The sequence below is a fragment of the Silene latifolia genome, chromosome 9, assembly GCF_048544455.1.
Source record: "Silene latifolia isolate original U9 population chromosome 9, ASM4854445v1, whole genome shotgun sequence".
NCBI classification, from domain to species: Eukaryota; Viridiplantae; Streptophyta; class Magnoliopsida; order Caryophyllales; family Caryophyllaceae; genus Silene; species Silene latifolia.
Window position 1 is genome coordinate 136,377,843 of NC_133534.1, and position 72,089 is coordinate 136,449,931.

The 72,089-nt window shown below is 40.4% G+C and overlaps 3 protein-coding genes and 1 non-coding gene across 4 annotated transcripts; 2 read left to right on the top strand and 2 right to left on the bottom strand.

Moving 5' to 3' along the window:
- Positions 1–18,922: 18,922 nt before the first annotated feature.
- LOC141603932 (small nucleolar RNA R71) lies at positions 18,923–19,028 on the top strand. The gene has a single exon (XR_012525767.1). It is a non-coding gene; the product is annotated as a small nucleolar RNA R71 (small nucleolar RNA).
- Positions 19,029–26,986: 7,958 nt separating this feature from the next.
- Positions 26,987–27,520, top strand: LOC141601634 (uncharacterized). Its single transcript, XM_074421929.1, has 2 exons — positions 26,987–27,231; positions 27,319–27,520. Exons 1-2 carry the CDS (start codon positions 26,987–26,989, stop codon positions 27,518–27,520), a joined length of 447 nt encoding a protein of 148 aa, XP_074278030.1.
- A 6,912-nt stretch (positions 27,521–34,432) lies between these two features.
- On the bottom strand, positions 34,433–37,294 carry LOC141601635 (uncharacterized). Its single transcript, XM_074421930.1, has 6 exons — positions 36,953–37,294; positions 36,756–36,874; positions 36,004–36,628; positions 35,519–35,745; positions 34,982–35,413; positions 34,433–34,886 (listed from the first exon to the last, which is right to left on the bottom strand). The coding sequence occupies exons 1-6, from the start codon at positions 37,292–37,294 to the stop codon at positions 34,433–34,435; spliced, it is 2,199 nt and encodes a 732-aa protein (XP_074278031.1).
- Positions 37,295–37,296: 2 nt separating this feature from the next.
- On the bottom strand, positions 37,297–38,022 carry LOC141601636 (uncharacterized). Its single transcript, XM_074421931.1, has one exon. It carries the CDS (start codon positions 38,020–38,022, stop codon positions 37,297–37,299), a length of 726 nt encoding a protein of 241 aa, XP_074278032.1.
- Positions 38,023–72,089: the final 34,067 nt, after the last annotated feature.

The following is a 72,089-nucleotide window of genomic DNA, read 5'->3' on the forward strand; positions in this document are numbered from 1 at the left end:
AATCGTTCTTCCGAGTCTGTTAAGCTTTTGCCATTCCAATAAAAGGTTGCAATTTCGTTTCCCAATATGTCTTGTTTTCAATCCTCAATCATTCTGGAAACATGATAAAACGCACAACACACTCAAAGGAATCCCTGGGGTAGAAATATGTCCTGTTTCAAAATGTAAGGTACACTAGGATCCCGTGTTTGATTCCTTTACCTATTCCATGTCTGGGGTAGAAAACCTTCATCTGAACCAATGTTTGTGACAAGCTTTTAGATGATTCAATGACAAACCCGGACTAGCTCCTTGTTTCCCCTATCGATGATGGAAGGCAAGCCTTTTCCCCAACAAAATCATCCCATCTCGAAGAGAGAATATATCAACCCGTTCTAACAAGGAATTATTAGTTCCTACCCAAATTAGTTGGCGAAGCCCAGTTTTCAAGGTGTATCCATTTATGACTAAGAGAATGAATAGAAGATCATTTTCAAAGAGAGAAAAAAGATGAAAAATAATGAAAAATGAGAAAAAGAGAAAATTTGGAAAAATGAAAAAAGAAAAATGAAAAAAAGATGAAAGAAAAAGAAAAAAAAAGGAAAAAAGATGTTGAAGTTATTGCAGAATGTTTTTTGGTTGAATGTCGAAGTTACGGAAGCCAGAATTCAAGTCAAGTACCCATAGTTGAGGTTCAATGGGCGAAGCCCAAAAGCATAAGTAGTAACCTCTTTACCCTCTAAGTCCTTCCTGAGACAGTTGCAAAGGGATAGTCGGGAATTTTGAGAATTATTCCGCTTGTGTTGTTAAACCCAGCCTTTAGGGTCCAGGCATGGAAATTTGAACCCAAATCTTTTTTCTAACCCATTTGCACTCGTGGTTCATCAAACCCGAGACACCCATTCCAACCACATCAGCAGCCATAGCCCTTGGCCTTAGCACCACAAAACAAACATTCCGAATGATGGTTAACCATTCCAACTTGTTATTACCAAGCTCCACATCCCAAAAGATCCAAGCCTTTTACACCTAACCCCAGACACGGGTTTTAACGGTACCTTACAGGCTAGAATGGGATACGACATGATACCTTAGGTGAAACCTTTGAGTGTGTACACACAATCAATATGCCAATTTAATGCACCTTGATCGAACTACATCGGATTTGATTTCGCTCCACGCGAATACGTAGGCAGTCCTTCAGAATAAGGGATTCAATCCACTCATCAACCAAGTTGTCATCTTATCGGTTTCGTACGGGTCTTAACCAAGTCCAAATGAAGCCACCTTTGTTTGAGTTGGTCTTAGTGCTCGATGTAAGCTAGGATAAGGATATAGGTTCGGATGAATAGTATCAAGTCTCAGAATGAGCTTTATCGAACGGTTTATGCAAAGATGCTGAGTCACATAGATGTGGGTTTGTGTTGGGAACAGAAAATATGAAAAACCCGCTGAAAAGAAAGAAGGCGTGGAAGAAAAATAGTAAAAGCCCTCTGAAAAGAAAGAAGGCGGTGGCAAGAAATGATGAATACTCGCTGAAAAGAAAGGAGGCGAGGAGAAGAGTGACAGAATGTTCCCAACAAGAGTGATGTGTGATGTCTAAGATTTCTCATAAAATCAGTCTGTGTTCAGTGTCTCGGCGAAGCCAACGTTGTTGCTCAGTGAGTTTAATCCACCTTGTCAATGCCAAGTGATCTTGATTCCCATGTGCCCTTGGGAGCACGCCCATGCCATACGATATCTCCGTCCCAAGTCCGATGACCTTGTGATTCCCATTTGCCATCTTTTGGTGCCGGAACGGCCAATTTACATTTCTACCCCCAATAAGTCAATAATTGAATTAAAACCCGTGCACACTTACGGTTTTATTTTCTTTTTTTGTTTTACCGGAGCGGGCTACGCCCACGTTGTTTACGAGTCATACAGAGTGTCTGAGTCGTATTTCATGCTCACCCATCAAGGTTCAATTTCAAAAAATTTCAAAATGCCAAAATTTCAAAATTTCAAAAACTTTTTGCGAATTATGGACAGATGGTTCAAATCTCAAAGCTCAAAATCAAATTTTGGGTCGACGACCCAACATCCAAATGATTCGTTTCAAATTCAAATTTTGGGTCGACTACCCAACATCCAAGTGATTCATTTCAAATTCAAAATTTGGGTCGATGGCCCAATTATTCAAAATTTTCAACATGTTCAAATTTCGGGTCGATGACCCAGTCTTTCAAATTCAATTTTAGGTCGACGACCCAGCATTCCAACACTTCAACTTCAAACCTCGGGTCGATGGCCCAACATGCTAAGTGATGTCAAAATCCAAAATTCGGGTCGATGATGGCCCAATTATTCAAAATTTTCAAATTCAATTTTGGTCGATGACCCAAAGATTTCAAATGATCCAATTTTAAGATCGATGATCCAAATGTGCTTGTGTGATGATTATTGCTAGTACATTTTCTATGTTTCAAATATAGCAGGATATGCTTCAATCGGGGCTCTAAAGTCTTCGACTTTAGAGCCATTAAAATCGGGGCTCGGCCGTTGGCTTCAGAGACCATTATCAAGATGTAAAGGATGATATCCACCAAGAATTCAATACAAGAGTATGAAATGGAAGAATTCCGTAGCTGAAAGCAAATGAGGAAAGCGGCGGCAACCTCCTCGGAAAGTCCCGTCCCATTCGGACAAGCGCCAGCAGATGATAAATTTTGGGCCAATGTCGCAGATGATGAATTTTGGACATACGCCAAAGAGATGATAAACTTTGGGCATGAGTCGGCGAATGCTGCCGAACTACGACGCGGGTTTGATTCCGTCAGAAACGGATACGTAGGCGCCCAAGGATAAGGCTCAACCCACCATTTATGCAATTTATGGGTCGATGACCAACGATGATATTTCGACGCAATGTAAAGAAGAGTCAACCCCAACGAAGTTTCGGTATGATCTCTACTTATGGTCAAGTAGCTTATATACGCAAGTCTAATGGACTATAAACGACCCGAAATCCTCGGTCGAGAGGGACCTGGGGTATACTTTGACTTTCGCCTTGTCCAAGCCTCGGTCAAAAAGTGGGGGCTCAGAGATACCCGTATCCGTCGATATTGGAATTTATAGAGAACCCGACAAACACCCGATGATGATAGGACACATGTATTCTTTAGTTGTCATTGTCATTATTTGGAGCTCGTTTTACGAGGTAGAATGGGCGTCGTCGATGAAGTATTTTATTAATTTAAATGATATTTAAATTAATGTTTTTTAGTGAGTTCATTTTATTAATTTAAATGATATTTAAATTAAAGCTTTTTTTAAGTGATTTCAATTTAATCTATTTTATTTTGAATTTATTTTCCCAAGTTTATTTTATTGAAAATAAAATAAATATTTGATTTGAAAAATCATTTTATGAATATATTTGATTTGAAAAGTCATTTATTTTAATGGGTTAATTGATTTGAAAAATCGATTTTAAAAGCGAACAAAACTCGTTTTTAAACATGTTTTTGAGCTCGATTTTAGCTCGGTTTTTGAGCCCGTTTCCTTTACGAATTGGTACGAATCTCGAGTACACTAACCAATCTAGACCAATACCCATCCACCCTTGTTCGAACCCCCTATCCACGGCCCAAAATTCCATCCCAAATCGTCCCAAACAGCCCGCAACAACCGAGCAGCCCCCCTGTTTTGGCAGCTCAATCTCGAGCCCAAAACCCGCTCCAAACACTACCAAAACCCGTACCCATTAACCCTAACCCATACCCTAGTATCCTACCCATATTATCCTAGCTTAATCACCAAGAAAATCCCCCTCAAACCCTCACAAAAACCGATGGACAGCAGCCATACGGGATTGAGCCCGATTGCCTTTCCCTCTCTTTTAACCTATTTTAACTCCTTATAAATACCACCCCTTCACCATAAATTCATTCCTCTAAGTTCTCCATACATCCAACCATCACCCACAAGCTTTAAACCTCAGAAACAAACCCTAAACATCCTTCAAAACCCTAAACCAAACCGACACACAAACTGAAACTGTTTGTGTGTCCTCTTCGAAAGCAACTCGTTCCTCCATCAAACCTCCATAAAAACTCGAGTTTCTTGTTCCTAATTAACCACATAACATCCATCTACACATTAGACAAAGATTTACGAGCCAAATTGCCCTTGAGAGTACACGAAATCCCTCGAAAAACAGTGTTACACACTGTTTTCGCGGTTTATTCCTGTCTGTCCAGTTCTGTTTGTGCTCGTTTTTCGTGCCCAATAACCCAAAACGAGCAGGGGTTGCTTTAAGATCCCTGTTCTCCTCTCCTTCTAGTTTTCAAAACATCTTTTAAATCGAATTTTCGTCGTGAAACGAGGGAGATATCATCGTTTGAAAATCGCTGTCCAGAAAGTTTCCAAAACGCGTGTTTGCTTTATTCTTCGTCGACGACGGCCTCTCGAGATAAAATCTACCATCGATTACGACCCAAGACGGTGTCAATGATACATGTAGGTTGAGGGTGCATCAAATCCTCCTCTTTTCCCTTTTATTTCTTTCGTTTTATGCTTGTTTTTTATTGTCTTTTTTGTTTGTTTTTTCGTTTGTTTATCGATTGTTTTAAATTAACTATGAAACTAGTTAGTCCGAGTATGAGTTAAAGTACCACCATGAACACCCGCGTTGACTTGAGATGGGAAAAGAAACCGCTACATCTGTCGGTCGTACACCCCCGTCTCATTTACATATCCTCGTGTTCAAGGTAGGGCATAAATAAAACAAGTTTCTAACTTCGCTCTTCGCTTTTGACCCCTTTGTTATTTCGGCCAATTCGACATACCCTAGGACCCATTGTATGTTAGTTTAACCTCTGATTGTTAACCTATGACGTATTTAGATGACTTTAAATTAATTTAATAACCTAATTAGACACATTAGGGTGCATCGACGTAGTTTTAAAAATCAACTAACAATTCTGTAAATAATTGAACGCATCTTTCTTATCACTTGATTTCTCGCTAGCATAGGAGTGCGTGATTAGCACCTTCCTATTAACACTCGACGAGTAAGCGTTAATCTTATGATATCTGACCTAATTGGACCCTTAGGCCGTGTAGAATAACACACTTTGCGCGACAACCAATCAACTTTGTTTCTAACTCGTTTTCTAACTTGTTTCCTATCCCTTTTCGCAAGCATTCGATCTAACCAATGAATTTAACTTAGGAACTAGGTTGACCTTATCTTGGCCGTTGGTTTGGGCCGTGGCTTTAGGCCGTGGGGTTGGCCACGTCTTTCTTTGTCTCGCTTGTTTCTTACCTTTTTGTTCTTTGTCGTTTGTTAGCTTGTAATTTATTGTTTGTTTATCGAGTTGTAATTTTCGAGTTTGTTTTACTTCTTTGGAGTCAAAACCTCTTCAAAAACCTTGGTCTTGTTTGGTTAGACGGTTATTCCCCAATGCTTGTAGGAGCGTAGTAAACCGCATGTTGTCTAAAGCAACATGGCCCGGTTTATGCTAATGCATGCTTTGGTGCGTAGCCCTATGTCTAATTCGATGAGATTAAGCGCGAGCACGTATTACGAGGAGTGACCCAAGGCCGTGGGTCATGTGAGCCGTGGGCCACCCCTCATGTGCACGGTTTTCTAGGCCAAACGGCCGTGTGTGTTGTCGTGTATTATTTTGTATGTAGAAATTGTATTTAGATCGAGTTGTATCTTTAATTTGTTGTTGTGTCGGCATGAAATGCCTGGTTTGTAATAGGTAGATCCCAACGGCTCCCCCATTCCCCTTTAAGCCTTGTGTGTTTCGTTTAAATGTTGCTAGATTAATCAACCCACATGCTAAATTACAACTTTGACGAAGTTAGTTTAGTTGCATCTAAAACGACATAGAAATTGTTGTCACATGATAGGGTTAAAACAACGTTTGCATATCATACATCGTAGTAGCTATGACCTTGTTTGAAATTCGACACTTGACTTAGTAGAGGCCGTTATTGACGGGCGGGGTTGGGTGTCCTTATGGGCTTCCCAACACGTACCCTCACCCCTTACTCAAGATCTATGGTTTGTGGATCCGTCTAAATACCATTGGATTACGAGAGTCATTCAAATCGAGTGATATAGGGTACAAGTCTTTATCTTTAATCACTCGTAGTCGATTGGCTTTATGCTTTTCGATGAAAGGTGTAAAGTTGACTTGAACGGTTCCAAGTTCCCAAAAAACTTGGTGGCGACTCTAATATGTCTTAATTCGATTCGAAAGAACCTCGAGTCGATTATGCCGGGTGTGGATCCCTCGGACGCAGTTCCCGAGGGCCTTGTCCACAATCTCTCTAAAATATTTTTGATGAGATGAATGAATGAATGAACAACAATAACATTATTGTGCATAAGGTAAAAATTAGAGGAAAAACCAAAGTGGTTTTTGCCTCTCTAAAATCGGGTGGAAGAGGGCATGGGAGGGAGCCAATGCATGCTCTAGTTGTTCTTCACAATGAGCAATAGGTATGCAAGGCTAGTTTAGTAGGTAATCATGGTGTTTACCACTAACAAAATTAACTTAATATTTGCCTAATCTTCCTCATATTTTCGGCACATATGGATAACATGGAATCCATTTTATTTTTGTCAATTGTCAATATGTCATATGTCATATGTTACATAAATTTTTTATGTATTTTTAACATATTAAAAATCAACGTATTAATAAAAAATACGTCATATACAAAAATCGACTTAGTAATTCATAATTACTTGTACCAAAATATTTTACCAATTATAAATCACAACAATTTGTATTTATAATAATTCATTCAAATTTAATTGTTTCCTTAAACAATAATTTCATCTGAGTAATTATACAATTCGATTACTCAGACCGTATCTCATTTTAATCAATTTCAATGAGATACGTAAATATTACTTCCAAAATCGTCTGTCAATTTTAATTAAATTAATTGACTCGTAATGTTATACGATCAATTAATTGATCAATTAAGAGTGTTGCCCTATAGGTATGACCTAGGGATCAACTGATCACCACCGTCGCACGACAGTAATGTAAAACTCTTGTCAGCCAATCATTACCGATATATGTTGATCAGTTGACAGTAAACATTACTTCCCAATTGTATTCTTTATAATGAGATTTAAACATGTGATCACCATAATCAACAGTTGTGACCGCATTATTGTCGGAGGACACATATTCCAACAATCACTTGTCCTCGACAAGTGTGCGTCACCAATTCTCTTGTCCTATTACTATCTCCCACTCAATGCAAGGTGTCTTTCAGGTCGTACTTGCAAGTGATCATATCGAGAGTGGTTTCCTCGATCCGAGAATAATCGATTGACCGGATTTATCAATCATAGATACCTTCCGAGCGTGGCCACGTATTTCCGATTCATTACTCCTCGAGTGGCCCCGAGATATTGTTATAACCCCGACTAGGGGTGGACAATTCCTATCGCACTCATTCCCTTCGACTAGCCACACCATCATAACCCAAAATATGCCCATTTGACCCCATTTACGAAGGTCGTAGTAACACAAATCAAAGTTAATCTGAAACTGTGCCATCTTAGGCGAATAGTCTTTAGTCAAAAGAATCGACTCATTTGAATACTATAGCAGCTCTCGCCACGACCAGGCTATATAAATTTGCCAGAACTCTATAAGCGGTCATTAGGCCCGACAAAATGTTCCTAATATCATGCCTATGTGATCGACTAGTCATCTCACATGACTCTATGGCACTTGAACTTGCCATCAATCGCATCACATTCTAGTCACTTCGAGACGTCACCTCATACAAGTGACTATGGGCAAATACTATGTTAATCCGTGTTCACTTTAATGGGGTTCAATTGTCACTACAACCCGTTTGGAGATAACAAGGTATAAATTAAAGATAAAAGACAAATGTGATTGTGAACATGAACAAAACAACACTTTTATTTCATTTCAAAATCTAACAGAAACTTGGTACACGTTTAAGTCCCATGGACGCAACATGTCCATCATGCTTAGCCTGCGATAAAGGCTTGGTGAGCGGATCGGCTATATTGTCATCCGTCCCAACCTTACAAATCGCAATTTCCTTTCTTTCAATGAAATCTCTTGTTACATGATATTTTCTAAGTACATGTCTAGATCTATTACTAGACTTCTGCTCCTTAGCTTGGAAGATTGTCCCACTATTATCACAATAGAGAGTGATGGGATCATTGGCGGTAGGTACTACTCTTAGACCTTCCGTGAATTGCCTGATCCACACAGCTTCCTTGGCGCTTCGATCTTTGCAATGTACTCACCTCCGTTGTTGAATCCGCGATTCTGACTTCCTTGAAGCTTCTCCAGCTAACGGCTCCACCATTGAGCATGAAAACAAAACCAGCTTGTGATTTCATGTCATATCTATCTGTTTGGAAGCTTGAGTCCGTGTAACCATTAACACGAAGTTCGGTGTCTCCTCCAAACACTAAGATAGAATCCTTAGTTCTTCTCAAGTACTTAAGGATGTTCTTGACAGCAATCCAGTGACTCTCACCTGGATTTCCTTGATATCTACTCGTCATGCTCAAGGTATACGAGACATCAGGACGTGTGCATATCATGGCGTACATGATTGATCCAACAGCGGAAGCATAAGGGATCGTCTTCATGCGTTCAACATCATGGGGATCGGAGGGAGATTGAGTCTTGCTCAATATTGTCCCAGTTACCATAGGTACCAAACCCCTTTTGGATTGGTCCATGCTGAACCGTCGAAGAATCTTATCAATATAAGACTCTTGACTTAGTGCCAATATCCTCTTGGATCTATCTCTATGGATCCGGATACCTAATATGCGTTGTGCTTCTCCTAAATCCTTCATTTGGAAGTGGTTACCTAACCACTTCTTAACAGAAGACAACATTGGAATATCATTTCCAATGAGTAGTATGTCATCGACATACAAGATTAGGAACACAACATTGCTCCCACTAAATTTCATGTATAAACACGGTTCCTCAACACTTCGATTGAAACCATTTTCCTTTATAACATGATTGAATCGATGATTCCAACTTCTAGATGCTTGCTTAAGACCATAAATGGATCTCTTAAGCTTGCACACTTTGTTAGGATTTTTAGAATCAACAAAACCTTCAGGTTGTATCATGTACACCTCCTCTTCTAAATGCCCATTTAGAAAAGCGTTTTTGACATCCATTTGCCATATTTCATAATCATGAAATGCGGCAATCGCTAACAAAATCCGTATGGATCTTAGCATGGCTACGGGGGCGAAGGTCTCATCATAATGGAGACCTTGGACTAGGGTAAATCCTTTTGCCACTAGCCTAGCTTTGTAAACATCGTCATGTCCTTCTATGCCATTCTTGACTTTTAATATCCATTTGCATTGAAGAGGTCTTGCCCCTTTAGGCAAATCTACCAAGTCCCAAACTTGGTTTTCATGCATAGAATCCATTTCGGACTTCATGGCTTCAAGCCATAAGGAGGAATTAGGACTAGAGATTGCGGTCTTGTAGGTAGCGGGCTCATCACTTTCTATAAGCAACACATCAAGTGTTCCATCTTCTTCGATAAGTCCCACATATCGATCGGGATGACGAGAAACACGGCCCGTTCTTCTAAGAGGAGGAGGAATAACCGTATTAGACGACGAAGGAACTTCTTCTTGCGTCTCTAGCTCGGTTTGTGGCTCTTGAACTTCATCAAGTTCAAAATTTCTCCCACTCTGTCTCTTAGAAATAAATTCTCTTTCTAAGAAGACAGCCTCGCAAGACACAAACACTTTGTTATCTTAAGGTTTGTAGAAGTAGAATCCTCGAGAGGTCGAGGGGTAACCTACAAAGATGCATTTTTCGGATCTTGGGGCAAGCTTGTTGTCGTTCTTAGTCTTGACGTAAGCATCACATCCCCAAATCTTCATATAGGATATATTGGGGATCCTTCCCGTCCACATCTCACATGGAGTCTTTTCGGTGGACTTTGTGGGACTATTGTTCAAAGATCGAATTGCGGTTTGAATCGCAAATCCCCAAAACGAGTTCGGTAACTCGGTTTGACTCATCATGGATCGAACCATATCAAGTAGGGTTCGATTCCTCCTTTCGGCAACACCATTGAGTTGTGGTGTTCCGGGTGGAGTAAATTGTGATATAATACCACAACCTTTCAAGTGTGAATCAAATTCAAGGCTAAGATATTCTCCACCACGATCGGATCGTAGTGCCTTAATCCTTTTGTTCAATTGGTTCTCTACTTCGTTTTGAAATTCTTTGAATTTCTCAAACGCTTCACTCTTATGCTTCATTAAATAGACATACCCATGTCTACTCAAGTCGTCGGTGAAGGTTATAAAGTAGTCATAATTACCACGAGCGGTGATACTCATTGGTCCACATACATCGGTGTGTATGAGTCCTAATAGTTCACTAGCTCGTGTCCCTCTACCACTAAAAGGATTACGAGTCATTTTTCCAAGTAGGCAATATTCGCATGTACCATATGATTGATAATCAAATGGTGTAATCACATTAGTCGAAATTAATCTTTTGATGCGATTCTCGTTTATGTGACCTAATCGACAATGCCAAATGAACGCTTCACTTGGGTCACTTGATTTGAGTTTCTTTGATTGAATGTTATAGATATCATTAGTCGGATTTGAGGTCTCTAAAATGTAAATGCCATTGATGGAAGAAGCTTGGCCTATAACCAAATCATTCCTTGAAATAGTACAACGATTGTTTTAATGACAAAACAAAAACCGTCCATGTCTAGCATGGCGATTGAAATAATGTTTTTAGAGAGCGTAGGCACATAAAAACAATTATGTAAATACAACTCAAATCCGTTAGGCAAAGCTAAAACATAAGTTCCTTTGGATTCGGCCGCTACCCGAGCTCCATTTCCAAGGCGTAGATCCACATCTCCCTTGCTAAGCCTCTTCACGTCTCTTAAACCCTGTAAATGATTACAAAGGTGAGAACCACAACCGGTATCCAGTACCCATGTCGTAGTGGAAGTATGATTTATATCAATAACATAAATTTCCTTAGGAATTTTACCTTTTGGAGTGATGATTCCTTCCCTTATATTTCGCAAATATACGGGACAATTCCGAAGCCAATGTCCCATGCCATAGCAATAATGGCACTCATCATTAACTTGCTTGAAGTTTTTGATTTTCTTTCCCTTCTTCTTGAACTTTTTGCCCTTTGAAGCAAGAGCTTGATTGCTTGAGCTCCCACTAGCTTTGGCATCTTTATCTTCCAGAGACAAAGATCCTACAGATTGTATGAGGTAGTCTTCCTGAGACGGGCTCACACGAGATCTAGTAGTAGTAGGTGGTTTAGAAGAAGTGATGAAGTTAAGGTTTCCATCCGAACCTATCCCAAAATGAAGTTCTCTAGTAGTGTCGAAATCATTGTTGGAGCAAACGTCGTCAAAAACATTGTGGTAAGACTCAATAGTTATCGGTGCGGTAGCATGTGATGGATTCATTGTAATGAACTACAAGTATGGAGGAAAAGGAAATATTAACATTTGTCTTTTTAAATCATACTTGCAAATAAATTAACAAGATATGAACATTTATATAGTGACCTCTACCCAACTATAATAAATGATTCCAAGACCCAAATTCATATCGACTTAGGCACGGTAGGGCCGATTCATCCTTTATCAATATAACTCGGTGGATTAACGTTTAATCGTTTCTACTTTTAGAACTCTTGATCGATAATATTACTCTAATGTTTATCTATAGCCCGGAACACATGCGACTACGGTCACGAATACTTCCGTTGAGCTCAATCCAAATTTCGAATAAATGTGTCCATGATCCAAATCCACATCAACTTGGGCACGGTAGGGCCGATTCATCCCTTATCAACATGAATTCGGTGGATAAACATTTATTACCCACTTCCCCTACGTAACAAGTTTTGTACCCCGGTAGGGCCGAGTGCACTCCCTCGCGAAATAGGTTTTCATGGTTTCTACTATTTGATAAGGCTATGTCTCAATTAATTATTTTAGCGAGAGGTCATGTCAATTTATTATCTATCACGTTTTAAGTGAACTAAAGCGGTGAACTACGATAATTTTAATTGACACGGTCGATAAACTCGATAAAATGACAATGCATGTTTTAGTTATGGCGATTTAGCGATGCATGCGACATATAAATAAAATGCAAACATAAAAATAAATCCTAGTATGGCCTTCCTAAAATAGAAAAACTATTTAACTATTACATATTCGGAAACCAACTCCATTGGTCCCTTGAACTTCGGTTGTGACACGCATCTCGAGGTAACACCGTCTTTATGTATCGCCATCTTGAAGAAATCCGTCTTGGGGAACTCCGAGATAAATTAAATTACATAGCAAATTACATAATTTCCTATTATACATTTGTAACTAAAATAAAATAAATCTATTAAATTACAAAACTGTGATACGAGATCACAATAATTACAACCGAATTGATATTCCCATACATTTCGGGAAATACCAATTAAAAAACTAAGGCCATACTAAGTAAAAATTACATAATTCAAAAATTACATAAATAAAATTATGACAATCATAAAGAAAATGCAGCATTATAATATGTATGAACATGCCCAATTTTATGCTAATTCGCCTTTAAGTAGCCAATATCGTATATTACTCGGTTTTTACGGATTTGCGTGATTTCAACATTTTATAATCACAAAATTACATAAATTCATATTTATGCATAAGTTAATTACCCTAACCTCTTAGGACTCAAAATTTAGTCTTCACTAATTATTTGACCATAATTAACTCATATTTCTAAAATTTGTTCATTAATGGACTTAAAATTATAAAAATAAGCTATAAACTTCAAATAAATCACAAAATTTCAAATAAATTCAAAATTTGAAATTTAAACTCATGAACATTCTGGAAAAATACAATGACACTCATAATGTTCAAAAACTTAGGTTAAAAATTTCGAAATTTATCCGGAAAAACAATGTTGCGGTTTATCGGTTTTAACTAAATAATCATAAAAACATGAGAAAAATTATATTCACCAATTTTTCAATTTTAGATCTGAAAAAGATAATAAAATGCAACATTGGACGTTTTTCCTTAGTCATGGAGTATGTTTTATTAATTTTTTCACTAATTAAGTCACTATTCATGCCATTTTTCTTCAAAAATCCATAAATCATGCAAAAAGACTTCAATATAGCCTATTGTTTTACACACATCTTGTACAATTGCATGTGACAACATACTAAATTTCTATGACCAAATTCGAAATTTATCTCATATAAACCTATTTTTTACCTAAAATCGATTTTAATAATGAAAAATCCATTTTTCGAGCATAAGAAGTCCAAAAATTATGAAAATTTACAGGTCATCGCAAACTAATATATGTGACAACATATCCAAAACTCACTGGAAAATTCGAAGTTTAGCTATTTTTAGTCCGAAAATGACATTTATACTCATAAAATCATATTTTAATGCCATTATTATGTAATATGAACAATAAAAATCCATAAAATAACCAAAATATCCTAAAAAAATTTTTGGATCAGAAACTTTAACATGCAAAAATTAATTTTTGTGATATATCATAATAACACACATTATACAAGTTTTATATGTTAATCTTTATAACTCGGAAAAACTTTTAACCGATTTGCATGCAAATAACCATGGCTCATGATACCAATTGAAGGAAAAGTAGATCTATATACTAACATATTCATATATGTTTTTGTTAATTTACTCATAAAATTAATAAATGATCTTATGCATGCAAACTAATAAACAATATAAAGAAGAAATGTTCATCTTACATTGTGATTTCGGTTTCTAGGGCACAAGAGAGATCTTCTTCTATCTTGTTCTTGTGCTTTCCTTTATGGATGAACAAAGACCCAAGTATAGGATCTCTCCCAAGGATTAATACCCAAAGCACACTCTTAATAAAATTAATATTATGAATACTAGACAATATTAATTTTGTAAGAAAAATTGACCCAAAAATATTTGTTTTTTACTCCCAAAACCGGTTGAGAGAGAGGAGAAAGGAAGGTGAAAATATTTTATCTCTCTAAAATATTTTTGATTAGATGAATGAATGAATGAACAACAATAACATTATTGTGCATAAGGTAAAAATTAGAGGAAAATCCAAAGTGGTTTTTGCCTCTCTAAAACCGGGTGGAAGAGGGCATGGGAGGGAGCCAATGCATGCTCTAGTTGTTCTTCACAATGAGCAATAGGTATGCAAGGCTAGTTTAGTAAGTAATCATGGTTTTTACCACTAACAAAATTAACTTAATATTTGCCTAATCTTCCTCATATTTTCGGCACATATGGATAACATGGAATCCATTTTATTTTTGTCAATTGTCAATATGTCACATGTCATATGTTACATAAATTTGTTATGTATTTTTAACATATTAAAAATCAACGTATTAATAAAAAATACGTCATATACAAAAATCGACTTAGTAATTCATAATTACTTGTACCAAAATATTTTACCAATTATAAATCACAATAATTTGTATTTATAATAATTCATTCAAATTTAATTGTTTCCTTAAACAATAATTTCATCTGAGTAATGATACAATTCGATTATTTCGGACCGTATCTCATTTTAATCAATTTCAATGAGATACGTAAATATTACTTCCAAAATCGTCTGTCAATTTTAATTAAATTAATTGACTCGTAACGTTATACGATCAATTAATTGATCAATTAAGAGTGTTGCCCTATAGGTATGACCTAAGGGATCAACTGATCACCACCGTCGCACGACAGTAATGTCAAACTCTAGTCAGCCAATCATTACCGATATATGTTGATCAGTTGACAGTAAATATTACTTCCCAATTGTATTCTTTATAATGAGATTTAAACATGTGATCACCATGATCAACAGTTGTGACCGCATTATTGTCGGAGGACACATATTCCAACACGACCACGACCGCGACCCCGGCCTCTAGAACCTGAAGTAGAAGACCGTCCACTGACGGTATGAGGAACTAGAGCCGCCCGTAAAGCAGCTGCGACTACGGGTGAGTCCGCCACAGGTGTGCTCACTGTGGCTGAAGTAGAGGCTGTGTCTGCAGCTGTGACCGCCACTAAGGAAGAAAGGTTAGCAGTAGTAGTGGTCGTGGATCGAGGTGGTAGGCTGAAACAAGGCAAGGCTAGCGGCGGTGCTAGCGAAAAAAAAACGATTACCGGCGAAGAGAGACTAAGAACACGGGAACTGCGGTTCTAACAGAAGTGGAGGCGGTGGTGACAGCAGGGACCACCGTCTCAGACAAGGACGGACTAGAAGTCGAGCTAGTGGAGGGCACAGAGCTAGAATCCATCCTAATCAAAAAGGTAGGGGAAAAGCGATAAGAAATCAGCATGAAAACAGCATGAAGCTTCCCCTAAACAGTCGAAAAATTCGACTACAGCCCAAAAATTCCCAAATTACCTCAAAAAAAAATTCAAATGATAGCGGGTAAACAGCGATAGGGGCGGGGTGGCAGATGCCAGAAGCAACAATTTAAGCAACAAATGAGACAAATTACGCGTAACCAGCAGCAAAAACCAGTTTACAGTCAAAAATTTCGACTGTAATTAGCCCTAATCGCAAATTTCTCGCAAAAATTCGAATTAAACAAGTAAAAATCAACGAGGCATGGGAATTAAGCATCAAGTAAGACAAATTAGCCATTGAATCAAAATTATAGTCGAAAAATTCGACCTAATATGAACATCGAAACCCTAATTCCTAATTCACTTCATAAAAAGCAAAATTAACGAAATTAAAATACGGAGAACTGTAGGAATTACTTACCTGATGATTAGGAACCTACAAATTGAGCAATTAATCCACTAACAAGCAAATTGGGCGATTTTTGATCGAAAAACCGCGGAACCCGAATTCCTCTAATAGACCGAGTAAAACAACACGAATCTAGGTCAAAGTAGAGGGCAAATGACGATTAATTAACAATAAACAAAATATAGGTGGTGGATTTGGCAAATGGGCAAGAAAAATGGAGGATTTGGGTGTTTTTTTATCGCAAATAAGAAGGGGGGGCAACGAAATAATGAAGAAGAAATGAAAGAAATAAAACAAAAGAGGGAGTTAAAGAGACTCCCTGCGTGTAATTTCCAAATTCACTCGATCGAGTGGTTTAGAACTGCTTGATCGAGAACTTCTTGCATTTATCTACTCGATCGAGTAAAAAGTTACTCGATCGAGAACTCCCCTTTTCAGCCTTAGTCGATCGAGTAATATGAATTCATTTGATCGAACAGAATTCACTCGATCGAGTACAAAAAGTACTCGATCGAGCTCTTTTCCTCGTTTAAGCTCTTAAATTTGCTATCGTTCCTTTGAATTTGCGTATAACTCCCCAAACCTGCAAAAAAAACACTCGCAAAAATATCCCAAAATACCAAATACGGAAAGTAACAGTCTATAGTCTCTAATCTACGCTAAAAAAATGTCTAAATTCTAATTATCCTAAGTAAAAGGAATAAATAAAATTCAACGGAAAATTTAAAAATTGTTTTTACAATTTGTTACACGGGGCATTTCCCCGCTCACTTCTCAAGGCAGTTCAGTAGCCCCTCGGAGGGCTTCTGACTGGAGGACGTCATCTCAGCAACATTAATCGTCCTCTTCAATTTCCATGAGCTTGAACTTGAATCATTAGGAGGAGAATAGTTGACGTCCACATACGCGCGAACTCTTCTCGTCCTTACTCAGTTCTCACCAGCTTTAACATCATTGCTCCCACTTTGACTGACATTAATTGCACAAAAACCATTGACAACTCCTTCATTATTTTCATCTGTACCTGCAGCAAGGAAAACAGACGAACTTTCCTCCTTTTTGCTCTCAACCTGAGGCGGAGGGGTCACGATAGCAGCGCAATGTTCCAAATCTTCAGTTTGAGTGTCAGTAGGAGGGTCAATAGAAGAGAGGGCATTGCAAGGCTGAGCTTGCATGGGAGCCCTTCGGAACTTAGACTGATGGAATATCAATTCCTCGTCCCCAACCTGAAAAGTCAATGTCTTGCCCCCGACGTCTATTACTACACGGGCAGTAAATAAAAATGGTCTCCCTAAAATAATAGGGGTATGGGCATCTTCAGGGATGTCAAGTACAACGAAGTCAACGGGAATAAAGAACCTCCCGATCTTAACATGTATGTCTTCTATGACACCTAGTGGCCGTGATATGCTACGGTCATCCATCTGAACAGTCATATTTGTGCAATTAAACTTGGTCAAACCAAGTCTCTTAGCCAGAGACAGCGGTAAGACACTCACGCTAGCGCCAAGATCGCATAACGCGTTATCAATCAAATGGGTACCAATATGACACGGAATTGAAAAACTACCCGGATCTGACTGTTTGGGAGGTAACTTATTCTGAACTAGGGCCGTCCCTACCTCGGTCAAAGCTACCGTCTCATGGTCATTAATGTGCCTCTTACGCGATAAAATTTCTTTCATAAATTTAAGGTAAGAGGGTACCTGAGTCAGCAGTTCGGCGAATGGCACAGTGACTTGCAAGCTTTTCAGGAGTTCGACAAATTTGCCGAATTGTTGATTAGCCTTAGTACTCTGCAAATGCCTCGGGAAGGGCACCGTGATGGGTATCTCGAGCCCTTTGTTCCTCTCTTCCAATGTATCAGCCGGATCAAGCTCTAAATCCTTCGAACGGGACTTCTTTCCTCTTGAACGAGGTCTTTCAGGCGATATTTCACTCAATCAAGCACTAGCAGGCTCTCGATCGAGTTGTTCTTTATCAGCACTACTCGATCGACCAGAAATATCATTCGATCGAGCAGATTCTTCAGCAAATTCACTCGATCGAGTAATTTTATTTACTCGATCGAGCACTTCTTTTTCTTGTTCACTCGATCGAGTAGAAATTTCACTCGATCGAGCCCTTTATTCAGCAGTTTTACTCGATCGACCCCCAGAAATTAGTCGATCGAGTACTTTCTTTGTCCTCAGCTCTTTTTCTTCAACATAACACTGTTCATCAGTAGTAATTACCTTCCCCGGGTCTGATTTCGGTCCTTCATATGAATAATCGCTCCTCAAATTGATTAAATTCACCGTCTCATGTGGATTCTTATCGGCTTGTGACGGTAAATGTCCCGGTTTCCTTGTGGACTGGTTCGCGACTAACTGGGTAACTTGAGTTTCAAGTGCCTTGATAGATGCATCTTTTTATTGATCACTCAGCTGCCACTGCTTTGTCAAAGACTGCAACATTGTCTTCAACTCACCTAGCTCACTTACCCCACTAGAGGATGATGCACCTTGATTAGGTGTAGGAAAGGAAGGAGGCTTCTGAAAGCCTTGTTGAGCCTTATGAGGAGGGACATATGGCTGCTGCTGCGGAGGAGGAGGGGTAGGATTGAGCACATTTTGACTTGTCCACCTCAAATTGGGATGGAATGCCCCTTGGTTGTTTTAATAGGAACCCCCTCCTTGCCTGTATTGTTGAAAAGCAAGGACCCGTTCCTTCTCCGTAAGACAGCCAACAGCAGTGTGACCGTCATTGCTCCCACACCTCTCACATATGACAGTCTCCCCTCTAGTAAGCAAATGGACCGTCTGAGACTCCCCAGCAGAATATAATTCCAACTTATCAAATCTAGCATTCATGGCTTCCAGCTGAGCCACAACTAGCTTATCGACTGCATGAACTGTTCTAATACCATCCCTTGGGTTTCCATACTCAGCACAGTGGGTCGCCATCTCTTTAATAAGAGCCCATCCCTTATCATCGTCAGTGTTCTTTTGGAATCTTCCGTTGGATGATGCATTAAGTATGGCTCTGTGATCATCGTATAACCCATTGTAGAACTGATTGGACAGGAACCACGGATCAAAACCATGGTGAGGAATAGACCACACCAACCTCTTGAAACGACACCAAGCTTCATAGAAAGTTTCATTCCGTGCCTGTTTGAAACTTGTGATCTTGGCCCTCAGCTGATTAGTGCACTGCGGAGGGAAATATCTCTTATAAAAACCAAGAGCAAGGGTCTCCCAGTCTGTGACCCCCGCGGCCGTACGGTCCAAATCGGTTAGCCACTCCCTGGCTGAGTCAGTCAAAGAAAAAGGAAACAGAACCTCCTTAATCTTGTCTTGAGTTACCCCCTTTGTGGCGGGGATAGTAGAACAGTAGTCCGTAAAGACCTCCATATGCTTCCTCGGGTCTGCACCTGCCACACCTCTAAAGAGATTTCTCTCCACCAGATTGATATAGGACGGGCGGATGTCAAATGTATTCCCATCCTCAGTCTGGAGATTGAAACCCTTTGGAATTGATGATGCTTTAGGCTCCGAATGACTGGCAATGTTCGGCATCCTTACTGGTTGGTTTACAGAACTGAAAGTATCTTCTTCAAAAGATGGATTTTCTGTAAAAAGGAAATGCTGAAGTTCTGGTTCCAAAGTACTCAAGTCTTCCTTTCGTGATTCTCTTTGCAGACGGAGTCTATGCTTGAACAGTCTCTCTGGCTCAGAATCAGCTGAAACTAACTTCAACCTATGTGACCTGGGCATATACAACACTGAAAGGAAATGAATAAGAACTGCCTTAAGGAATAAAAATTCCCTGAGACGGATAAAATAAATGAAACAAAGACAGATAGGGCAATTGCCTCCCTGGCAACAGCGCCAAAATTTGACAGGGCTGTCGTATACCTATCAAAAATAACTAACTAAACTAACTGTATAGCTAGAGAAGTCAGGTCGATCTCCTCAGGGAGGCAAGATATCTGTAAAGGTCCGTCTATTTGGTCACAAATGGGGGGGGGGGGGGGATTGTAATTGGTATTCTTAACTAAAAGTGTAAAAAGAAGGGAAGCAAGGAAAGAGCAATAAAGGCAGAAAATGAGAATAAACTATCAATGGAGAGGGGGCATGTCAGGATTTCGGTTCACTACGGTAGTCCAGTGACTCAACTGTAAACAACTTAGATAAACTACTGCGAGACGGATATGGAAAGGTCCTTTCGGTCCACTTTCTACCCTAGATTCCCTCTAACTTAACTTCCGTCCTCGTCAGGGTAGTCTACTCTTCATAGTAGGTCTATTTAGTCCAATCTTCCGATCTAGGATTAAATTTAACAAGATTAAAAAGGTGACTCAGAAGCGTGCACTCAACTAAGTCGGTAAATACAGTTATATTGCTATGGGGACAAAGTCTCACAATTAATTCATCTAACCTATTTACTACATCGTCACATTTCTACAGTAGATCCCCTAATCCCAACATGAAATGATTTAGCTACTTATATCGCTAATGTTGTCAATAATAACAATATTGAAATAACTAATATAAAGCATGATGAAGAAATAATTAAAATGCATAAAAGTAATTAGGGCAGAAAATTAAAGGAACTAAACAAGCAGCTAAGATGAACAAAAGAAAGATTAATATTGAAAAGGGAGAAAGAGATTACAATCGCAAGAATACGGCGTAAAGAACAAACAAATCGGAGCAAAATAACCCCGAAAGCCAAGTTACAGTGAAAAGGGAGAAAGCAACGCAGTCTAAAAATGATAGATGAAAAACTGAATAACGAATAGAAAAAAATGATCCCCTCCTAATGACCTAGTTATGCTGCGTTTAAATAGAAAATTAACTAAGTCTAATAACTAAAACGAGTTCACGGGCTAATTAAAGCCCACGATAGCCAAAACCGCTCGATCGAGTAGTCTGAAACCACTCGATCGTGCGTTTCTCCAGATAATCTACTCGATCGAGTAGAATTGTTACTCGATCGAGTAACCCCTAATTCCAGCTCTTCTTGATCGAGTATAATAATACTCGATCGACCAACCAATGCCATAGAAACCACTCGATCGAGCATTAAAACAGCTCGATCGAGTATTCTTCTTCCAAAATAGCTCAAACTCGTGACCGACTGGTCCGTAGACCGTTCCTTCACGCATCCCAATACAAGATCTCACTCTGAACAATCTCGCCTCCTCAAAATGCATGCAAAAAGGGACGAAAATGTTACGATTCCACTACTTTCGCGTTCATTTCTACAAAACGGACAAAACGAACCAAGTAGCCAATTCGGGGGCAAAATGCAATATAAACAGTACGGAAATACATAAAAACACGTGCTAAAATAGGCTAAAAAGACTATACAAAATGCACGTATCATTTACCACGTCTCAAAGCGACCTAAGCTACCAATAAGGTCCATTTCAAAGCAAACTGACTCAATTCAAGCCCAAACGGACGCTTATTTTGTCATACATAAGACCGTCGCAAAAGGCAAAAATTCCAATTTTTCCCACAATACCCAACAAGGGTCCAAAATGGCAAACACGGTCTTCATCGACTACAATGCAACCTAGTGGGGCACACAACTCAAGCAAATAAACTAGACATTGTGAAATGAGACGGTTTCTTCACCTCACTCACGTTTTTCGAGCATAGGGAGCGGGAACGGGGACCAAAATGCAAACTAAAAGCACCCCTATACTCCTGAACAGGTTTCTAACCTAATGCAATCATCAATTTCACTCGAAATTGGCTCAATAAAAAACGCCCACTTCGGTTTTCAAGGGTATATGATTTCGCCCTAATTCAATCAACAAAAAGACCAACAAATTCAAATGGATTCAAGAGGAATTACATACCTTGAGATGACATGTTGATAATGGCACGAACACAAGCAAGCAAGAAGACCAACAATGGCGATTTTCCGCTGGTTTTCGAGTTTGTGTGAGGAAGACGAAGTGAGAATGGGGAGCTTCCCATTCTCGCGTCTTTTACAGGAAAAAAAAAGGGAAGCTCCCTTCCCTCGCCAAGTTGCTCGCACCTCAATGAGGCCTCCTCTTGCTTTTCCAGCGAAATTTTGGGCTTTGGCCCAATTTCCCTACATAAACTATCAAATTTCAAACAACGGCAATTAAAACCGTCTTTCAAAACAAAAATAGTGAAAATTTCAAAATTCACTATTCCTTCAAATTTCAAACGTTGGCCATTAAAACCGTCTTTTAAAAATAATAGTGAAAATTCAAAATTCACTATTTCTTCAAATTTCAAACGACGGCAATTAAAACCGTCAATTTTAAAAATAATAGTGAAAATTCAAAATTCATTATTTCATCAAATTTCAACGACGGCAATTAAAACCGTCATTTCAAAAATAATAGTGAAAACTCAAAATTCACTTTTTCTTTAAATTTCAAATGACGGCAATTAAAACCGTCAACTTCAAAAATGAAAGTGAAAATTCAAAATTCACTATTTCTTCAAATTTCAACGACGGCAATTAAAACCGTCATTTCAAAAATAATAGTGAAAATCAGAACTCTCTATTTTCCACGGCGGCATTCAAAAGCCCCCATCTGTCAACGACAAAATCAAAGGCAGGTCTCAAACCCGCCATTCCCACAAATTTTCAAATCGGGGAAAGACGAAATTGAAATCGTCTTCCCCAAACATACATCAAACAACAGAGCACTCATCTGTCTCTTTTCTATAAAATCAACGGTAATGAAAACCGCTATATCCCCTCGGGATTCAAAAATCACTGCCGACCCTGGGGGCTAGGCTCACAAACCTATCCCTTTCCGGCACCACAAACAAACGCCGAGATTCCCCAAAAGGATATCGAGGGCTTCCTCATGAAGCCGGCCAATTCAAGCAAACTGCCCAAAATTATACTATCATGGCTATTTCCTCACGGTCGATCAATCGACCTTCGATATGGCTGGCGAGCCTTATAACACACCGCGGCTGGCGAGCCCTCTTCATATACGCACCGTGGCTGGCGAGCCTTACAACGCACCATGGCTGGCGAGCCTTACAACGCACCATGACTGGCGAGCCTCACAACGCACCATGGCTGGCGAGCCTTACAACGTACCATGGCTGGCGAGCCTTACAACGCACCGCGGCTGGAGAGCCCTCTTCATATACGCACCGCGGCTGGCGAGCCCTCTTCATATCCGCAATACAGCTGGCGAGCCTTTGTCCGCAAATAATACAAATCGAGGACATATCTAGAAGATGCCTCGGGTACGACTCCTCCGCACAGCTGGCGAGACTTTGTCCGCAAACAAGACACAGCTCAAGGACATATCCCGAAGATGCCTCAGGTATGACTCCTTCTTATGGCTGGCGAGCCTTTAAACGTAGTCTAACGGACTTTAAACGACCCGCACGGACAATCGACAAAATCTAAACTGTTCCCGATGATAGGTCCTCAGCTCGTACCCTCGAGTCGCCTTGGCGTCGCCCTTCCTGATGGCAGGTCCTTGGCCCAAATCCTTTCGAGCCTCCTCGACGTCGCTTGGGTCTCCAGGTTGTAATCTTCGATTGACCTGGGGGCTCTACTTTGACTTTTGCCCTGTCCAAGCCTCATTAAAAGTGGGGGCTCTATAGATACCCAGTATCTGCTGAGACTCCAACAAACACCGGATGATTATCGGACTACAATATGCTTTGGAATCGCGGCGTTTGATCGAGAGTTTGTGTACAACTTTACGTCGGAAAACTTAAAACGATTTCGAAAATAAAACATTTCAAAACTTTTCAAAAGTACCTGGATTATTTAATGCATGAGGACAGGGTCGCAATGACACTAAGTAGAGTCAAAACCGACACCGGACCAAAAACCGACTCAAAATTCAAATCCCGACTCCAACAACGAGTCAAACGGAGTGAAACACAAAAAACAAACCATTCAAATGATTCTATGTTAAGATTTCCCGGAATCTTACATATTCAAGTAGCAAACATGTTCATCCAAATCCTAGGATAGAACAAATGTGGCTCGCGCCTCTTTGAGCAGCCCAAGTGGCCACGTCGCTCAAAACTCAAACAACCACTCATTTTCCTATAATAACCCCTCAAATGCAACAATTTGAAGGTTACGCGAGCGTCCTCCCCCTCTTTCCTCCCTTAAGATTCTCGACTCGACTTCCTAAGTCACAATCCGACACGTGTTTACGACCTACCGATCGTAAACACAAGCCTTACACATTGTTTGGTACCGTCATCGTGCATTAAATCACTTGACCGACCATCTCGACCACTACACCATCACTAAACTTAACAAACACTCTTTTTACTTACCAAAACGGTTTTAAACCGAGTTTTTCCGACCAAACGAGTTGATACACTTACGTCGGTTTCTCGCCATAAGCCAAACATGTAAGTATGAGGGTGTAAAAATCTTCTTTTATCATGTTTTCATTTGTTTTATGACTATAACATACTAAATCATACATAACATGGTCCAACAATGGGAAGAATGAGCTAAAACCAGACTTTTGGTTGAGGCAGAGGCTACTTACGTAGCAGATATGCTCTCGCCTATAGGACCCTTCCCAGCCTTAAGTCCAAACCGTGTTTGGTCTCTTTATCTCCCTTATTTTCATTTTTATTTTTCTAATCGGTTTTTACCATTTCAAGTATTTTCAAATAATTTTTACAAGTCTTTAACCATAAAACATTTTTCACCCTTGGTTCTTAATACCATGATGGTTTAATCTGTGTTTCGGTGATAATATTCGGTTAATTACATTTACAAGGTATTTTAAAGCCTTTTATTTCATTTATTTACATTTTGAAGGGTATTTTAAAGTCTTTCATTATTTCTTTACATTTCTCCAAATAATTGTATTAGTCATCAACACAAAGTCATCCTTGGTTCCATATACCATGTCAGATTTTAACCCGAGTACGATGATGAATATTGACTAATTATATTCAAATGAACTTAAAACAATTAGTTCATAATCATTTTCAAAACTATTCATGTCAAGCTTGCAAAGTCGAACCCGACATCGGATATTGTCAAAACAATGACGATTATTCAAGACTCGTTCTTCAAATCAATACAAAAGCGGTCTAAACGGCTTTTCAAAACAAAAGGGGTTCAAATACCCATTTTTCAACACATTTTATAAACATTTTTCAATGGTCAGAACATGTCTTCCATCGTTGACTGACCCGCGCCTAAACAGGCCTTTCCTTTTTCTATTTTTCAAACCAGGGGCGACCCTCTTGCATCGCCAATAGGCTCGCGCCACTTCTCGCGGCCTTATGCAGGGTCTGTTCCCTTTCCAGCGCTAGTCTAGGACGATCCCGACTTCGGTTAACCTAATTTACAAAACGTCTTACTAAGACAAATGGATCACGTTATGCACCGTAAACCTAATTTTGTAAATGGGTGTTTAATTTCCTTCTTGCATGCAAATCAACCATAAATCCAACTCGACATCTTATACTTGATACTTGGATTAAATCAACCGACATAGAAAGCTCTCACATGTTAGGTTTATACCAATGGATGCGCATTCATGCATTTAAACCGTTTTATCAACTTTTGCATTCAACCAACCAAGATCTATCAGTAGAGGCCGCTACCGCGGGCGGGATTGGGTGTCTGATTAAAGGGCTTCCCAATACATACCTTCACCTCTTACTCAGAAACTTTGGATAGTGAACGACCTTATCCAGGGCGTACGAGAGTCATTCTAGAGATAGGATGCTAAAGAGGGACAATTCCTTATCTTTAGTACCTATGTCAAACCCTGCTTTGTGCTTCGTTTGACCGAGGTATAAAGTGGATTCGAACAGGTTCCAAGCATCCCACAAATGCTTGGTGGCGACTCCGAACATCTTTAATCGTTTCGAGACCCTTGTCGAGATGAAACCGACCGATCTAAAACGATCCGGTCGAAAGCATTTTTACGCCGCCGAGCGTGGCTTTCAAAAGATCGTTGTATGTCCATAGATCGAGCTGGGCGTGTAGGTGGGCCATGTCCACAGGTATTACTAAATCCGTAACTATATACCCGAATTATTAAAACTAAAACTCATCCATCTTAGGTCACGGTCGACAACACAATGTTGGAGCAGGGGCTCAGTAGGAAATCCCTAACCCTGACCCAGCTCTAACCAGGTCCAGGGCAATAAGCCAGGCTAGTCCAATCTCAACCACCCAGCAACCCACCATAGTTAGGAATAGATCAAGGGCCTTGGTTCAAGGATTTCAGTCTGAGTCAGTCCCAATTCAAAGCTCAGTCTAAGTCCAGCTAAAGGTAATTACATGTAAATAAGTAGGCCTGTTATGTGAAGGTCTTAGTTATCTTTTCCAGCTAATTTCAAATTCGGCATTTCAATTTTATCAGGTCAAGAATCAAGAACATAAGGGACAAGATTCAGTAAATTTTCAGTAAACCTGTGATCAAGACTGCAGCAAGTACCTTGTTTTTGTTTGGACTCAAAGTCTAGGTGATTTGTGAGGAACTCATCATCTAAGGGTCAACAGACAAGAGCTCAATACAAGCCAAGCCTACCAGATATGGTTTTTTGATGAAGCTGTCAATCCAGCCTTGAGAGTTGAGAAGTTGGGTAAGGGGAAAGTTGTTGTGACCAAAGCCCCAACTATACCATCATTATATAGGCCACCTATTGGGGTAAATATTGGGGAACCTACCACAACTCATAAGCCACCTATTGTTGATAATGGTAAGGCATTGATCTTAGTCAAAGGAAAACCATTCCCACGAAGAAATGTTTCTATTGTCTGGGATACGGTCACTTTCCCAAAGAGTGTCCTACCAAAAGATCTTTGAGTACTCTTAAAGTGGTGCAATGGGGGTGATGATGAGATCTTGGTCTTTGATAATGAACAGGAGCCTGAAACTGAGACAGTTGAGGAAGTTGAAGAGACTGAGATGGTGGTGATGCCTGACTCAAGCCTAACTCTGGTCACCTGGTGAGTCATGCATGCACAACCACAACCTCTGGAGTTGTATCAAAGGTAGCATATATTTAGGACTAGGTACCCCATTAGGGAAAGATTATCTAACTTGATCATTGATGGGGTAAGCTGTACAAATGTTACCTCCAAGACCTTGATTGAGAAGTAGAGCTTGCCTAATGTGGACCACCTTCAACCTTATAAATGAGGTGGTTAAGCAAAGGAGCTGAAGTCAAGGTCGATAAGCAATGCTTTGTTCTTTTCTCTATTGGAAAGGATTATTCAGATGAGGTCATGTGCGATGTGCTGCCAATGGATACATGTCATCTGTTGCTTGGGAAACCATGGAAGTTTGACAGGGACTGTGTCCATCAGGGAAGGGAGAATACTTATTCTTTTAAGTTGGAAAAAAGGAAAATTACATTGACATCTCTGCCACCAGCCTTGAAGTATACTGCCCTACCCAGCCTTGTGGAACACTATAAAGAAGTCTTGATGAGTGGTGAGACTGAAATGGTTTAGGAGTTGAATAGCAGAGAGATTGTCCACATTCTCCTTGCTAAAGACATAGCAGAAGAAGCAGGGCTACCATTGCCTGCAGAAGTTAGCCAACTACTAGAGAAATATGGAGATGTGTTCCTAGAGGAATTTCCTAGTGGATTACCACCATTGAGGGGGATAGAGCATCACATTGATCTCATCCCAGGACTTGTGCTACCAAACAAGGCAGCTTACTGAAATGATCCAAAGACAACACAGGAATTACAGAAGCAGGTTGGAGAGTTGATGAATAAGGGGTTTGTCAGGGAATCATTTAGTCCATGTGCAGTCCCTACACTTCCTGTTACAAAGAAAGATGGGACATTAAGAAGGTGTAATGACAGTAAGGTAATCAACAACATTACTGTCAAGTATAGATTCCCTATTCCTAGGCTTGATGATATTCTGGATGAGCTCAGTGGAGCTAGGGTCTTTTCAAAGAGAGATTTGAGACAGGGCTATCACCAAGTTAGGATCAGAGAAAGGGATGAGTGGAAGACAGCATTCAAGACCAAGCATGGTCTGTATGAGTGGCTAGTCATTCCATTTGGTCTGTCCAATGCTCCTAGTAAATTCATGAGGCTAATGACAGAAGTTCTGAGAGCTCACTTAGGCAAGTTTATTGTGGTTTATTTAGATGATATCTTGGTTTATAGTCCAACCAAGGATGAGCATCTATAAAATCTGAACAGCTATTTGAGACACACAGGGCAAACAAGATGTATGGTAAATTGGAGAAATGTTCTTTCATGCAATCAAAGGTTCAATTCTTAGGCTTCATCATTTCTGATGAAGGAATATATGTTGATCCTTCAAAAATTGAAGCCATAAGAACCTAACCAACTCCTAAAAACATTAAAGAACTCAGAAGTTTCCATGGCTTGGCTTCTTTTTATAGAAGATTTATTCAGGGATTCAGCTCAATTATAGCACCAGTCACCGAGTGCATGTATAAAGGTTAATTTAAGTGGAATGAAAAGGCTGAGAAGTACTTTGAAGAAATTAAGAAGCTGTTGTGCCATTCACCAGTTCTTATTTTACCAGATTTTAATAAATTGTTTGAAGTGAATTGTGATGCAAGTGGAGTAGGTATTAGTGTTGTAGTAATACAAGGGCACAAACCTGTGGTATTTTTCAGTGATAAATTAAATGGAGCAAAGCTGAATTATTTAACTTATGATAAGGAATTTTATGATAAGGAATTTTATGCCAAGACAATTTGTTTTACATTCAGATCATGAAGCTCTCAAATACATCAATGGTTAGCATAAATTAAATCCAAGGCATGCTAAATGGGTGGAGTCTCTGCAGTCATTCTCTTTTTCCAGCAAATTTATTCAGGGAAAAGAAAGTGTAATTGCTGATGCTTTGTCCATGAGATAAATTATGTTCAGCTTTATGAAACAAAGAGTGCTGGGATTTGAGCACATGAAGGAATTCTATCCTGATGATCCTGATTTTAAAGAGGAGTGGAGTTTACAACAATCAGGCTAGATAAAGAAAGGGAGCAAATATCTAGTTCTGAATGGTTTTCTCTTCTTGGGAAATAGGCTATGCATTTCAAAAGGGGCTTATAGAGGGCTGCTGATCAAGGAAGCTCACTCAGGAGGTCTTGCTGGGCATTTTGGAGTGCCGAAAACTTGTGAGAAATTACTGGATCAATTCTATTGGCCTAAGATGTTTGGGGATGTGCAAGATGTTATCAGAAGGTGTGCACCATGCCAGCAATCCAAGTCCTATTTCAGACTGGTCCTTATAAACCATTGGCAGTCCCATACAGGCCTTAGGAAGATGTCCTCATCGACTTTATCATGGCTCTTCCAAGGACACAGAGAGGAAAAGCTTCAATCATGGTGGTGGTGGATAGGTTTAGTAAGATGTCACACTTCATTGCCTGCACCAAGACTGAGGATGCAGTGAGTGTTGCTGATCTGCACTTCAAGGAGATTGTGAAACTTCATGGGATCTCAAAGACCATTATTTCAGATAGGGATGTCAAGTTCATGGAGCATTTCTGGTGGACTTTATGGACATTACTTAAAGCCAAGCTGCTATTCAGTACTTCTCATCACCCACAAGTAGATGGTAAGACTGAGGTAACCAACAAGACTCTGGTAAGGATTCTGAGATGCACTGTTTCTATATCTCTGAGAGAATGGGATTTGAAGTTGGCTGCTGCAGAATTTGCATTCAAGAGAACACCATCAAGTAGCACTGGTAAGAGTCCTTTTGAGGTTGTCTATGGTGAAAATCCTTTGATGCCAACTGATCTGGCACCAATCAGAGGGGTTCAGTTGACACAGATGCAGCAAATCCATTCAGAGGTCAGAAAACAAATTGAGAAAGCAAATTCCGGGTACAAGACAAGAAAGGGTCCTAAGAAGGCAAGAGAATTTGAAGTAGGTGATCTGGTTTGGCCGCATTTGAGAATACAAAGCTTCTCTGATAAGAGAAAGAACAAACTGATGCCTAGAGCCGATGGTCTATTTGAGGTGACTGAAAAGATTGGGCCTAATGCTTATAAGCTCAACTTGCCTGGGGAGTATGGCGTTCATGATACTTTCAACATAGGTGATTTGTAACCATACTATGAGGGATCTGATAAGGAAGCAGGTGATGAGGATTTGAGCCAAATCCAAATCAAGAAGGGGAGGTTGGAGCCGGGGCTCAGCATGAAATCTCTAACCCTAACCCAGCTCTAACCAGGTCCCAGGCTAGGGCAATAAGCCAAGCTAGTCCAATCTCAACCACCCAGCAACCCACCACAGTCAGGACTAGATCAAGGGCCTTAGTTCAAGGATTTCTGTCTGAGTCAGTCCCAGTTCCAAGCTTAGTCTTAGTCCAGCTAAAGGCAGTAGCATGTACCTTTTCTAGCTAATTTAAAATTCAGCATTTCAATTTTATCAGGTCAGGAATCAACAACAAGGGACAAGATTCAGCAAATTTTCACTAAACTTGTGATCAAGACTCCAGCAAGTACCTTGGTTTTATTTGGACTCAAAGTCTAGGTGATATGTGAGGAACTCATCATCTAAGGGTCAACAGACAATAGCTCAATACTAGCCAAGTCTTTTTAATACTCATGCACAACCAAACAAGAATCCTGAAAACTGCTTTATGTGTTTTGCTTTATTGTCTTTTGTCTCTATTTTCTGTTTGGAAGAATTTTGTTTGTTATTTTGTAAGCTAGCTAAGGATCATTCCGAGCCTTAGGATTGTGAGAACGTTGTAACTTTGCCTGACCTATAAAAGCCAAGGACCATTAATGAAAGAGGCAGACCACTTTGAACCCAAACTTTAATTTCTGAAACATTATTTCTGAAATACTCTCTTGGCTGTGTGCTGGAGATTAAACCTTTGCTTAGTGCTGAGTTAGTGAATTCAGATCCTTTGCCATGTGATGGAGTTTGATTCACACCCCTAATTCATTGTCTTAATGCTTTGAATAGGGTGCTATCAGTTTCACAGTCCTTAGAATAATTTCAGAGAAATCTATCAAAACAGCTTGTTTGTGTCAATTATGAAAAATAGTTAAGAGTCCTCTAAAAATCACCAAAATTCATTAGTTTTTAGTTTATGTCTGGAAGTAAATTGTCACCAATTTTCATAATTTTAGGAGGTCATTTGATATTTTTAATCAAATTAAACATTTTACTGCATCTGGTTAACCTATTCTGAGATCTAGTGTTTGTTTTGTGAGTTTTGGGTTAATCAGGCCCTTAATTACAGTCCAACCTTACAAGAGTTCATCTGGAACTTGTAACAAATTCCTTTAGAAATCTAAATCCTCAATTACATAATTACTTTTGATTCACCAATCTCATTTCTTCATCTTACAAAACAACGCTCCCCGAAACCGACGTCGGTACAATGATATAACCACCATTTATCATATCAGACGTATACAATCACTCTCAAGTAGTTTCACCACCAAACATTGCTAGAATTTCCCTAGATACCTTCCACCGCCTATTATTTAGAATCATCCCTACTCTATGTAATTGATCACCTCAACTTCATTATTTCATTCCCAAAATGCCTTTTTAGATATCACATCACAAATCTTGAATAACCTCTAACTAACGCCCCGTTCCAGTACTCTCTTATTTTCCTTGTTTTAGAAACCCTTATTACCATCTTTTAATTCACATCAATCCTTAAACTCAATTTACATACCCCCAACAACTATTAACAACTCATGCTATCACTCTCACCCCACTTCCTTGATTACTTATTACTTCCTAAAATTTCAAATCACAAATTCCTAACCAAAATCCCCAAATCATACTTAGTATTAGTCACCCTCACATGTATTCCAAACCTCATTTAATATCTACAAGTCTAAACAATCGATAAGTATCCATCCTTGATTATATGCCACTCATCATCCATAAGTTGCCTCTTACCATCGACTCACTGAACTCAAAACTTAGTATAAGATAGGTCTCTTCCTGATGCCTCAAATATCTCAACTTAATGACTATATACAATTCCACACACCTTGTCGGGCCATAGGTGCAGTGTAAAACCCAGGATATGTCAGAAATTTTGACTGAATGCAATAAACATTAAAAATCCAAATAAAATATCAAATGGGCCTTAAAATTCATGAAATTTGGTGACAATTAACTTCAATATATAAATCAACTCTTAGTAAAATTTCCGAACTTTTGGGACACTCTAACTATTTTTAAGAACTCCAGCAAACTAACCTGACACATGAATTCAGACGAATCTGTTGCAGGACTGAATTCTTTAAACATTAAGTGATGAACTGATATAGTCCAGACCTCAAATTCCGACAGAAATACTCACAGGAAATTCAAGATATTAACTTGAAAAATTTAAACTCCAAACCACAGATTACCATAGGATTTGAAGCATAAATCTGAACAAAACAATCAAGCTAACCCACAGTCAAAGTAAAGGATTATTTTAATTATGCCAAACAGAACTTGATCAACTAACCACGGCTTAACACAGGTTAATTACCAAGACTGGACTCAAACTACAGTAAGGCAGAAGTTTTAATTGGTTGGGAGAAGTCTCAAGGTTTAATTTTTCATTCGAAAGCTCTGTCTTTTACAGATTAAGGCAATGGTCCTTATATAGGCCAGCCTTGATTACAATTTGAGTACATTCTGATTTAAGGGTTAAAATTCTATCTATAAAACACACAACATAAGATAATATTTTAAAAATGAGGTCAACTTAAGATAAGGTAAAAGCAAGAGGCAAAATCAAGTAGTTGTCAGTCCTCTTAGCTTGTTCTGGTTCAGGCTTTGGGTTGTTGTTCTCAGAGATTTCAAAGATCCTAATTTCATTTGTTGTCCAGCAAAAAGTTGCCTTGTGATCTTTTATATCTTCCATTTGCCTCAGGCTCTCAACTTTGGCCCTTACTCGAATAATTAAGGAAATTTGCTTTACTAACAATGACATCTCATCTACCCTTTGCTTTATTATTTGCTGCTATTCTGAACTAAACTTGGCTTGTTAACCCTGAATTTTAAGACCTTCTCTAAGCTTAATTGAGGACTTTATCAGCTACCCAGATTGGCAGCTATTAGCTGGACCTTGTGAACCTCGTTGGGACCTGTGCAGGCTGTGTTTGGGCTGATGTTGGAGCTGGACTTTTATCTGTAGAGTCCTCATGGTCAGCTCCTGCTGCAGCCTTCCTAGGTTGAAAGGAGCTTGACCTTAAGATTGATTTCTCTTCACATCAAACTCACCATATTAATGGCTTAGATCACCAATGTTGAATGTCTCATGCACACCATAGTTACTAGGAAGGTCAATCTTGTAAGCACTTGGACCAACCTTCTCAATGACCTCAATTAGACCCTCAGCTCTTGGCATCAGTTTGCTCCTTTTGGCTATGAACCTTTCCTTTCTGAGATGGATCAAGACCATGTCCCCTGACACAAATTCTTTCTTCTTCTTTGGAACCATGGCCTGCTTCTGATAGGACTCATTAGCCTTCTCAATTTGATTCTTGACTGCAGAATGTAGTCTCAGCATCTATTCTGCTCTTTTCTTTGCATCATAGTCCATTTCTTCCATAGGAACATTTGACAGATTCAAGGGCATTAAAGGATTGATCCCATAGACCACCTCAAATTGACTGTGGCCTGTTGTAGATGTTGGTGCCCCCATTGAAGGTAAATTCAGCTTGTGATAGCTTCAAATCCTAGTCTTTTAGTGATTTATTGACAATACACCTCAAAATCCTCCCTGGTGTTATGTTAGTGACCTCATTTTGGCCATCTGTTTGTGGATTAGGAGATATGTTGAACAACAACCTTGGGTTTAGTAGCCTCCATAAGGTTTTCCAGAAGTAACTCATAAACTTTACATACCAGTTAGATACAATGGTTTTTAGGACTCCTTGTATTCTGACAATCTCGCTCCTTTAAATAAAGCTGAGCAATGCTTGCATCATCCTCACTCTTCTTACAAGATATAAAATAAGCCACCTTGCTGAACCTGTCAACAACTAGTAGAAAAAACCCTTACCGTGACGCCTTTATCGTGGCATTTTTCAAGGTGCAGGAGGTCTATTGTGGCGGTTTAAATTAAGAACTGACGTAATAGTAGTAGCTATTTATGGCGGTTCTCTATAGGAAACGCCACCATAAGACAATTGTGGCGGTTGTATTATCAATCGTTGTTAATAACGACGCTAAAGGCGTAATAATTGACAATACTTTTTAATTAATAAAACCGCCATCATGTATTTTGTGGCGGTTTTAGGGAGAACCGGCTTTAATAGCCATTCAAAAAATAAATTAACCCTTTGGTATTCTCTAATAATTAATTGATCACCAGGCCATTTTCATTCTTCAACGACTTCCTCGCTGAACTCACCCTCAATAACACCATTTCTCTTCTTCACACTGCATGCTGAACTCACCACCACTACGCAATCACCCGTATGCCACCGTCAACACCAGTACGCCCTTGTCAACTCCTTGTCACGAGGTTAGTCATAGTCTTTATTTCATCAATTTTATGGTTTAGGGTTTAATCGATCTTGCCTTACGCCGTCATTGCTGCTTCCATTCAACTCTCCGACCATGGCTGCCACTGCTCCAAACACACCGTTGGTTTAATTCAAAACCCTAAATAATTAATCTCGTTTGAATCTAATTTAAACTCTAATTCATCATCCCTGTACTCAAAACCCACATCCGTATCTCCTAAGATCGCCGCATCAGAGTTGTTCTTTATCGTCCCCTGTTCAGGTGGCACCCACGCATTCCTTCCTACATCTTCCCCTACCCCATTACTCGCCCGTATCAGCCCCGTACTGGCATTCCTCTGATACACAGCAACCAATCGCGCAAACCCCATAATCAGCACTTCCGAATTGCACTGTTCCTCCACAAAAATTCGTGAGTTTTTGATCGTCCAAAATGCCCATATCAGTGCTCCGCACCTTTGCTTCTCCTCACCCACCATCTTATGCAGAGCCCACATCACCCATTTCGAGAAAGACGTACCTGGTGCCTCCTCCAAAATCTCATCAAAGTCGCTGGCAGCCCAAAAGCTTCTTCTCCATTGACATCTGAACAAAGCATGGATCTCCGTTTCTGATTCCACCTCACAAAAATCACACAGTGACCTATTACAACAATGATGTCGAAATAAGTTCGATTTTACCGCAAGCATTCATGTGCATGCCCTCCATATAAAGTGAATGAGCTTGGAGGAACCTTCAACCCCCATATCCCTGTCCACAACCCCTCCCCCGCTCCCGTATCAGACTGGCCATCACCAGGTAAGCTGAGTCCCATCCCTAACCAATAACCCGACTTAACTGTATACTCACCACTCCTCGACGGCCACCTAAACAATTGATCAGCCGACATCCTCTTGCTCAAAAGAATTTCGTGTACCAGGTCAATCTCAGCCTCCGATAGTAGCAAACTCAGCATCTCCCCCCTCCATAAACCAGTAACAACATCGATAAGCGCCGCAACCCTAATAGACGGATCTGCCTCGACATTTGGAAGTGGCACTCGGCTACCTCTCTCCCCTAGCAGCCAATGATCTTCCCACACTTTGATCGACTCACCATTCCCCACCCTCCATCTTAGCCCGTCAAGTAACAACGACTTCGACCCCCATAAACTCCGTCAAGCAAAGCTTGGGTCGTGACCCCGTCTTGCATCAAGGATAGAGGTATGCTTAAAATACCTTGCTTTAATTAATCTTCCTGCCAGTGACTCCAGATTCGTCATAAGCCTCCATACCTGCTTCGCTAACAAGGCCTGGTTGAAGACACGTAAATCTCTAAACCCCATTCCTCCCCTTGCTTTCGGCCTACATAGTTTATCCCATCGCCACCCTTGGATTTTCCTCTTTCCCTTCGTAGTCCCCCACCAAAACTTGGCCATCAGCATGTGCAACTCCTCTATAATCCCCTATGGAATAGCGAATAAACTCATTATATACGTCGGAATGGCCTGAACAACAACTTTGATTAGAATCTCTTTTCCGGGTTTTGACAACATTTTTTCTTTCCACCCCCGCATCTTCTTCCGTACTCGTTCTTTGAGACTTGCGAAAATGACCTTCATCAACCTTCCTATAACCGTAGACAAGCCCAGATACTTCTCGTGTCTGTCCACTTCGCAGACTCCCAATGCAGCAAGTAAACTCTCCTAAACAGACGGTAATACCTTTTTGCTAAAGACCACTTCCGATTTAGAATAATTATTTTTCTGTCCAGATGCTCTTTCATATGTACTGATAATCTTAGCGACTGTCGAGCATTCTCTCATATTTGCCCTTGCAATAAGTATACTATCATCTGCAAAGAAAAGGTGGGATATCCTCGGGGCTCCTCGGCAAACCCTCAACCCATGCAGCTTCCCCTTATCAACCGCATCCTTGATTAAGTATGAGAACACATCGCCACACAAGAGGAATAAATAGGGAGAAATGGGGTCCCCTAGGCATGAGCCTCTGCTCGGCGTCACCACGCACGACACCTTCTCATTAATAAGAAAAGAGTGCGCGACCGTTGCGACACAAGTCATGACCCAATCATACGCCTTACTCATGTCATGTTTGAGTGCAATACTCTTGTTTCTACCTTCCCCACTTCGCTTCATCGCATGAAAAATTTCAATAGCAACAAGGGCATTGTCGGTAATAATTCTTCCTGGTGTAAAGGCACTTTGGTTCTCAGAAATAAAACCATTCAAGAAAGGTTTAAGACGATTTGCCAGGATCTTCGAGATGCGTTTATACACAACATTACATAGGCTTATGGGACAATACTCCATAATTTTCTTCGGAGAGCTGCATTTTGGAATTAATACGACATTAGTCATATTAATTCGGTCCGTCTCCCCTCTCCCAGCCTACCAATTACGAGCAAAGCAACATAAATCTGGACCAACAATATCCTAATATTTTTTTATAGAACAAAGCGTGCATGCCATCAGACCCCGACGCTTTATTTGGATGCTTACCAAATAAGGCTGCCTTCACTTCCTCGTCTATTATCGGGCTATCCAGAGCCTGGTTTATATCATCAGAAATTACCTGTGGAATTCAACCTAGCACATCATCGACATTTGACAGGTTACTAGAGCAAAATAGCTGGCTGAAATAATCCTCTACCACTTTCGAAATATCCGCTTCATTCGTACACGAGCCCCCATTATCATTTTCGATTCCCACAATAGTATTCCTTTTCTTGCGTTGCTTTGCCTTATGGTGGAAGTAGTTCGTATTTTTATCCCCGTCGCGCAGTTCATATTTACGAGCCCTTGTGTACCAATACGTCTCAACTTTTCTTCTTAGCTCGTCCACCTCCTTAACAATATCCCGACAACGAGACAACATATCTGCCGATGGTGGTTGTCGCTCCCAATGTTCCAAGTCAGCCTCCTTCTCTCTAATTCTTTTCTTTACATCTCCAAATCGTTCCCTTGCCCAGCTCGCTAGCCTCGCCGCACACATCCCTACCTTGTCAGGTATATCCCCTCCAGCTTCCTCCCCCACGCCTCCTTCACGACTTCTCTACACTGGTCATCAACTACCAAAAAAGGCTCAAACTTGAAACCCCGTCTCCCAAACGTTCTACGCTGCCCCTCCTCTTGTTTTATAATAATAGCGGAATGATCAAACGAATATATAGGATAATGCTTCACAAAGGTAGTAGAAAAAAGATAGCTCTGCTCCATTGTAGCTACAGCTCTATCAAGCCATTCCCGAACCATCGTAGCCACCTCGCGACCTCTTTGCCATGTAAATATATTGCCCCTATATTCCAAATCATGAAGAGCACAATCATCAATAACTTCACGAAAAGCATCCATCCGACTCTCCCTTCTCGTCGCTCCACCCTCCTTCTCAGTTGTACTAAGAATTTCATTAAAATCCCTGAACAAAATCAGCTGAACTTGGCTGCTATCACAGATTCTCCTCATCAAATCCCATGTCTTATGTTTATTACTCGTTTCAGGCCACCCATAAACTCCCACCGCTCTCCAAGCTGCAACTTTATTAACGTCTAGAACCTCCACCATAATATGATCTTTATTATACAATATTAAATGGGCATCAATATCTCTCCACCATAACCCTAGTCCACCAGACCGTCCCCTACTACTAACACAAATACCAGAAGAGAAACCGCAACTATTACGTATTTTTTCCAGCTCCCTCGCACTAATCATTGTCTCCATTATGAAGAAAATGTTTGGGCCCTCCCTCCAACACCAATCCCGGATGGCACTAACTGTCAAGGGATTGCCCAACCCTTGACAGTTCCAACTGAATATTTTCATTACTGTTCGCGGTGCTGGTCACCGCCAGTCACCGCTACTTCCATGACACTGTCTTGGTACCCTTTCTCGACCCGACTCTTCTTCATCACCACATACTCAATATCAGCTTCCGTCTCCGCCTGCCTAGATTCCTTTCGTTTTCTCCTTTTCCCACCATTTGAGTTAGCTTGTCTCACTCCTTTCCCACTTGACGTCCCACGGGCTCTCTTCACCTTAATTACCCTTCTGCTATTGCCCTTACCCTTATTTTTTTCCCTGACCTCCTCCTCAGTTTGTGGATGCGGTAACCTAGAATAACCCGCACATGAAGACGAGCCAGATGACCCCTCTCCGTCCCCCTTGCTCCTAACTTCCGAGGTGCCCCTACCCCCAGCCCCAGATTTAACACATCCATATGAGATTGATACCCCTCGTAGCAATTTCACCATCCGACTAAGCTCCTTCTCCTCCTCCCCATCTGTATCAATATTCGTAAAATTGAGTTTTCTCCCACTCTTGCTGGAAATCACATCATCCTTCTCCACCTTACTTGCTATTCTCCAAGGTGAAGCTTTCATCCATTCTCCATACCTTCTCCCCTCCCCGACAGGACCTTTCCTTTCCCCACAGTCCTTCTCACCAAGACCCACTCGTCCACAGATAAAGCAATATAAGGGAAGGTTTTCATAGCTCACCCTGACTTTCCATTGTTTTCCCCCCCTTAAGTTTCACAGTGATAGAACCAATTAGCTCTTTACGAATATCAACTACAACCCTAATTCTCATAGACCTATTAATAGAAGGGTTAACCGAGTTATCTACCTCTACAAACGTCCCAATAGCATTCCCTATGTTCACAGCATTCTCCATATTTTGCCTTCCTAAAATAGGTAGATCGTAAACCCTAACCCAAATAGGAGAGAAGAAAAGAGGTACCTCTGTCGGGATAGCTTCGCCATGTGTGGACATGGGCCACGTCTCGGTGCGTGGATTTGGGGGTCCACCTACCGGTCCGTAGTCGCGGGCCACCTGCACACCAGGCCAATCTGTGGACATGCAGCGGTCTTTTGAAAGCCACGCTCAGCGGCGTAAAAATGCTTTTGACCGGATTGTTTTAGATCGGTCGGTTTCATCTCGGTAAGGGTCTTGAAACGATTAGAGATGTTCGGAGTCGCCACCAAGCATTTGTGGGATGCTTGGAACCCGTTCGAATTCCACTTTATACCTCGGTCAAATCGAAGCACAAAGCAACGTTTGACATAGGTACTAAAGATAAGGAAATCGTCCCTCTTTAGCATCCTATCTCTAGAATGACTCTCGTACGCCCTGGATAAGGTCGTCCACTATCCAAAGTTTCTGAGTAAGAGGTGAAGGTACATATTGGGAAGCCCTTTAATCAGACACCCAATCCCGCCCGCGGTAGCGGTCTCTACTGATCGATCTTGGTTGGTTGAATGCAAAAGTTGATAAAACGGTTTAAATGCATGAATGAGCATCCAATAATTTAAACCTAACATGTGAGAGCTTTCTAAGTCGGTTGATTTAATCCAAGTATCAAGTATAAGATGTCAAGTTGGATTAGTGATTGATTTGCATGCGAGACGGAAATTAAACATCCATTTACCGTATTAGGTTTATGGTGCATAACATGATCCATTTGTCTTAGTAAGGCATTTTGCAAATATTGTTTTGAATGAACCGATAGTCATCTAATCCATCCTATATCCGAGTTAACCAGAGTCGGGATCGTCCTAGACTCATGCTGGAAAAGGGAACAGTTCCTGCACCAGACGGCTACATGAGGCGCGAGCCAGCCGGCGGTATAAGGGGCCTCTTCCTGGTCTTGAAAATGAGAAGTGGAGGGCCTGTTTAGGCGCGGGTTAGCCCACGGTTTATGTGCCATGTTCTGAGTTTTTAGAAAACGTTATAAAACGTGTTGAAAATGGGTATTTTAACCCGGTTTGATTTGAAGGGGTCGTTTAGACCGCACTTGTTGATTTGAAGAACTAGACTCAAATAATCATCATTATTTTGATAATATTCGGGGTCGGGTTCGATTTGACAAGCTTGACATGAATAGTTTTGAAAATAATTATGGACTAATTGTTTTAAGTCCATTTGAATGTAATTAGTCGACACTCATCATCGTACCCGGGTTAAAATCCGGCATGGTATGTAGAACCAAGGATGACTTTGTGTTGGTGACTAATATGTTTGTTTTTAGAAATGTAAAGAAATGAAATAAAAGGTTTTAAAATACCTTTTAAATGTCATTAACCAAATATTATTACCGAAACACGGATTTAACCGTCATGGTATGAGGAACCAAGGGTGAAAAAATGTTTTATGGTTAAAACAAATAACATGAAATAAAAAGGGTTTGAAAATATTTGAAATGGTGAAAACCGATTACAAATATGAAGATGGATTAAAGGGAAATGACGAGAACAAACACGGTTGATCTCTGACCTGGACACCCCATTTAGGCGCGGGCTAGCCGGCGAGTCAAAGGGCTTCTGTCTCAGGCCAAAAATCAGTTTTGGCTCGTTTAGTCCATGTTTTGGTTCATGTTATGCACGTTTTAGCATGTTATAGTCATGAAACAAATGAAAACATAATAAAAGAGGATTTTTACACCCTCATACTTACATGTTTGGCTATGGCCAGTGACCGACGTAAGTGCAACAACTCGTTTGGTCGGAAAAACTCGGTTTAAAACCGTTTTGATAAGTAAAAGATTGTTTTAATATTAGTGATGGTGTAGTGGTCGAAATGGTCGGTCAAGTGATTTAATGCACGATGACGGTACCAAACAATGTGTAAGGCTTGTATTTACGATCGGTAGGTCGTAAATACGCGTCGGATTGTGACTTAAGAAGTGGAGTCGAGAATTTTAAGGAAGAAAAGAGGGGGCGGGCACTCGCGTAAGTCTCAAATGGGGGGCATTTTAGGGGTATTTATAGGAGAATGAGTGGTTGTGTGAGTTTTGAGCGACGTGGCCACTTGGGCTGCTCAAAGAGGCGCGAGCCACGTCGCGGTTCTTCGAGTTATCTTGTCACTTTCACAACAAACGCAATCATGATTTGTTCTATCCTAGGTTTTGTAGTCACATGTTTGGTACTTGACCAACATGAATCCGGGAAAACTTAAGGTAGAAGATTTTGAAATGTTTTGTTTTTGGTGGTTGACTCGGTTTTACTCGTTGTTGGAGTCGGGATTTGAATTTTTGAGTCGGTTTTTGGTCCGGTGTCGGTTTTGTTAGGTTTGTATACCTCTTATTAGACTCCTCTAATGATGAACTAATTAACTTCTTAATTATATGTTCTTTAGATCTAGTGCATGCATAACAAAATGAAAGATTTATAAGAAAAACAATGTCCCTTACATTGATGGTTGGTTCGAAAATATGGGCACAAGTAAGGTCACCTTTCTTCACTTGTTCTTGAGCTAAATATGGTGGATGATCCTCCTAAGACTCAAAGTATAGAAGACACTTCAATAAGTTGCACCCAAGATTAATCCCAAAAATTCCTACTAATATTAACTAGATATGTAGTAGAAATGTAACCTTAATAATACTAATATTTCTAATATTACTACTTCTAGTAATAGATTGAGTGTATTAGTATTTGTGAGAGTTTTTAGCAATTGCATGTGAGGGAGAAGCTAGACAGAAAAACAAGCAAAGAACAACTAGAAAAAATGAGCAACAAATGCTCTATTTAGAGAGCCAAAAACCGGTGGCCTCTCTCCCATGTAGGGAATCATTTTGCTTTTGTTTTTACTCTTTTGTTTAGTTTAGGTTGAGTGTAGGGAGCATATGTGTAAGATGTAGTATGAAAAAGCTTGTGTGATATGTCACAATCACACTATAATCAACACAAACAAAAGACAAAAGAGCATCTTTTGTTCTCTTTATTTGGCCGAAAATTTGGACCCATTTTGGTCCATTTTTGCCTTTTGTCATTTGTCCCACAAATGCTTATAAGTCATATGTTTAACTATCTTACATAATTAATTATTAATGTAATCATTTAATACTTAACTATTACAATTAATAATATAATATACACTCCACTTTTTGAGTAGTATACTACCATTATATCAACATATAATGGGTCTCATAATTACTAGTTAGTTAAAATTATAACTTCTTGTAACCTTAAATAACTAATTACCTCTACTTCAAAACTTATATTAAAACCTCAACTAATTTAGTAATTTAACACTTAATTACTAAATTAAATCTTATTTAATCACATTACAATAAGACGTAAAATTGCACTCCCATAATTAAGGAATTAATTAATCTGCATCACATACAATTAATTAAATATATATTTGGGCCACATCCTATAGGTGTGACCTAAAGGGATCAACTGACCACCACCGTCACACGACAGTAATGTCAAACTCCAGTTAGCCAATCATTACCGATTAATGACGGTCACTCGACTATATAAAGAATCATCCTTCACGTATTCTTAGGATGAGATTTAATTTATGATATTAAATCATGTGATCGCACTATTGTCGAGGACACATTTCCCAACAGGTTTTGACTCTAGTTAGTGTCATTGCGACCCCGTCGTCGTGCATTAAACACTCCAGGTATTTTTGAAATGTTTTGAAATGTTTTATTTTCGAAATCGTTTTAAGTTTTCCGACGTAAAGTTGTACACAAACTGTCGATCAAACGCCGCGATTCCAAAATATGTTATAGTCCGATAGTCATTGGGTGTTTGTTGGAGTCTCAGCAGATACTGGGTATCTAAAGAGCCCCATCTTTGACTGAGGCTTGGACAGGGCGAAACTCAAAGTAGAGCCCCCAGGTCAATCGAATATTACAACCTGAAGACCCAAGCGACGTCGAGGCGGCTCGAAAGGATTCGGGCCAAGGACCTGCCGCCGGCAACGGCGACGCCAAGGCGACTCGAGGGTACGAGCCAAGGACCTATCATCAGGAACAGTTTAGAGTCTGTCGACTATCCGTGCTGGTCGTTTAAAGTCCATTAGACTACGTACAAAGGCTCGCCAGCCATAGGAAGGAGTCATACCTGAGGCATCTTCGGATATGTCCTTGCATGTTTGCGGAAAAAGGCTCACCAGTTGTGGTAAGGAAATGTACCCGAGGCATCTTCGAGATGTGTCCTTGATGTGTTTGCGGACAAAGGCTCGCCAGCCATGGTAAGGAAATGTACCCGAGGCATCTTCGGGATGTGTCCTTGAGTGTTTGCGGACAAAGGCTTGCCAGCCATGGTAAGGAAATTTACCCGAGGCATCTTCGGGATGTGTCCTTGAGTGTTTGCGGACAAAGGCTCGCCAGCCATGGTAAGGAAATGTACCCGAGGCATCTTCAGGATGTGTCCTTGAGTGTTTGTGGACAAAGGCTCGCCAGCCATGGTAAGGAAATGTACTCGAGGCATCTTCAAGATGTGTCCTTGAGTGTTTGCGGACAAAGGCTCGCCAGCCATGGTAAGGATCCGAGGCATCTTCGGGATGTGCCCTTGATGTGGTTGCGAACAAAGGCTCGCCAGCCATGGTAAGGAAATGTACCCGAGGCATCTTCGGGATGTGTCCTTGAGTGTTTGCGGACAAAGGCTCGCTAGCCATGGTGCGTAGTAAGGCTCGCAAGCCACGGTGCGGTCGATTAACGGACCGTGAGAATAGCCGCGTCAAATGGGCTTTTTTTTTAAAGTAGCGAACTCATGATGCCGCTGTGGAAATAGTGGATTTGAATTCTCACTATCACTGTTTTTGAAATGAGCGGGTTCCGCGAGGAAGCCCCCTGCTGGTATTTGAAGGAATAGTGAATTTGGAATCTTCACCATTCATCGTTCTTTTTTGAATTTGAAGTGGCGGTATCGATCGCCGTTTGTTTGAATTTTGAAGGAAATAGCAAATTTTAAATCTGCTATTACGTTTGAAGTGACGGTTTATGTGTCGTCGTTGACATTTGATGAAAATAGTGAATTTGGAATCTTCACTATTAATTGAAGTGACGGTTTATGTGCCGCCGTTGACATTTGATGGAAATAGTGAATTTGGAATCTTCACTATTACGTTTGAAGTGACGGTTTATGTGCCGCCGTTGACATTTGATGGAAATAGTGAATTTGGAATCTTCACTATTAATTGAAGTGACGGTTTATGTGCCGCCGTTGAAATTTGAAGAAAATAGTGAATTTGGAATTTTCACTATTAATTGAAGTGACGGTTTATGTGCCGCCGTTGACATTTGAAGAAAATAGTGAATTTGGAATTTTCACTATTATTTCTGAAATTGGCGGTTTTGATCGCCGTTTGTTTGAAATTTTCGAAAATAGCGAATTTAAATTTTCACTATTTGTTTATGTCTTTGAGAAAATAACGACCTTTAATTTCGTCGATGAAAATTCGAATTTTAATAGGGGAAATTGGGGCAAAGCCCAAATTTCGGTGAAAAAGCAAGGGGACGCCTGATTGAGGCGCGAGCCCTCTTGCGAATCAAAGGGGCTTCCCTTTTTTCTGTAAAAGACGCGAGTTCAGGCTGCATACCATCCTCATTCATTTCGTCTTCAACCTTTGAAAAACCCGCAAAATATCGCCATTGTTGTACTTTGCTTACTTCCATTCGTGCCATTGACATCAATGTCATCTCAAGGTATGTATTTCCTCTTGAATCTATTTAAATTTGTTGATCTTTTGGCTTAATTGAATTAGGGCGGAATTTTACACTAGAAAATCGAATTGGGCGTTTTTGATTGAGCCCATTTCGAGCGAAATTGATGCTTGCATTAGGTTAGAAACCTGTTTAGGAGTATAGGGGTGCTTTTAGTTTGCATTTTGGTCCCCGTTCCCGCTCCCTATGCTCGAAAAACGTGAGTGAGGTGAGAAACCGTCTCACTTCGCAATGCCAAGTTTATTTGCTTGGATGGTGGGTCCCACTAGGTTGCATTGTAGTCAGGCAAAACCCGTGTTTGCCATTTAGGGACTTTTGTTGGGTATTGTGGGCAAAATTGGATTTTTGTTTTTTGTGACGGTCTTATGTCTGACAAAATAAGCGTCTGTTTGAGCTTGAATTGAGCCAGTTTGCCTTGAAATGGACCTTGTTGGTAGTTTAGGTCGCCTTGAGGTGTGATAAAGTCACTTTTGCCTTTTTGCGGTCCTTTCTGAAGTTTTGACCGATTTGGGCTCAAATTAGCGTATGAATTGCCTTTTTGAGCCGTAGAAAAATACCCCATTGTGTCGAGAATGTATTTTAGTTTGTTGGCGGACCTTGTAGGGGTCTTGAAATACCGTTTTTTTTTGTGGTTGTTTGGACTCGTCTTTTGCTTGAAAAGAGGGGCGAGTCGTTTTGTGTTTGTTTGTTTTTTTTTGTGAATTGTTTTGTTGCTGTTTTGTTTAGCTGGGTTCGGGCGGGATTGCCCTCGTTTTGTTTTGCAGGTTGTTGTTTTTTTTCTTTTTTTTTCTTTTTTTTTTTTGGATTTGTCCATTTCATGCCGTCGTAATGCCGAAATTTCGGCTGATGCTTTTTGTTTGTTGTTGTTTTTCTTTTGATTGCAGGGTATCATTTGGGACCTATGGGGTCTGTCGTGGAGGCTTTGGAGGAGGAAGACGGTCCTGGAGGGGGGAGGACGACTGTTTTTTGTTATAGGCTTGGTTGTGTTTCTGCCTGGCGGCCTTTGCCCGGCCAATGATCGGGTATCGATCGTTGGTCATTGCCTGCGGAGGTCCGGATGTCCGATGAGTGGGGTTCAGTACGAGTGTGTTATCCCATGTTGCTTCTTTCGATTGCTGTTGAATTCAGCTGAGTGGGGTTCAACATCGGGGTAACATGCTAAGTTACGGTCCTCGGTTGTCGTGTCGTCCAAAATCTGCCAGGCACCATTTTTCTTTTGCTGTGGAGCAGGAACGAGGTATTACCGTCATGGTAACCACCTCTACTTCCACTGTCGCTCCTCTGTTTCTTGTGTTGCTCCCTTTCTTTTCTGATTTGAAGGGTAGGGAGTGCTTAGCTCGGTAGGTGGCGGATAGCCCCCAGTTCGTTGTCTTAGGCCAGTGTCTGTATGGTAGACGGTTGTCTTAGGCCAGTGTCTGTATAATAGATGTCCGTACTGGATCCTGTTTGTACGGTCAGTTGCCCGTATCAAACGCGTGTCGATGTATTTTGCGTGAGGCGGTTTGTATATATGTGTTTTTGGATTGTGGTTTATTTTGTGATTTTTGGCTTTTTTTGTGTTGTGTTTCGGAGGAGCGCTGTCGGCTGTTGATTCTCCTTTTTGCCTCGCACCAGTTCCTGCATCGTTAGTGTAGAAAGACAGGCAACAGGTAGCACGTATGCATAAACGTAAACACGTAAAAGCATTTGAAAAAAATTCAACCAAGATGACTCAAAGTTAAAAATTGAAGTTTAAAATGAATTTTGAAAATTTGCGACGAGTCGTCACGTTCGGAATTCAAAAGGAATTGATTTAAAAATTTGAGCAATTAACTCCTGTCGTGAATTAAATTGCATCGAAATTATTGAAATTGATTTGCGACTCGAAAAAATTCAAACTCAAACCGTCAGGATGAATTTTAGAAAATATTTTTACGAGTGTATTTGATTTGATTTTTTTGAGGTCAAGACTCGAATTTGTGAGTGCTTGAATTTTGAGGAAAATTGACGTCGTGTTATCAATTTTCGATTTTGATTTTTGATGGAAAATTGTGAAAAAGCAAAAAAAATTCGGAATTTCGACTGACAAGGAAACGATCCGTCGCGGATCAGGGCGACTAGCCCTTCCCCTTAAAAAAAGAAAGAAAAATCCGTATGTTTAAAGCTACGTCATGGAAACCGTGTCAGATTTCGTAAAACGCGAAAACAAGGAAATATGAGTGTGAGGAAACACAAAAATGTCCTGGACCATCCCGAAGAGGCGCGAGCTTCCTGGTGGGAGGTTTGAGGTGTCAGGAGAAAATACAAGTTGAAAGAGACAAGTCAACAGCGGGAATCCTGGGGAAGCCCTAAAGAGACGCGAGCCTCCTGGCGATGTAAGCCGGCTCTCCCCTTTTCTGAAAAACGTGCTGATCATTTTTGTATAAATAGGGACATTTGTGCTTCATTGTTTTATCATCCGAAACACAAAAAACATCTCTACCAAACCTCTTCTTCTTCCACAAAAATATTTCATGGATGCTTTTGAGTATGCGTTGCGACAATGGTGCCGGGATTTGTCGCCTCACGAAAATTATCAACTAGTTTGCATGGGAGTTGGTCAATTGTTGGTGCTCCGTCAAGTCAAGGTGCAACCTTCATTTCTTGAAGCATGTTCTCGGTTTTGGGATTCGAAACATCATGTCTTCGTTTTCCCGAAGGATGAGATTTGTCCTCTTGCCGAAGAAGTTGGAGCCATTGGTGGGTGGCCGGGTTGTGTTCCGGTGCTTCCTCCGACTCGGTTGTGCTACAAGGAGAAATTTCGTTCCATGTTGGGCTTGTCAACAAGCGAAATCAACTTCCTTCTTGCTCCTCATGGTGTGGATATGTTAGCTCTCATCAACATCTTTTCAAACCGATTAGATGCTAATGTCTCGGAGGTGGCTAGGAGAAGGGCTCTTGCCTTTTGTCTTGTCCATGTGTACCTATTTGTTGATGTCTTGAAGAAGGAGGAGCCAAAATACTATGGTAGCATGACCCTTATTCATGTGATTGAGCAAATGGAGCATGGTAGAGATCCATCATGGTTGGTGCTTGGCGAGATCATCCAAGCCTTGGAAAAGGAAGGCTCTTGTGGAGAAGCTCCCTCTTTCGGATCCCCAAGGATCCTCCAAGTGTGGCTATTGGAGAGGCTAAGTTATGTAGAGCCTCCGGTTAATCCTTCTTCTTATTCCTTCCGTCACCTTACCATGAGGAAGAAGTTGTACTCAGATAGTTTTGCTTCCACCGAGGCTTATTGAGCCGCGAGATTGGCGGATGAGGGTGGTCCTCACATCCGTTGGGTGGTGCCGTGGTGGCACTTGAGGTCCTTCACGGGGTTGCCCGCTTCGGGTGCTAGTCCTCGTTTTTTTATAGTGGTGGGTTTGAAGGTTGTTTCCTTCGTTTATCCCGAAAGGCTCATGAGGCAAATGGGGCGTCAACAAAAGGTGCCCGCTCAAGATACTCTTGTCCAAGAGAATGTTTTCCGGAACTCCGAACTTGTGGAGGTCTTCGAAAGGTGGTGGGCCACTCGGCCGCTTTAGGAGGTGCCAAACCCCGTTGCCACAACATGGGTGACTCCCGCTTATGTCAAGTTGTCACGTGCTCCGTCCTTGGAAGAGAGATCCAAATTTCGTAAGGACGAGGTTGTCGACTTGAAGTACCGAGAGGTGGGCAAGGCCAACCATGCCTTCTCCGAGGAGTATGTTGATGGAGCTAGCCCCGACGTGATGAGGCCATCATTTTGGGTCGAACATGCGGTCTTGTGCTAGACCGGAGGCCGTCGCCATTTTAGATCCGTTGAGGATCCGTTCCGAGGAGGAAATCCATGCTAGGCAAGCCAACAAGAAGAACAAGGGGAAGATGTACCCCGAGGGAAAAGGCAGGGTAGAATGGAAGAGTGAAGACCTCCATTACCCATTTTATTATTATGTCGTATTATTGTTGTGAATTTTTATTATGTTGTACTAGCTAGTTATTGTGTGTTTTATGCTAGTTTTATTATGTGAGGTGTTTTAGTTGACACCTTAGCTTCGATATGTTCTAGACTTGTCGAGCTTTATTTGTTGAAATTGTAATCCCTCCCATTATTAATTAAATAAGAGGATTGCTCGTGTTGGAAATGGTGAACGCTTGTTTCTTCCATCGATTTGGTGAAGGCAATTCGATTTGAATCGTCCTAAACATTTGCACTTGGGAAAGTGGTATTTTGTGGAAAGGGAGAAAGGCTTATTGTTGTATTTTGTGGGAAAGGGAATGGTTTTCCCTTTTCCTTTTTTCTTTTTGATGGGGATGTTTTTTTTGTGGGTGATGTGTTTTTTTTTTTATTATGGGGATGGTTGTATCCTTCTTGTGTAAGAGAGGACTGCCTACGTATCCACCTGAAGAGGTGAAATCAAACCATGATCGTAGTTCGAAATGTTTTGTAAATTTGATTGGGTTTTGTGGTTGTATCCCTCATGCATAAGAGGGACTGCCTACGTATTCACCTGAAGAGGTGAAATCAAACCATGCTCGTAGTTCAGGGGTTTTTTTTGTTTTAGTGCAAATGGATGTTGCCTTTGACAGATCAAAAGGCATTTGAAACGGGCAAGGTGCCGCAGCTTAGACTCGATAAAACATGCAATTTCAAATCAGAACACGTTGAGGAACTTGACTTGAGAAGGGTCGGAGGCGGTTGCTAGTTGTAAAACTAGGCTAGGTCGTTGGTTGCTATGGTTCAAGGGTAGTATTTCTTGAGTTGGTATAGGTCTGGTCGGGTTTGTAAAGTCCTCCCCATCTAGGTCACTCAGTCTCACTGCGCCCCCCGAAAGTATTTTCTTGACCAGGTATGTCCCGGCCCAGTTGGGTTTGAATTTCCCCCTCGGATCGACGGGTAATGGTGCTCGAATTGACTTGAGGACCAAGTCGCCCTCCTGGATATTCCTGGGTTTAACCTTCTTGTTGAATGCCCGTTGTATACGTCGTTGGTATAGCTGGACGTTGTGCAAGGCGTTGAGTCGCCGTTCGTCTAGAAGAGTGAGTTGCTCGTACCTTCGACGGGTCCATTCCGTCTCAGGGACTTGACTCTCCAGTAGGATGCGTAGAGAAGGGACCTTTAACTCTACCGGTTGAACCGCCTCCATACCGCATGCTAGGTAGAAGGGCGTGGCGCCTGTCGGTGTTCGAATTGAGGTTCAGTATCCCCAGAGTGCGAATGAGAACTTGCTCGGCAAATCGCGGTAGTTGTCTTGCATTTTCTTGATAATGGTGATGAGAGTTTTGTTCGCTGCCTCCACCGCTCCGTTGGTTTGGGGACGGTAGGGGGATGATCGATGTCGTTTGATTTTGTATTTGTCCAGCAAACATTGAGTTTCCGCTCGGAAGTGAGAGCCTTGATTGCTGATGATTTCATGGAGTACCCCATATCTGCAGATGATGTTGTTTTGTATGAACTTGGACACCTCTTTGGTGGTCAAGACTGCATATGACTGTGCTTCCACCCATTTGGTGAATTAGTCGATGGCGACGAGGATGAAGCAATGCCCCTTGGTGCCTACCGGGTTGACTTTCCCGATGATGTCGATGCCCCAGGTTGAGAAAGGTCAGGGTGACGTCATGGTGTATAGAAGGGATGGTGATATGTGTTGTATGTTAGCGAAGATTTGGCAATTGTGGCAATGTTTGACGTAGTTACGGCAATCGGCTTCCATGGTGGTCCAGTAGTAACCTAGCTGCGTGATTTTTCGGGTAAGCATCATTGCGCTCATGTTAGGGCCACATTCTCCGTCGTGGACCTCTCCCATGACTTTTTTGGCTTTGTGATGGTCAATGCAAAGGAGGAGAATTCCTTGGGGTGTTCTTTTGTATAGTTGATTTTCGTTTATCACGAATTGGGATGCAAGTAAACGGATGGCTCTTTGTCCTCTTTTATCAGAGTTGGGAGGGAATTCGTTTTTGGTTTTGTAGTTGGGGATGGCTTGGTACCAAGGTTCATCATGGCTTTCCTCGTCGTTGTTGATGGCAAAAATGTGGGCTGACTCGCTCCTTCTCTTGACACATAGGGGCATCGATGTCATGTCGTTAGGTATGTTGACGAGCGCGGCAAGCTTCGCCAGGGCATCAGCAAATTGGTTTTCTTTTCGTGGCAAGTGGAAGTAGTCAATTTGGTCGAAAAACTCGGCCTCTGGATTGATCTTTGCTCGGTAGGGAGCTAAGCTGTCGGATCAGATTTTCCATGATCCAGACACTTGATTGATGATGATCGAGGAATCGCCGTGGACCCTCAGCCTCTTGATGCCAAGTCTGATGGCTGCTTGTAGGCCGATGAGGCATGCTTCATATTCAGCGGCATTGTTGGTGACGGTAAAGTCTAGCTTAACCGAGATCGGAACATGTTCTCCCTCTGGTGATATTAGAAGGATTCCTACCCCGAAGTCTCTCAGATTAGATGCACCATCGAAGTATATGTCCCATGCGTCGGAGTCAGCACAAAGGATGTCCTCGTCAGGAAGTGACCATGTGTCGGTCGTTGGATCCTCGTCGACAAGCTTTTCAGCTAGGAAATCGGCAACCACTCTTCCCTTAATAACCTTGAGGGGTACAAACTTGAGATCGAACTCGGACAGCATGAGTGTCCACCTAGACAGCCTTCCGTTCAGTACGGGTTTTTCGAAGATGTATTTAACCGGTTGAGGTGGTATGAGGACATGAGGCTTGGATAGGATTTCCTTTATCCTGTCGAAGGCCTTTTGACAATCGTCGTCCCAATCGGTGTGATCGGAGGCGCGAAGTTTCTTAAAGATTGGTTCACAAATCATGGTGAGCTTGGCAATGAAGCGGCTGATGTATTGGACCTGACCGAGAAAACCCCGAATCTCCTTCTCGTTCCTAGGCCGAGGCATTTGTTGAAGGGCTTTGATTTTGGTTGGGTCAATCTCAATGCCTCTTTTGCTGACGACATGTCCCAAGAGTTTTCCGGAGGTGACCCCGAATGCACACTTCTGAGGATTTAGTCTCATGTTATATTTCCGCAGACGAGCGAAAAATTTCCGAAGGGCACTGATGTGGCCGTCCCATTCTCTGGATTTGACAATCATGTCGTCGACATACACCTCTACCTCCTTGTGCCTCATATCATGTAGGAGAGTGGTAGCGGTTTTTTGATAGGTTGCTCCGGCATTGATGAGGCCGAAGGGCATGACCGTAAAGCAATATGTACCCCACTGTGTAGTGAATGCTGTCTTGTGCATGTCTTCCTCAGCCATTTTAATCTGGTTGTACCCAGCATACCCGTCCATGAATGATAGGAGAGCGTGCTCGGCAGTATTGTCTACCAGAATGTCAACATGGGGCAAAGGGATGTCGTCCTTTGGACTCGCCTTGTTCTGATCCCTGAAGTCGACGCAAACCCGAATTCTTCCGTCTTTCTTTGGTACGGGCACAATATTGGCCACCCAATCAGAGTTTTCAGACACCTTTAATGAAACCGGCCTTGAACTGTTTATCCACTTCTTCCTTGATTTTCAGGGCCCACTCAAGACGCATCCGGCGTAGCTTCTGTTTCACGGGTTTAGCTCCGGGTTTAATGGGTATCCGGTGCTCTGCAATCTCCCTGTCAATCCCGGGCATATCTCTGTAGGACCGGGCGAATACGTCCTTGTATTCGTGGAGGAGGTCAATGAACTGTTGTCTTTCCGAGGGGTCCAGGGTTGTCCTTATCCTAAGTTCTTGAGGTGTGTTATCGGTTCCTACGTTAATAGGTCCGGTCTCCTCAATGATGGGGGTTCTGGTTTCCCGTTTGTCAAGTTCTTTGCCTAGGTGAGGTGGGTAGTCACTCAAGTCAACTTCCTCGTAGTCATTCAGAATTGCATTGCAGTTAAATTGAGACGAGTCATCAGCAAACTTAACGTTTATTAAGTTGACACGAGCGAAAAGCTCGGAAAGGACAGACATTTCGTGGTCAGTCAGAGGCGACACAGCAGAGGAGGCGGCCCCTGGAACAGGCTCTAGGTTGTCACCTTTCATGGGAGTGGGGGTGACCCTAGTAGACTCAGCCTCTGAATCAGCCACGACTTTGTGATAAAACAGTGGAAAGGGGACCTTGACTGGGACATCAGAAGTGTTAGGAGCTATGACAGACTCTGACTCCGACTCAGACTCATACTCGTATTCTTTTTCATTTCCCTCCTTGAACATAGGGCCTTCTCCAGTTGTGATCTTGAGAATGCGGCCTTGGCGATCGGTCCACTTGACGGTCTTCCTCCAGCCTTGGGTAGCTTTCTCCGGGTCAGCGTCGGAGATCAAGGCGGTGGGATCAAATTGGTTGTCCTTCAGGGCGATGTTGATGATGTCCTCATAGTCGAGGCGTTTGATGTTATCTTCCCCAAAGAAGAGAGTGACAGCTTTTCCGTCGAGGCATGGTGACAGCTTAGACTCAGTTGATGTAGCTTCGATGTTGTCGGGGATGAAGTAGCAGTCCTGGAAGACTTCCACTCCCGGGTACCTAGCCCTGGCCACAGAGCCATAGATTGGCTCCGGAAAGCCATGGTAGAGCTCGGACTCTCCCTCGGGGACAAAGTATCCGTTGAGGGTTGGATGATAAGGACGGAGGATAACTCCGTGCTTCTTGCGCTTTCGAACTAGGATGTTCATCTCCTGGAAATATTTATCGGTAGGTTCATATCCCAGTCCAAAGGGGATGTTGGGGACCTTAGCCTGTTTCAAGGGAGGCAAGGTATCTTTCAGTGGATTGAGCGGCAAACCCGGGAAGTAACCCTGGCGCATCATGATACGGTTGACTGCGAGGTTGGCGAATGGGTCACAATCAAAAGGTGTTGATTCATCAATTATGGCATTCACAGCTTGGAATCCCCACATTTCATTATCATCTTCCTCAATGGTTTGGGAGGCTATTCCCTTTCTCATGACAGCTTTGATCGGAAAAGCAGGAATTGTGATTGTTTTCCCGTTGAAGGGGACCCTGATTTTTTGGTGGAGAGTCGAGGTAACTGCCTTGACGGCGTGAATCCAGGGACGTCCCAGGAGCATATTGAAAGAGGCGTCGATGTCGACCACCTGAAAACTGGTTGGTCTTTCCAGCGGTCCGGTTGCGACGGTCAGAGTGATGAGCCCCGCGTGTTGGAATATGTGTCCTCCGACAATAATGCGATCACGACTGTTGATCATGATGATCACATGTTTAAAACTCATTATAAAGAATACAATTGGGAAGTAATTTTTTTTACCGTCAACTGATCAACATATATCGGTAATGATTGGCTGACTAGAGTTTGACATTACTGTCGTGCGACGGTGGTGATCAGTTGATCCCCTAGGTCATACCTATAGGGCAACACTCTTAATTGATTAATTAATTGATCATATAACGTTATGGGTCAATTAATTTAATTAAAATTGACGGACGATTTTGGAAGTAAAATTTACGTATCGCATTGGAATTTGATTAAATGAGATACCGTCTGAGTAATCGAATTGTATCATTACTCAGATGAAATTATTGTTTAAAGAAACAATTAAAATTGAATGAATTATTGTAAATACAATTTATTGTGATTTATAATTGGTAAAATATTTTGGTACAAGTAATTATGAATTACTAAGTCGATTTTTGTATATGACGTATTTTCATTAATACGTTGAGTTTTAATATGTTAAAAATACATAACAATTTTATGTGACATGTGACATGTGACATATTGACAAATTGACAAAATTAAAATGGATTCCATTTTACATATGTAAACCGAAATTAGGGGTGGAATTAGGATAATATTGTGTTTATTATATGAGTGGTAAACACAATGATTACCTACAAAACTAGCCTTGCATACCTATTGCTCATTGTGAAGATAAACAAGTGCATGCATTGGCTCCCTCCACCCCTTCCTCCATCCGGTTTTTAGAAGAGGAAAACCACTTTGGTTTTTCCTATTTTTTCACCTTAATACACAATAATGTTATTGTTGTTCATTCATTCTTCATTCATCTAAAATTTGAGTTTTAGAGAGATAAAAAGCTTCCTTTTTCCTCTCCCATAAAACCGAAAATATTAAGTGTCTTATAATATTTTTGGGTCAATTTTTACAAGATTAATATTGTACTAGTATTTATAATATTAATTTTAATTAAGTGTGTGCCTTGGGTATAAATCCTTGGGAGAGATCCTACACTTGGGTCTTTGTTCATCCAAAAGGAAAGCTCAAGAACAAGAGAGAAAGGTGATCTCTCTTGTGCCCATTTGAACCGAAAATCCAATGTAAGAATGGATGTTTCTTCCTTATTTTATTTATTTGTTTGCATGCATAAAATCATTAGTTAATTTTATGACAAATTAAATTAAAACATATATGAATATGTTAAGTATATAGATCTATTTATTCCTTCAATTGGTATCAGAGCCATGGTTGTTTGCATGCAAATCGGTTAAAAGTTTTTCCGAGTTATAAAGATTAACATATAAAACTTGTATAATTTGTGTTATTATGATATATCACGAAATTAAATTATGTATATTAAAATTTCTGGTCCTAAAATGTTTTTAGGATATTTGGTTAATTTACGGATTTTTATTGTTCATATTTTACAATAATGGCATTAAAATATGATTTTATGAGTAAAAATGTCATTTTCGGACTAAAATTAGCTAAACTTCGAATTTTGAAGTGATTTTTGGATATGTTGTCACATATAATATTTTGAGATAACCCGTAAATTTTCATAATTTTTGGACTTCTTATGCTCGAAAAATGGATTTTTCATTATTAAATTCGGATTTAGGTGAAAAATAGGTTAATATGAGATAAATTTCGAATCTGGTCATAGAAATTTAGTATGTTGTCAAATGCAATTTTACAAGATGTGTGTAAAATAATAGGCTATAGTGAAGTCTTTTTGCATGATTTATGGATTTTTGAAGAAAAATTGCATGAATAGTGACTTTATTAGTGAAATATTGATATAACATACTCTATGACTAAAGAAAAACATTATATGTTGCATTTTATTATCCGTTTCAGATATAAAATTGAAAAGTTGATGTATATATTTTTTCACATGTTTTTTATGATTATTTTAGTTAAAACCGATAAACCGCAACATTGTTTTTCTGGAAAAATTTCGAAATTTTTAACCTAAGTTTTGAACATTATGAGTGTCATGGTATTTTTCCAGAATGTTCATAAGTTTAAATTTTGAATTTTGAATTTATTTGAAATTTTTGTGATTTATTTGAAGTTTATAGCTTATTTTTGTAATTTTTGGTCCATTAATGAACAATTTCTATAAATATGAGTTAATTATGGTCAAATAATTAGTGAAGACTAAATTTTGAGTCCTAAGAGGTTAGGGTAATTAACTTATGCATAAATATGAATTTATGTAATTTTGTGATTATAAAATGTTGAAATCACGCAAATCCGTAAAAACCGAGTAATATACGATATTGGCTAATTAAAGGCGATTTAGCATAAAATTGAGCATGTTCATACATATTATAATGCTGCATTTTCCTTATGATTGTCATAATTTTAATTTATGTAATTTTTGAATTATGTAATTTTTACTTAGTATGGCCTTAGTTTTAATTGGTATTTCCCGAAATGTATGGGAATATCGATTCGGTTGTAATTTTATTGTGATCTCGTATCACCGTTTTGTAATTTTAATAGATTTATTTTTATTTTAGTTACAAATGTATAATAAGAAATTATGTAATTTATTATGTAATTTTATTTATTTCGGAGTTCCCAAAGACGGATTTCTCCAAGATGGCGATACATAAAGATGGTGTTACCTCGAGATGCGTGCCACAACCGAAGTTCAAGGGACCAATGGAGTTGGTTTCCGAATATGTAATAGTTAAATAGTTTTTCTATTTTAGGAAGGCCATACTAGGATTTTTTTTATGTTTGCATTTTATTTATATGTCACATGCATCGCTAAATCGCCATAACTAAAACATGAATCTTCTTTCATCGAATTTATCGACCGTGTCAATTAGAATTATCGTAGTTCACCGCTTTAGTTCACTTAAAACGTGATAGATAATATATTGACATGACCTCTCGCTAAAACAATTAATTGAGACATAGCCTTACCAAATAGTAGAAACCATGAAAACCTATTTCGTGAGGGAGTGCACTCGGCCATACCGGGGTACAAACCTTGTTACGTAGGGGAAGTGGGTGATGAATGTCTATCCACCGAATTCATGTTGATAAGGGGTATTTCGGCACACCGTGCCCTAAGTTGATATGGGTTTGGATTATGGACACATTTATTCGAAATTTGGGTTGTACTCAACAAAAGTATTCACGACGATTTCCGGATGTGTTTCGGGCTAGAGATGAATATTAATGTAAATATCATCGACCAAGAGTTCTAAAAGTAGAATCGATTAAAAGGTTAATCCACCGAGTTATGTTAATAAAGGGTATTTCGGCACACCGTGCCCTAAGTTGATATGAATTTGGGTCTTGGAATCATTTGTCTAGTTGGGTAGAGGTCACTAGAAAAATGCATAAAACTTGTTTAAATTATAAATTTTTACGAGTATTATTATTAAAACGACAATTGTTTTACTCCTTTGTTTTGTAGATCACTTCTATTTCCTCATAACAAATGGCAACACCAACCCCTATTGCAACGCCTCTCGCTAATTCATCATGGCTCCGATCCTTCATGGATCGATGTAAACTTGAAAAGAATGGGTCAAATTTCTCCGACTGGGATGCCCAACTCAAATTAGCCGCCCAAGGTGACGACAAGCTTCGTTACCTTACCGAGGCCTCTCCACCCGAACCTACTACTAGGTCGACCGCCGCCACTAGGGAAGCATATGAGGCTTACCAAAAGGAGTCCGCCGCAATGAAAAATGTCTTGATATTTGCGATAGAGGCGGATCTCCAAAGGAGAGCCTTTAAAATGGGCAACACTAATGAGATTTACTCCAAGCTTGTGACAATGTTTTCACAAACTCCGCGGATCGTCCAATATGAGGCGGCCGCGGCATTCTTTGATCTCGACTTCAAAGAGGGCCAAAAGGTTAGCCCTCATGTGCTCAAACTTATGGAGCTTGTCGAGACCTTGAAGATTCAAAAGGTTGAAATCCCCAAAGAACTTGTTGTAGATAGGATTCTGCACTCCTTGTCCAAAGTCAAAGCATATGTTCAATTCCGGGTGAATTTTAACATGCAAGACAAGGATGTGTCTCTTGAAGAATTGTACAAGTTACTTGTGCAAGCCGAGAGGGACATGGGGTTAAATGTGAACCCACCCAAGGATGTGCTTAACATAAGCACTAAAAGTAAGGGGAAGTTCAAGAAGAATGGGAGGATGGGTAAGAAGCAAGCTCCCACATTCACCAAAGTTAGGACTTGTGAAGCTAACACTTCAAAAATCAAGAAGGGTCCTCTTGATAAATGCCATTATTGTAATGGTATGGGACATTGGAAAAGAAATTGTTCCAAATACCTTGGTGATATTAAGGCTGGAAAGATTACTCCAGTAGGTAAATGACTATCCTTCTTTTATGTTTCTAATTCAACTATGGTATTATGATACAAAGTTGTTATAATTTATCTCCCTTTTTATTGTAAATAGGGCCTCCACCAAGCAAAGACAAAGGAAAAGAAAAGCAAGCTTAAAAAACCATCAAGGAGCTAGGAATAGCTTTCATGGAACTTCGCTTTTTATTGTCTTATTTTATTCATGTTTTGAATTTTAGAACCTTAAGTTTCCGTGTTCGACATGGAAAGGTATTTTGGATAATGGATTGTATTTTGGATAATGGTGACTTGGTTTGCAACCCAAGTCACCCGTTTTATCATTTTATCCTTTTGTTCTAAAAATTCATGTTTAAATGCTTATTCTTAGAAACATATAACTTAAAGTGATCTAATAGACAAATATAATGACGGGTTTCATTATATGTCCACATACTTAAGGCTTGTGTATGATCATTTATAAAGTGATTTTGAGTCTATGAACTCTATCAAAAGAATCACCAAGTACACTTACGAAATCTAAAACTATTAGTCAACCTATGAGATAGTTCTCCTTATACTTCAAATTCATTATTTGTGTCTCATATGCTATCTTTGAATCTCTAGTGTATTTATTCTAAAGATAGAGTGGGAGAAAAATGAGGACACAACACAGGAGGCAAGACATATTGTGTACTTGTGTAAATGAGATCTACGCAAGGTAGAATGATTTGAATGAAGGGTATATCTATTCACATAGTATACCCAATAGATGAGATCTATGGTCTCAAGTAAGTTCTATATGACTAAAGAGACCAAGTGAAGTAATCATAAGAGTATGTTCTCAAGATAACTACACAAGGAGACCAAAAGAAAGTTTTGGAACAAAATGACTAATGTAAAGTCTTAACAAGAGTTTTGACTAGTTTATGATAAATTTTGACCAATAGTTTCAACTTTGAGATTTACTTAAGAGCCTAAATGAATCAATGTAACATCCTAGTTATAAGTGATATTTATGACTAGAGGTTGCAAGGATTGATATACAGATATCTTCAATAGCCAAAGTTTTAAACCACGCAGATGTCATTACTTAACCTCATTATGAAAATGAATTGGTTAAACCTCCTTCTAAAAGGGATATTTTAAAGGATGTGTATTGGATATTACTTATATTTAATAAATGACATTGCCACACATCATTATGACATGAATGTGTTAGAGATTTATAATCTCTTTCCATAAGGTTAAGATGAGACCTCTTCGAAATAGGAATTTTGAAAGGATATGATGGGAAAATATATGGTTTCATCTTAATAACTTTGCAAAGCAACATACATTCCAAATTTTGAAATGTGTTCAATTGAGTAATAAATTTCGAAACATGTGGAATTAAGTGGGAGTTTACAAATTATCATGTGAAGACATGGAATTTAGTGGGAGCTATCATCCTTTTAATATTTACAACTCATTACTCATTAGGAATGACGAGCTAATATCTTCTTTCATAAAGAAGCATTTGAGTTTTCAATTCTGGATGAAAATGGACTATGATGAATCCAATTACATCAAGGGATATTGGATTAGTATTAAGAGATACACATCATATCAACATACACATAGGTTATTCATGTAGATGAAAATGGAATTGCCATTAGCAGTCATGGTCGTTCATTGAACCTATGAACGGTTGATCTCATGATTATTAGTATCTAATGTTTCCGCCATTAGAATAATCATGCACATGTCCAATGGTGAATCATATGCATAAGAGCATGATGATTCATTGGTAAGCCATAAAAGAAACGTCATGAATTCTCGAGTAGAATCCGATGAGCGATCTCGGTGTTTGACGGAATGCTCTATTGTGTGTCAAGAGGTTGCACATATTATAGAAAAGCCGAGCACTTGTAAGGATTTATGAGAATCCTAAGCCTTTCAAGCTTAAAGGAGAAATAAGAAGTTTTGGAAAGATACTTAGTTGAATAAGAAGTTACTCAAAACTAATCTTTCCTAACTATGCTAGGACTTGTAAGAAGTGCTAGGCTAATCATCTTGACAAATTGTTGCAAGACTCTACAAAACATATACCTAGTGCATTGTGTGTGGATGGAGTACTTGATCAGCACAAGTTATATCATTCACCACAAATTCGTTCGTTATGTGATAATCGATAAGGAAGTTCTTTCAAGATAAAGAACCGAAACCAAGGTCGGGAACCTTGATGTGTGCTTTGTAAGGTTCATGCTATGAGTGATAACATGAATATAAAGGATAATGCGATTAGGAAGTTTGAACACATGGACACATGGCATGTTAAACTTCTATTGCGATCAATAAGTGTTTACACTTACGATATGCATCACAAGGTTGTAATATGGTATTGACTACCGGAGTGTGATGTCGACATTTGTCGTTTGAGTTATTATTAACTCACCTTATACATTGTTATATCTAACGGGTTGTGGAGACAATTGAACCCCATTAAAGTGAACGTGGATTAACATTGTATTTACCCATAGTTACTTACATGAGGTGACGTCTCGAAGTGACTAGAGTGTGATGCGATTGATGGCATGTTCAAGTGCCATAGAGTCATGTGAGACGACTAGCCGATCACATAGGCAGACTGTTAGGAACATTTTGTCGGGCCTAATGACCGCTTATAGAGTTCTGGCAAATTTATATAGCCTGGTCGTGGCGAGAGCTACTATAGTATTCAAATGAGTCGATTCTTTTGACTAAAGACTATTCGCCTAAGATGGCACAGTTTCAGATTAACTTTGATTTGTGTTACTACGACCTTCGTAAATGGGGTCAAATGGGTATATTTTGGGTTATGATGGCTGTGGCTAGTCGAAGGGAATGAGTGCGATAGGAATTGTCCACCCCTAGTCAGGGTTATATCAATATCTCAGGGCCACTCGAGGAGTAATGAACTGGAAATGCGTGGCCACGCTCGGAAGGTATCTATGATAGATAAATCCGGTCAATCAGTTATTCTGCATATCGAGGAAACCACTCTCGATATGATCACTTGCAAGTACGACCTGAAAGACACCTTGCATTGAGTGGGAGATAGTAATAGGACAAGAGAATTGGTGACGCACACTTGTCGAGGACAAGTGGGAGATTGATGGAATATGTGTCCTCCGACAATAATGCGATCACGACTGTTGATCATGATGATCACATGTTTAAAACTCATTATAAAGAATACAATTGGGAAGTAATTTTTTTTACTGTTAACTGATCAACATATATCGGTAATGATTGGCTGACTAGAGTTTGACATTACTGTCGTGCGACGGTGGTGATCAGTTGATCCCCTAGGTCATACCTATAGGGCAACACTCTTAATTGATTAATTAATTGATCATATAACGTTATGGGTCAATTAATTTAATTAAAATTGACGGACGATTTTGGAAGTAAAATTTACGTATCGTATTGGAATTTGATTAAATGAGATACGGTCTGAGTAATCGAATTGTATCATTACTCAGATGAAATTATTGTTTAAAGAAACAATTAAAATTGAATGAATTATTGTAAATACAATTTATTGTGATTTATAATTGGTAAAATATTTTGGTACAAGTAATTATGAATTACTAAGTCGATTTTTGTATATGACGTATTTTCATTAATACGTTGATTTTTAATATGTTAAAAATACATAACAATTTTATGTGACATGTGACATGTGACATATTGACAAATTGACAAAATTAAAATGGATTCCATTTTACATATGTAAACCGAAATTAGGGGTGGAATTAGGATAATATTGTGTTTATTATATGAGTGGTAAACACAATGATTACCTACAAAACTAGCCTTGCATACCTATTGCTCATTGTGAAGATAAACAAGTGCATGCATTGGCTCCCTCCACCCCTTCCTCCATCCGGTTTTTAGAAGAGGAAAACCACTTTGGTTTTTCCTATTTTTTCACCTAAATACACAATAATGTTATTGTTGTTCATTCATTCTTCATTCATCTAAAATTTGAGTTTTAGAGAGATAAAAAGCTTCCTTTTTCCTCTCCCATAAAACCGAAAATATTAAGTGTCTTATAATATTTTTGGGTCAATTTTTACAAGATTAATATTGTACTAGTATTTATAATATTAATTTAATTAAGTGTGTGCCTTGGGTATAAATCCTTGGGAGAGATCCTACACTTGGGTCTTTGTTCATCCAAAAGGAAAGCTCAAGAACAAGAGAGAAAGGTGATCTCTCTTGTGCCCATTTGAACCGAAAATCCAATGTAAGAATGGATGTTTCTTCCTTATTTTATTTATTTGTTTGTATGCATAAGATCATTAGTTAATTTTATGATAAATGAAATTAAAACATATATGAATATGTTAAGTATATAGATCTAATTATTCCTTCACCGCGACCTTGCGACGAGTGCCGTCGTAGGTGCGTACTCCTTGATTTGTCGGGACCAAATCAGCTTTCTTAATACCCAGCTTGTGAGCAGTCTTGAGGGGAATGACATTCACCGCGGATCCATCATCCAAAAGGACCATGGGTACATTTTTCATGAGGCATTGTACGGTGATATACAGGGCCAGGTTATGATTGGCTCCAAAGGGAGGGATATCCTCGTCAGAGAAGACAACTGAGTTGTTCAGATCAGGGGCGTCTCTCGTCATATGTGTCACTATTTCTTCTGGGGAAGAGGTGGAGGGCACGGTTAATTTTCCCAAGGCCTGTAGCAAAGCCTGCCGATGTTCAAAGGATGTTGCGATCAGTTGCCAGATTGAAATTTCGGCTTTTGCCTTCTGAAGTTGCTTGAGGATCAAATTTTCAGGAGCCCTTAGTTGAGTGTCTACCTCCGGGACGACTTGGTCATTCGTTGTTGGAACGACCGTTGGATTGTTCGGGTTCTGATAGGGGCATCCGGATCGGGTAAGGTGTCCGATTTCTTTCGCCCGTTTCTCTTTCCCTGGGATGATATAGACATCCTCAACATCATCTCTCCAGATGCCGTTAATTTCAGGATCTCGAAGGCACCTTGGAGGGGTATTCTTCGGTGGGTAATTTTTGTGAGGAATATTTTTGTGGGGGTGATTTTTGTGAGGGTGGTTTTTATAAGGGTAGTTATTGTGAGGGTGATTTTCGTGAGGTGCATGCCAGAATGGTCGCGAGAGCAATCCACCCAGGTGTGGGTAGTTTTGAACGATTGGGGAATTCTCCCTTGGGCGCGGTGGTGGAGGATTGAAGATAAGTCGACGGTAGGCATCGTCAAGTCGGGTGATCCTTTCAGAGAGACTGGCTATGGCTTCCTCAACTTGTTGAAACATAGTGAGCATAGTGGCAGCACTGAACACAAATACCCCGTCTGAGGGATCTTTCTCTAAAGCATTCACCTCGTCATCAACTGGCAGGATGAGGTGAGAGCAGTCCAGGGTTGGCTCATCGTCGGAGATGGCGGGGATTCCCAGAGGATTCGTTTTGTTGTTTGGTTTAGTTGGCGGGGGTAGAGGCAAATCTCCTTTCTCAATCATGTCTTGGATGATGTGTTTGAGTTTGAAGCAGGTTTCGGTATCATGCCTTTTCCCTTGATGGTACTGACAATAGGCATTGGGGTTCCAGAAGCGGGATTTCTTAGCATCGGCCGGATCTGGGGTAGGTCCGATCGGTTGTAACTTCCCCTGGTCCATGAGCCTCTTCAGAGCACTTGTATAAGTTGACCCAATATTAGTGAACACTCTCTGGGGGCGCTCGACTCTCTTAGCAGATGGTTCAACGAGATTGACTTCATCAATTTTGTTCGTTTGGCCGTAAGTGCGAGATCCGAATGATGTGGATCCCTGGTAGCCTCTGCCAGTAGTCTTGGCTAGGACACCCTTTCGGAGGTCATCTTCAATGCGCGTCCCCAGAATTTGCAGGTCTTGGAAGGTCTTAATATTTTGGTACCTTAGTAAGTTGGCATACACTGGGCGGAGATTGTTGACGAACTTTTCCACCTAAGTTGATTCACTCGGCTTGCTGACCAATTGAGTACTCACCCTCCTCCAACGGGTTAAGAACTCGGTAAACCCTTCCTTATCATTCTGGATTAGAACTTCGAGAGTACGGGTATTGGCTTAGATTTCAACATTGTCGGCATATTGTTTGGCAAATTCAACTGCGACCTCATCCCAAGTAGTAAGGTTTTTCGGATCAAGGGAGTAGTACCATTGTCGAGGGATTGGTTCCAAGGAGGATGGGAAGATCTGGGTAAAAAGCTCTTGTTTGACCCCTTTAATGGCCATGTAGTCTTTGAAAGCACGGATATGATTGAGCGGGTCCTCCACTCCTTTGAACTTAGGCACATCAGTTAGGGTAAAGTTGTCAGGTAATTAATCCCCAACAGGTTTGAACCTTCGGTTGTTCTCAAGATGGATATTGTTGCCCCGGGCTAGGAGCTGTTCTTCCAAGAGTTTTAGCCTCTTCTCAGTTTCAGTCAGGGGTGGAGTATTATGTTCTCCAGCTTCCTTGTTCTCCAGGGCATCGATACGGGTCTCGACGCGATTCAGGGTGACCTTAAGAGCGGTAAGCAGGCTGGCTAGCTGATCAGTCGTGACATCTCTGTTGTTATCATTGTTGTTGTGGTTGACAGAAGAAGTTGAAGACGGGGCCATGGCTCTGAGGCAGAAAAACGGCTCACATTACAACTCAATCCGACACGGTTCTAAGACTGAACGCAGACAGTACAACAGACGAGACAAAGATAAGGCTCAACAAGACGAGGGTGACCGTGTGTGGTTCCTCGGTGCTGACTCGATTTATGACGTGACGATGTTGACCGAACCTTTGACACGAGTCCAACATGACGGCGTGACGCCATTGGACGGGTCTCGTGGTGAGACGACTCATAAGTAAAGACCCATAAGTACGTTTGCTTTGACTCGACAGACACGACGCGGAATTGGAATGGTGGACTGAAGTTTTCGAAAATAGAAATTTTCAAAAAGATTCATTTGTCGCTTTATGGGCGGCTTCCGAAGATAGAGATCTCCGCAAGTCGGTTAGTCGAAAGGGGTTGTCTTAAGTTTATTTGCAGAAGACGGTTTCGAGTTTGAGTCGGCTCGGAAAACAGTGCATTGTTTCCCAAGACGGTTTTTGAAATTCAAAATTTTATGTTTTGAAATTCGGGTTTGAAATGTTTTAAGAGGTCTCGGGGATGGCGTATGGTCCTCGGGATCTAGAAAGTGTCTCGAGAAAAGGGTGTCTGCTTTTCTCGGATTTTGAAAGAGCCATTGTCGGCGCGAAACGGGTTAAAATCCGTGTCTAGACACGGTGATTATAACGGCGTAAAAAGGTGATTTGAAATGGTTGTAAAAAACCGAGTTTGAAAATCGTCATTACGACGGCCTAGAAAGGCGTGTTGAAATGGCTATAAAAAAACCGGGCTTGAAAATCGTCATTACGACGGCCTAGAAAGGCGTGTTGAAACGGTTATAAAAACCGGGTTTGAAAATTGTCATTACGACGGCCTAGAAAGGCGTGCAACGGTCGGCGAAAGACCAAGGTTTGAAACGGCCATTATAACGGCGCAAAAAGGTAATATTGGAAGTTTGAAAATGACACGGAAGGACTTATGATCAAGTAGCACATAAGCACTCACAGTTCATTATATTATGCATTATGCTGACACGGGTTTTGGCTTAGGAGGGTGGGTTACACACCAAACAATCAAACCCCGATTTGCGAGAGGGATACCAATCCAAACAAAATGTGTAAGGAGGGTGCCCTAGCCTCGTGCTCGAAGGTGATGAAAGCTCCTTGACGAAACAGAAATGTGTGACGTCAACGGTATGCTTGACTCAATCGGGATTCGAAATGCGGGGATGAGAAAACTCACGCCGACGAGACGAGCCAATTGGTCGATAAAGGGTTAGGTTGTAGGCCCGGACAAGGACCCCGACCGTGACCGTAATATCAATTAATGCATTCCAACCAAGACCTCATTCGAGTCTCACCATCTAGGGATCACAAAGACGTAAGTGTCCTAGTTTTCCCCAGCGGAGTCGCCAATCTGTGGACATGGGCCACGTCTCGGTCCGTGGATTTAGGGGTCCACCTACCGGTCCGTAGTCGCGGGCCACCTGCATGCCAGGCCAATCTGTGGACAGGCAGCGGTCTTTTGAAAGCCACGCTCGGCGGCGTAAAAATGCTATCGACCAGATCGTTTTAGATAGGTCGGTTTCGTCTCGGTAAGGGTCTCGAAACGATTAGAGATGTTCGGAGTCGCCACCAAGCATTTGTGGGATCCTTAGAACCCGTTCGAATTCCACTTTATACCTCGGTCAAATCGAAGCACAAAGCAGCGTTTGACATAGGTACTAAAGATAAGGAAATCGTCCCTCTTTAGCATCCTATCTCTAGAATGACTCTCGTACGCCCTGGAAAAGGTCGTCCACTATCCAAAGTTTTTGAGTAAGAGGTGAAGGTACGTATTGGGAAGCCCTTTAATAAGACACCCAATCCCGCCCACGGTAGTGGCCTCTACTGATCGATCTTGGTTGGTTGAATGCAAAAGTTGATAAAACGGTTTAAATGCATGAATGCGCATCCAATAATTTAAGCCTAACATGTGAGAGCTTTCTAAGTCGGTTGATTTAATCCAAGTATCAAGTATAAGATGTCAAGTTGGATTAGTGATTGATTTGCATGCGAGACGGAAATTAAACATCCATTTACCGTATTAGGTTTATGGTGCATAACATGATCCATTTGTCTTAGTAAGGCATTTTGCAAATATGGTTTTAAATGAACAGATAGTCATCTGATCCGTCCTATATCCGAGTTAACCGGAGTCGGGATCGTCATAGACTCATGCTGGAAAAGGGAACAGGTCCTGCACCAGACGACTACATGAGGCGCGAGCCATCCGGCGGTATAAGGGGCCTCTTCCTGGTCTTGAAAATGAGAAGTAGAGGGCCTGTTTAGGCGCGGGTTAGCCCACGGTTTATGTGCCGTGTTCTGACTTTTTAGAAAACATTATAAAACGTGTTGAAAATGGGTATTTGAACCCGGTTTGATTTGAAGGGGTCGTTTAGACCGCACTTGTTGATTTGAAGAACTAGACTCGAATAATCATCATTATTTTGATAATATTCGGTGTCTGGTTCGATTTGACAACCTTGACATGAATAGTTTTGAAAATAATTATGGACTAATTGTTTTAAGTCCATTTGAATGTAATTAGTCGACACTCATCATCGTACCCGGGTTAAAATCCGGCATGGTATGTAGAACCAATGATGACTTTGTGTTGGTGACTAATATGTTTGTTTTTAGAAATGTAAAGAAATGAAATAAAAGGTTTTAAAATACCTTTTAAATGTCATTAACAAAATATTATCACCGAAACACGGATTTAACCGTCATGGTATGAGGAACTAAGGGTGAAAAAATGTTTTATGGTTAAAACAAATAACAGGAAATAAAAAGGGTTTGAAAATATTTGAAATGGTGAAAACCGATTACAAATATGAAGATGGATTAAAGGGAAATGACGAGAACAAACACGGTTAATCTCTGACCTGGACACCCCATTTAGGCGCGGGCTAGCCGGCGAGCTAAAGGACTTCTGTCTCAGGCCAAAATTCAGTTTTGGCTCGTTTATTCCATGTTTTGGTTCATGTTATGCACGTTTTAGCATGTTATAGTCATGAAACAAATAAAAACATAATAAAAGAGGATTTTTACACCCTCATACTTACATGTTTGGCTATGGCGACTGACCGACGTAAGTGCAACAACTCGTTTGGTCGGAAAAACTCGGTTTAAAACCGTTTTGATAAGTAAAAGAGTGTTTTAATATTAGTGATGGTGTAGTGGTCGAAATGGTCGGTCAAGTGATTTAATGCACAATGACGGTACCAAACAATGTGTAAGGCTTGTATTTACGATCCGTAGGTCGTAAATACGCGTCGGATTGTGACTTAAGAAGTCGAGTTGAGAATTTTAAGGGAGAAAAGAGGGGGCGGACACTCGCGTAAGTCTCAAATGGGTGGCATTTGAGGGGTATTTATAGGGAAATGAGTGGTTGTGTGAGTTTTGAGCGACGTGGCCACTTGGGCTGCTCAAAGAGGCGCGACTCACGTCGCGGTTCTTCGAGTTGTCTTGTCGCTTTCACAACAAACGCAATAATGATTTGTTCTATCCTAGGTTTTGTAGTCACATGTTTGGTACTTGACCAACATGAATCCGGGAAAACTTAAGGTAGAAGATTTTGAAATGTTTTGTTTTTGGTGGTTGACTCGGTTTGACTCGTTGTTGGAGTCGGGATTTGAATTTTTGAGTCGGTTTTTGGTCCGGTGTCGGTTTTGACTCTAGTTAGTGTCATTGCGACCCCGTCGTCGTGCATTAAACACTCCAGGTATTATTGAAATATTTTGAAATGTTTTATTTTCGAAATCGTTTTAAGTTTTCCGACGTAAAGTTGTACACAAACTGTCGATCAAACGCCGCGATTCTAAAACATGTTATAGTCCGATAATCATCGGGTGTTTGTCAGAGTCTCAGCAGATACTGGGTATCTACACCTTGTAGGTCAGACAGAATTAACAAATGCCTGTCGAAATGCCAAGGTTGCTCCGCTAGAACCCGCTTCTTATCCGCCTCGCTACTGAACTTGAAATTGAAAATCTTTCTCTGTTTATCCACCACCTCACCGACCACCTTGTTCTTCGCCTTCCATGATGCGGTCATAGTGTCGATCAAAGCTTTGAGGTTGATATGACGATCTGACCATAATCGACCAACAACACATAGACGAGCGCTCTTCGAATCCTCTTCCCCCTTAGCAACCGACTCCACCTCTACCGGTGCCACGATCTCCGTGGCTGCCCTCTCCGTACTATCATATGGAATATTTAGATTGATATCTGGTATTATTTTATGTGAAGCCATGATAAAGAAGCACAGGAAAACCGACAAAAAGAAGTTTATAGATGGAAGTAAAAAGATTGAAGAAGACGACAAAATGAAAAGAAAGTTAAATACCCTACAAAAAGCAGGGTTGAATCCTAGGAAAACCTAGGGGCGCACACCCTCCCAAGAGAAAACCCCTAGAGGGAACTTTTTTAGTAAGTTCTGAGTGACTCATTAGAGCATCTCCAATGGTTGAGCAAAAGGACTTGCTTGCAAATTCTTAAAGTTTCAAGCTAGTTGTTCAACCATTGGAGAGCTCCACATGAACTAGCTTAATTTGAGCAACTAGCTCCATGGAGCTAGTAGCTCAAATGGACCCACAAAGTGATATATGCCAATTAAATAAATGTATTTGAGTTCATTTAAGCAACAACTCTTATAGCTTAACCATTGGAGAAGTTTGTAGCTTAAAAGTGTTATAGCTCAAAAAGGTGATGTGGAAAGTTAAGCTAGTTTGAGTTGTTGCTTACCATTGTGGATGCTCTTAACCCTTTGGTATTTTCTAATAATTAATTGATCACCATGCCATTTTCATTCTTCAACGACTTCCCCGCTGAACTCACCCCTCAATAACATCATTTCTCTTCTTCACACTGCACGCTGAACTCACCACCACTACGCAATCACCCGTATGCCACCGTCAACACCAGTACGCCGTTGTCAACTCCTTGTCACGAGGTTAGTCATAGACTTTATTTCATCGATTTTATGGTTTAGGGTTTAATCGATCGATCTTGCCTTATGCCGTCATTGCTGCTTCCATTCAACTCTCCGACCATGGCTGCCACTGCTCCAAACACACCATTGGTTTAATTCAAAACCCTAAATCAATAATATCATTTTAATCTAATTCAAACTCTAATTCATCAACCCTGTACTAGAAAACCTAATTAATTTTATTTTTAATCTAATTTGATTGTTTAGACGATATAAATTTGGTGGTAGAGTTGCTCGACACTAACCCTTACTTCCATCATCTTTTTAATTGTTTTTCGATTGATGTTTTGATTTGCAGGTGTTGTCTTTTTATCCATATTGTGGTATGTCGTTATTGTTTTGGTTTTTTGATTGAATTTTGTAATTTGCAAGTGCTATCATTCATGAACTCTATTCCTATCAAAATTGCAGCATGCGAAACTTGTAATTCGTTGTTTTCTTCAAGTTACTCTGATTGACACACATCTTGCTTGTATTTTAAGTTGTCAGTTGGCCTTTTTTATTGTTCATTCTCTATATAGAATGATTGAATGAATATTTATGGTCACTTATTATGCCGCATACTCGGGACAATTACCGGAACATGGTTGTTGTAGGGTACTAGTACTAAAACTAGAACTCCAAAGCCCAAAGTGACGCAAGATGCTCCTGCTAGTCATGCTCGTCTTGTTAACATTCTGCCTTCTCCTATAATTCCTATTGCACGTGAACCACTTTTCAACTATGTTAAGGAGGAAGCTGTTAAGTTCATTCCTGATGCTACTGGTTCGAGGTAATACTGAATAACTCTAATGTACTTGTCTATCACCATTTCCTTTGAAGTTAGTATTGTTAAGTCGCTTGATCTCAAGTATACATTTCCTAAACCTGATTTTGATATTTGGCATTGAAATATGTATCCTTTATATTTGGCATTGAAATATGTATCCTTTATATTTGGCATTGAAATATGTATCGGGATTCTGGAATTTTACCTTTATATCTCAGTTTCTTCTTTGAGTGTTCTGTATCTACAGGAACCTGAGGCTCTCCATCTTCTGCAACTTCCTTGACCATTTCTGCCTCAGATAGGAATAAGGTCCTCAATCACATTGGGACTCTCATAGCTTTTCTGATTAGGAGGTAGAGGAGTGGAGCAGGAGCTGAGTCACATTACCCTAACCATGACCCAACTGTAACCAGGTCTCAGGCCAAGGCAACAAATAAGGCTAACCAAAGCTCAGCTTCTCAACAAGACACCATAACCAAGGCTAGGTCTAGGTCTTTAATTCAGGGGTTCCAGTCTGACTTAGTTCCATTTCCAAGATACAATTAAGTCCAGCATCTATCGTTCCATTCCCAGTGTACATAATCAAGCAGGCCTATCTGCAAAAGGTCCTTAAGTATTTAATTATCATTTTAAGCATCAATTAAGTCCAGGAATCAGAACAAGGGACAACAATAGCAATTTCAGAAGAACCTGTGGCTCCAGGTTTACAGCAGGGTCCCAGCTCTTGTTTGGATGAAAATGTTGGGGGTTATGTGAGGGAGTCCTCTTGTGTGACTCATCAGACAAGAGCTAAAGCCAAGACAAGGCTTTTTAATGCTCCTGCATCAGCTTGCACAAGCCAACAAAAGCCTGAACTTGCTTTTTGCTTTATTACTTTATCACTTTGTCTATTTGGGATGTATTTTCCAAAAACTTTAGCTGTTATTCTTGTATGTTAGCAAGGTTCAATCTAAACCATTGAATGATCCCTTGTGAATGTTTAATACCTATTTTGCTTGGCCTATATAAGCCAACCATCAGCAATGAGAAAGACAGACTAAGTTTAATCAAAATATCAGTTTTCTAAAACAACACTCTTGGCTATGTGCTGGAGATTAACCATTGCTTAGTGCTACATTAGTGAAGCTTGAACCTTTGTTGTGTGTTGGGTTCCTGAATCACAACCTATCTCATTGGCTTAGTGCTTTGATAAGGGTTCTATCTTGTTCACAGTCCATTTCAGTCAATTTCAGGAAGCCTGTCTAAGTATCAGTCTTTAAGTAATTGTTTAAAATACTTAGAAGTCCTTAAATATTGCCAATTTTAACACAAATATAGTTTACCGTCTGAACAAATTTACCACAAAATTTCATGATTTTAGAAGGTCATTTACTCTTTTTACTCAAATTAAAAAGTTGACTGCACCAGAGTTTAGAATTCT

Coding starts and splice junctions, on each gene's coding strand:
- LOC141601634 (XM_074421929.1), top strand. CDS start 26,987: ATGAGGTGGTTAAGCAAAGGAGCTGAAGTCAAGGTCGATAAGCAATGC. Junction 27,232..27,318: donor TCTCTGCCACCAGCCTTGAA/GTATACTGCCCT, acceptor GTTGAATAGCAG/AGAGATTGTCCACATTCTCC.
- LOC141601635 (XM_074421930.1), bottom strand. CDS start 37,294: ATGTGTGCGGCGAGGCTAGCGAGCTGGGCAAGGGAACGATTTGGAGAT. Junction 36,875..36,952: donor AAGCGGATATTTCGAAAGTG/GTAGAGGATTAT, acceptor TGAATTCCACAG/GTAATTTCTGATGATATAAA. Junction 35,414..35,518: donor GGAAGATTAATTAAAGCAAG/GTATTTTAAGCA, acceptor TGACGGGCTAAG/ATGGAGGGTGGGGAATGGTG.
- LOC141601636 (XM_074421931.1), bottom strand. CDS start 38,022: ATGGAGACAATGATTAGTGCGAGGGAGCTGGAAAAAATACGTAATAGT.